This window comes from Melanaphis sacchari, unplaced genomic scaffold (assembly GCF_002803265.2).
Source record: "Melanaphis sacchari strain LSU unplaced genomic scaffold, SCAv2.0 Contig27_pilon_pilon, whole genome shotgun sequence".
Lineage (NCBI taxonomy): Eukaryota > Metazoa > Arthropoda > Insecta > Hemiptera > Aphididae > Melanaphis > Melanaphis sacchari.
The window spans coordinates 172,145-244,233 of record NW_020271152.1 but is presented as its reverse complement, the minus strand read 5'-3'; the positions used below and the strand labels follow the sequence as shown (position 1 = coordinate 244,233).

General features: G+C 27.1%; 4 protein-coding genes across 7 annotated transcripts in view; 2 read left to right on the top strand and 2 right to left on the bottom strand.

Annotated features, from left to right (window-relative positions):
* Nucleotides 1–36,302: 36,302 nt before the first annotated feature.
* LOC112595505 (BTB/POZ domain-containing protein 9-like) lies at nt 36,303–43,431 on the bottom strand. 3 transcript variants are annotated; one of them, XM_025340755.1, is made up of 13 exons: nt 43,102–43,431; nt 42,900–43,030; nt 42,264–42,471; nt 41,714–41,797; nt 40,018–40,147; nt 39,715–39,945; nt 39,375–39,651; nt 39,088–39,304; nt 38,785–39,023; nt 38,062–38,251; nt 37,658–37,844; nt 37,476–37,580; nt 36,303–36,656 (listed from the first exon to the last, which is right to left on the bottom strand). In XM_025340755.1, the coding sequence occupies exons 3-13, from the start codon at nt 42,431–42,433 to the stop codon at nt 36,561–36,563; spliced, it is 1,926 nt and encodes a 641-aa protein (XP_025196540.1). In that variant the 5' UTR covers nt 42,434–42,471; nt 42,900–43,030; nt 43,102–43,431; the 3' UTR covers nt 36,303–36,560. The 3 variants fall into 3 exon arrangements, with proteins under 3 accessions (XP_025196540.1, XP_025196538.1, XP_025196537.1); XM_025340753.1 differs by having other exon boundaries at nt 42,900–43,431; XM_025340752.1 differs by lacking the exons at nt 42,900–43,030; nt 43,102–43,431 and adding an exon at nt 42,656–42,754.
* A 2,286-nt stretch (nt 43,432–45,717) lies between these two features.
* Nucleotides 45,718–65,396, top strand: LOC112595519. Its single transcript, XM_025340769.1, has 4 exons — nt 45,718–46,316; nt 64,837–65,030; nt 65,207–65,343; nt 65,391–65,396. Exons 2-4 carry the CDS (start codon nt 64,847–64,849, stop codon nt 65,394–65,396), a joined length of 327 nt encoding a protein of 108 aa, XP_025196554.1. The 5' UTR covers nt 45,718–46,316; nt 64,837–64,846.
* A 49-nt stretch (nt 65,397–65,445) lies between these two features.
* On the top strand, nt 65,446–68,896 carry LOC112595518 (ATP-dependent RNA helicase laf-1-like). The gene is made up of 4 exons (XM_025340768.1): nt 65,446–65,616; nt 65,913–66,134; nt 66,221–66,397; nt 68,640–68,896. The coding sequence occupies exons 1-4, from the start codon at nt 65,446–65,448 to the stop codon at nt 68,796–68,798; spliced, it is 729 nt and encodes a 242-aa protein (XP_025196553.1). The 3' UTR covers nt 68,799–68,896.
* A 2,496-nt stretch (nt 68,897–71,392) lies between these two features.
* The window catches only part of LOC112595402 (sentrin-specific protease 6-like), a 41,532-nt gene continuing 40,835 nt past the window's right edge, over nt 71,393–72,089 (bottom strand). For both annotated transcript variants that reach the window (XM_025340586.1, XM_025340585.1), the window contains exon 24: nt 71,393–71,781. In XM_025340586.1, the coding sequence (XP_025196371.1) occupies nt 71,433–71,781 (349 nt within the window). In that variant the 3' untranslated portion in view covers nt 71,393–71,432. The remainder of the gene's footprint in view (nt 71,782–72,089) is intronic.

Here is a 72,089-nt window from a genome sequence, read left to right as displayed (position 1 = left end):
TGCAACGGTACATTATAATATATATTTATTTCAATAGGTAAATAATCGTAAAACTTTATGTAATTAATCGTTCTGTCGATTTTTAGGTTAAACATATTATTAATTTATGAGTACTTAGTTTAAATAATAAAAGCGAACCGTCAACCGACTTGCAAACATTAAACGAGAACACGAGACGTTTGAACAAAATCAATATTTATTTCCAAAGTGTTCATTTACTTTGGATAACTTCTTATCGGAGTGAAATTACCATCAATTCGTGAGTGTGTATATATATAGTACATATGCAATATGCATATACATCAAATCGAATTAATTAACGTTACTTGAATACATTATTGTCGTCTGTGTCGGTATAATAATAAGGGGAAACTTCAAGTAATGACACAATGACCTCGTTCAACTTTTGTCTTAAAAAAAAAAAAGAAAAAGAACGTCTGGCAGTTTAATGTTAAGTTAGTAAATGTTTTTTTCATTATTATATTGCGTAGGGCTGCAAGGGTGATAATTATTATCCCTCGACAGTCGACTTGTTGTTTTTTATATACATATACATGTATATTTATAGTTTTTGAGGAACATAGAAACCGTTAATTTAAATAATCCATTAAAAAACGAGGCAATGGTTTTTATAATAACTTTAATTTCATGTGACGATAATCAATTGATAACCCGATCGTGTAGAGTACAAGCGGTACAGTTAAAAACGCTTGTGCAATTTCCGTACAAACAACTATATTATAAATGAACTTACAATCAAAAAGTGTGGTTTTCAAGAATATATTTTGAACAATACATATCTATTTACTGTTTGAATTTTAATACAATTTTTAAAGTTGTTGATGAGTTTTTTTATCACTATACAATATTATATATATTATGTAAAAAATAATATTATGCATACAATGATACGGTTTAAACAATTATAAGAAATCGCTAGTAAAATGTATCATTTTTGTGTGTACCTATATAGTGTTTTTACCGCACGTCTTATTAAATTAATATAGAAACAAATTATTAACGAAACTATGCGTTATTAGTATGTAAGCCCGCAATATTGCGCCTGGACATAATTAGTATATATAAGTACTATATTTAGTTTAAAATTATTGTACATACGCTTTTGAATTAAATGTTAATAAGGTATTTAAAAAGTCATCAAAATATAAAAAATGAACTGTTCGATTGACAAAAAATTAAACCTCATTGGTATAATAATAAAATTACGTCATATTTTATAATAATCACATTAACATAGTAAAAAATGGCATCATAAGGCATACTATTTATGATACAAATTTTATATTTTTTTCAAATCAAATTTGTCTGAATATTATTATTGAGAAACGTAAACACATTTTAACTATCGAATTGTATTTTTAAACTACATACATAAAAGTTACCAATTCGATTGGTAAGTGCGCACAAATATTAGTGTAGTAAGTAGTTGGATATTATTTATTATTTGTGGAGTTTCGAATAATAATAATAAAAAAATATTCCTTCAAAATAACGAAACATCCCTATCATTGTTTATACCTACCCCCCATCGTTAATATCCCATAACCACACTCTTAATATATATTATACGTTGAAGGCCCTGAATTAAATTCAGGGTCGCTATGTTTTTATGAACACGCATATTATAAATTTGTAGTTTATTCGAGGCGCAATGTTTTTTCGACTCTCTCGTATCATAAAAAAGATAATTTATCATCTACCGTGCGTTAAAACACACGCACATCTATTTTAAACGCACTCTCACACTCTACAGACGATAACTGTCAGGTTAGCAAGTTGATTCCTTGAAAACACCAACAACCCATAAGCATATAAAATATTACTTTCAAATAAAGATCTCTAAATAATTTGTTTGTATAATAATATATTTAAAATATATGTAAATGTATTAAAACGTAAATTTCACTTTATAGTACTTAAATCCTTACTATATAGTTTATATAGAAGGTACTACTACAGATTTTAACGATGAATACAATACACATATATCTGAAAATCACACCCTCCAAGCTCTCTTTCAATTTGAAAAATGAATTTCAAAATAATTTAAGTGTGTAATACTTTATCTATAATAAATTCAATGGATATTATTTTATCTCCAAGAATATATTCGAAATATAATTTCAACTTTAGCTAGGCCTCTCCTCACTCCCAAACGTATGTTCAAAGAGTTTTCAAGGGCCGTAGAACACCCTCGCGGCTAAATGTGAATATATAAATCGAACAACCTCCCTCTCACCACCCCCACAGAATTGAGAAAGAATTTTCTCACTCGTCCTAGAATTAATTTCGAACGCCTACACGAGTATACGGAGAAAAATACTAACTAATCTCGACGTCAGTACGCGTCGTCTCACGAAAAACTTACTAATAACTATATTAAGGATGAGTTTTTTTTTTCTTTTAATCGCTAGATTTTAAAGTTCTGAAAACTGACACTCCGGTAACTTTGAGTTGCCCGCCTCTAATCTATATAACTATTACATGTATACCGCATAATCAACGTATTCGTCAACGACCTACAACTCGGCTCTTGCGTCGTTTTGCGTGCCAAATGATTTAACGATGTACCGTTCAATTCGCGTTTGCCCATAAAACTTTTACAACCCTTCACCCACCTCACGCACAGCATCTCTACACCACATCTGCCATCTCAGCACAAGCATAACATAATTATTATTATTATTATTACTATTATTGTTGTTGTTGCTGTTATTATTATTGTTATTATGTTTTGTTTTATTAATTGTACACAGTGTATAATGCGTTATGCGAGTTTACGGAATATTTTATTTACGTAATACACTTACCATTATATCGACAGCATAATATACGTTTTATTTAATGAGTAAAACGTCTGTCGAATATAAAACTGTTGCAGATAAACAGATAAATCCACTTGTTGATTCGTTTGGGATCGTGCGAGCGTGACAATTTTCTCGCCGGCTAATGATTTAACGACGATACGACTATAATATTGTATATACTACCCACGGGGGGACGACTACTAGACCCGGACGGATATCATAGTAATACTTATATTATACTTACCACATGACATTATAATTATTGTCATTATCATTATCGTTATTATTATTATCTCGTACTAAAATAACTTTGCGCCGTCTAACTAACGGTACGCCGAGTGAATGAACGTAATATACGATGTCGTATATTATACACACCGCACAGTAATATCGTGTAATATTATGGTCGTGTAGAGTTTGATGTGCTGACCAAACAGCCGTGTAAGCCGTATATTACATCTAATAATGACTTTGCCGTAGCTACTGCGCGTGTAAATATTTAACCCTGATAACACACGAATAAAACGTGCTAAGTCTCCCGCGGGATTTCAGGCAATTGATAATGTTATACATTATATAACGAGCCGTCTGACAGGATACATAATATTTATTATTTACAGACGCGTTTCGTTCGTTTGAATAATATGCGTTGGGTTATGCCGTTATGCGCATACAATAATTATTCGAATAATTCCCCCGTGCGAGTAAGCTAATAAAATCACGACTTAATTTTTTCAGCAATCTTTTCGGGTGCTCTTTATCAATCAGTTCTTTAATGATTACATTTAACTAAGATCAGGCAATATCGTTATAGGTGTTATTTTTAGTTTTTGTTTATTTTTTTTTTTTAATTTCACAAATGTTTTTCTTACGAGTACCTACTATATATTTTAATTAGATATAAAATAATAATATTTTTGTTGTTGTCCGTGATCCGTTGTTATAATACGTCATACAATAATATTTTATCATACAGTTGACTGAATATCAATATAGCTATTAAAATATTGACTGATTTCGATTTTATTTTAATTTACACTAGTGGTAAATTACATGGATATCAATTCCTTACAACCCAGTCAACGAATATAAAAATATAAAAATTAGGAATCTTAGTTAAATCGAACGGATTTAAAATAAATGAAATCAAAAAACGATCAATACCAATCGAAATTATTATTACTTTAATATAAAATGACAACAATATTATAGTTGCAGTTATTAAATACATTCATAACTCGCCATTGCTCGGAGGGAGGAAGGACTATACATTCTAATACTGTAATTGTCTACGAGTAGACATCTGCTGTTTCTTATATTAGAAAACTACAGTATATAAAATATCCAAACAATATTTTTGATTATCCAATCAAAAGTGTCAAACGATTTTTTTTTTTTTATAATAATTTATTATTATTCAAAGCCAGTATACGTCAAGTATGCATGTCACAGCGGTAGCAAATAATAAAAAGCGTACGACAGTCGTTTATTCTATTGATTCGTCAACTGTTAAGTGTCACGTATATATTTTATTTGTACTATATTCCTGTCGAACAAGACAAACAACACAAGGGAATAGGTCGCCAGGCACGGGTTGCCCCCCAAGCCCTTTGTGAACCCGGAGGCGTGGTCAATCCGGTTCCGGAGACCTTTTGCATATATAGTACATCCTATAACCTACTTATATTCACTAAACTTATATTCTACGGGTGTCGTTGAAATAAACCGTCGACCAGTTTACAGTTGAGCAACGTGTCAGCGTGCAGTATGTACGTCAATGTGAAGACCGATTTTTGACCCTTTTTGTAACCATACCTATACACGTTGTATATGAGTGAAAATAAAAAAGAAAAAGAACCACCTATAGATGTATAAAAAATGTAATACAATAATCTTGATTTACCTAGAACACTGCGCATAATACTATTGCTCGGTGTGTGTTTAAAAAATAATATGAACGTGTTATTCGAAGAGTGATAATGATAAAACTATCTAAAGAGTTTAAAAAATAAAGATTTGATAAAATAAGTGAAATAATGAAAATTATTCAAGTCTAATTTCACACAGATAACTTCAAACACAATATCTATCTTAAGAATTATACGAGGAGACGATTTAATATAATTGTACACCTACGTTTAAAATGTATTCACTAAGACGGTTTTAACGTTTAGCGCTATTTTTATTTTTATTTTTATAATTTAATGTTCAGACTGTTCAGAGAGAAGATACTTTTTAAATTAAAAGTTTTTTTTTTTTTTTATTTAATTTTGTTTCAATAGTTCATATAGTTTGGATTTTTTGTCACTTTTTATCATTAAGTTAAAGCTCAATTGCAATATGTATATATAATTTTGTTTTACATCTGAAATAATACAATTAAATACTTGTACATACTATATTGGATTTAGGATAATATTGTATAAAATTAAATTTTGATTTCAGGAAATTAATGAATGATATTGCACAGTATTATTTAATTTTTAAATTCATATTATGTATTTTATTAGTTTTAAAAATGAAACCGGAAACATACCGATTGATTTCGATTATAACCGAAACCTTAAATTTTCAATATGACGAACCGAAACCTATAAAATTTCATTGTACATAGTTCCGGTCCCTGTGACACAATACTATATAAAACACGACGCGTAGCCCGTTCTCTGTTTAATTCGCGTTCGACGAACGCTACCGGCACGCTGGTTGGTTATACAACAATGCGTACACGTCGCTTGTATACTTATTGCATATACGTAGTAGTTATACATGTATGCGTATATATTTATATATTCTACTGTACAAAGTACCAAGTGAGTGGAAATACCACGGTCGCGAGCAATGACGGATTTCCCGGGAAAACCCACAAAACGCACGGGTGGTTTTTCGGGGACACGCCGGGGGCAGTTGTCATGGGAACGTTTTAGCGAGGGCGTGTGTGTGTATGTGTGTGATTGATAGCCACGACAACATATATTACTCTCCCTAGACACGACGACAACGTTCGTGCGCGCACACATACGCATATATAGACATACACGTATTATATGTGTGTGTACCACAGCTACGGTTATTCGGCTCAGGAATTCCAACAAATGTTTTTCCGAACGTGAAATTTCCTGGCGGACAGACGCGTCACACTGCCACTCGCCCGCTCGGTCGCCGCTCTCCGCAGACAGGGTGCAAACGACTCCGCGGCAGCATATTATTATATATTATATATACCCACTTCTGCAGCGAACGTGTCTCGGCGAAACGCGCGTTACACTACAAAAGCTGACAGCGCGTCGGCTGCGGCTGGATGCTGCGGAAACGAGCGAACCGTGGGCTGAACGGGTAAGTCTTTACTTCACTCCGTAGTCCACCCACCACGTCGCCACGAAGCATTTCGCCCTCACCACTCGCTCACACCCGCTATGCCGCCGACCTCGCTACAACCCGCGGCACCACTTCCCGCCCGGACACCCGTGACTATATGTGTATGTGCGTGCATGGTGTTGCTGCTGCCCGCCCGTATCCTTTTAGAGAAAACCCACGTCATTAACTCTGTGTGTGTGTGTGTGGGTTTATGTGTTTATATGTACATGTGTGCGTGTGCGTCATGTAGACTTACACACACACACCCTCTTCGGCCGAACGCTACCCGACCCAAAACCGTATTTCGCTCTTTTCCTCTTATTTATACCTACTTCCTATATGCACGCGTATACGTCAGTTGGTGTTTGTCTACGGGGCAGCAAAAACCACCCCCTCCCAAGAATTCCGGCACGTCACTTTTGCCGAAAACGAACCGAGTCTTTCATTCCAGCCCCTTCGCCAAACGCTATCCCTGCGCAACAGTCCGTGGCTCCATCTCCCTCCTTTCTTTGATCTGCATACACACACAACACTCCCCCCTAGCAGCAAACTCTTCACGTACAACCCTCGCTGCCTTACACCTGTCAAGGGAATTCTAATAACTCAAAGTTTTCCCTCTCGCTCGAACGCCCGAATTCTCATTTCTCTCTTTATCAGTTTTCTCTGTGTTCTCTTCTCTCTCTATTTCTCTATCTCATCCCCCCTTTTCTATCACCCACAGAATCTCCGTCTATATTCATCTTATTCTCTCTCTCTCTCTCTCTCTCTCGACACATCCACCACCAAGCCACAAAAGTCCGTCACCTCCGCTCAGTCTTTAACGTATGTGCGGGTGCGGCTGCTATGCGAAACACTAATTTATTCCCGATGTACTGTTATTCTTACTTGTATCTTTAGCTACACCTTCCTGTCTGGACCACCACACACCATCCATCTTTTTGTTAAATTTTGACTCTGTGTAAGCGCAGGAAAACTTGGCTCAAACCAATACTCAGCGGGTCTCCCGAGGTCGATCCGATATCCTCATCGTTATGAATATAAGCACAAGCCTTCTCCCATGATTTACTAACACAATTAGTTCCAAATTTTCATGGCCCAAACATTCTGTACATAAGTCTTTTTTAATAAGTCGCGTTAAAAAAAAAAAACTTTTTTATGATTTTGTAACTGAAAAGTTTTCTATAGTGATTCTGAATGATAAAATTAATTAACCAGACAATAACCATTCATCATATGTGAAGTTAGTAATTAAAATTAAAAATAACACATCAAGAAATTTTAAATGAATATATTTTAAAAAAAAGTTATAATTTTGAAAAACATTACCAAATTGTAGTGAATATTTGGACTTTTGTGAGTAAAGCTTAGGTTTCACCGAGCTCTGTCAGCAAATTTCTAAAAGGCAGGTCTTTTGTACTTTAATAGAAACATACAATCTCAATTAGGTGTGAGAAATAATATTAAAAATAACATTCAATGTGGCAATGTCTACTATAATATCACAGTTATCGGTTAAATAAAACCACGCAGTTTTCATCGAAAATAACAAGTAAAGTTTATTTTTAACAATGTCAACGAATTTAATATTAATTATAACAGCTTATTAAAACTTTACTGTTCGTCAACAACTAAGTTATCATTTGTTTGACGAACTCTTAATAGAATAATAGTAAAATGCCTTGTTATCACGCATTCATATGGCTTATAAAACAATGCAAATAGTTTGCCTAGCTAGTAATAATCAGCCCTAAAATTAAATTGTTTGAATTCCCGTAAAATTTCTAACATTTATTCATAATCGTGTTTTCAAAAAACTCGTTGCATATTTATTATTGACTTGATAAATGTAACTAAAATTAACTGTAAATTCTTATAGAAATTGCATTTAATTTAATAAAATATTTAAAATAAAAATATTGATATTTATCTACTATAGGAGATAATTTTATTATTGATTATGACTTTATGAGTTATGCGTTATAATTTATGACTAATAAATAACAAAATACATTAACTGCTGTAATATTTATTTATGTTTGGTTAAGTTATTAATACTTATAATTATAATTTATAAAATCAATGATATAAGGTATTTTGTACTTTTGAAATTATTAATCTGTAGTCATATTTTTAAGACAAAATAATTAGCTTAGCATTTTCTTAAAAAATACAATTCTTAGTTATTAAAATCATAATTTATATTTTAATTAAATCTATAACTACGATATTTTATATTTTATATTATTAAATATTGCGTGAAAATTTAAATAACTATTGTCTTTGTTGTTTAACTGAAAAAGTTTAGTCACAAAAATGTAAAACTTAAAACTCACTTTTGAGCCTTCGGGTAATAAAGTTTAAACTATTCATTTAGGAAATTTCTCATCTGGTTTCTTTGATGACTTACACACGCTCTATTGTCTACTTCAAAGTCACCATTTTCACCAAATTTACTAAATATGTTACTTTATTTTACGTAACGTCTAGCTGGAACCGTCAAGTTTCATAACTTACTTTTGGATTACTTACATGCTTTGATCTTAGAAAATGTAAGCCATTACAAATGAAAATCTCTAAAGCCCTAAATATGGATACGTATAACAACAAACATAGAAATTATTTGATTTATGATTAAAGTTAAAATACATTTTTTTTTTTTTTTTGAATTTATGATATTGGACAAACTAATATTAAATTACATAACAGTTATGAAACCGGGTATAAAAATGTTTGCTCGGACATCTAAAAGTAATTTAAAAAGATTTAAATATAAATATATTTCAGTAAGACTGTGCAATGTAATACATTTTCTCATAAAGCCAATCGGTTCGTAATTCTATATTTTATGTCAGGAATCTCCCTCAATCGTTTAGTTATAAACAATCATTGAAAATAGAAAATTAGATAACTAACTTGAGTACCAATTTTTTTTTTTTTTTTGTGATTATTAACTCAACGGGGGTTCCGAGAGAGACTAATAGCATATTTGACTCTCGACTGAAGTACTACACTGAATCCCCATCAACATCTCTGATGTTATCTATGTACTTACTCCCCAATGCTTAGTTCCATTTCGACCGTTTTATCTGTTTGAAGAGCACTTAAAATCACTTCTCGACGCGATAAGGATTTTGACGCTTGTTAGTCTTTAACCCATGCCCGCTATATTCTATGACTACTTGACGATCTCATTATTCCTATTAGAATTATTCATCAAATGTACCTAGGTGTAGATTAAGTTATATCGAAAATAATATAATATACAGCGCGTGATTTTACTATATATTTTGCGTCCAAGAGATCAAAGATTTCTTTTGAAAATTATTATTGTAATTAAAATCGCATATGGTTCAATTATTCTGATAAATTTATAATTTAATATGAATATATTATGATATATGGTTGGTGAAATTTCAAACTGACTATTATAATTTAGAAATGATTCTGAAGTATTTTGACGGTACAAAAGCTGCAATAGTATAGTATTATAGCACTAAATATTGATAAATAATATAAAAACAAGCTTGATATAATTTACGCATTACATAATTTACAATGTCTTGTTATAAATAACTTTTTTTTCCTAAATATAGTAGATATTTTTATATTCTATTGTAATTAATTATATTTTATGAGTATTTTTTTATTGAATGTTTTGTGTCGCAATACTTTTTTTTTTAAGTAAAAAATAATAAATTAACAAACATTCATTTATTTTTTTATAAATTATATATTATTGTCGATTATTTTAAAATATTTTTGATACCATTATTTTTCAGACATTCTAACTATACCGTCTGGCGTCTTGTGTAGTAAGTTGTATTTGTTCAGCTCACTAACACATTATATCACATTGTATATTTGTATTTAATTTTATAAACCATACAGTATATATTATTATATTAATATGTACCTATATTATATTAAATTACATTCGTAAGATATTGTATGGCGTAGGGAGATCTTCATAAGGTAACTTGATTACAAATAACAGTGTGCGCGGTATCTTCTTTGTTCTCTTGTGGCTTCTGTCATTTTAGATGTGTTTCATACCATTGATGTCCTGATGCGCGTTTGGCACTTTATAATATAGAATATTCGAGAATGATATATTTTAAGCGGGAGGTTGAATTACAAGTGTCTCAAATGGGGCGAGGGTTCTCAATGATAAAGCAAATATATTGTTATAATATATAGGTGTCAGTTGAATGTTGAAACAACATCATGAAGCTTTTGGAATTCTTGCGATATTTCAATATGTGTATATTCCATTTATACCTACACCTATATAATCAAACGGCAAGCATAATAATCACTATAATAATAATAATAATAATACGGATATTATGTTCAGGTATTTGGTTTTAATAAACATTTGAATTACATACTGTAGTTATTATAATATGCTGCCGTTATTAAGGTTACATTATTGTTGTAAAAATTTAATATTAAAATATTTTTTTTTTTTTTTTTTTTTTTATTTAGTTGACCCGCGGCTACTAAGGCCATTGGGTTTTTTTTTTTTTTAAGTAAGGTTGGTTCGGTAGGTTGTATTTTTTACGATTGATACGGTTGATAGCAAACACGTGTATGTGTGGCAAGGTTTTTAACCACTATGATCCCGAATGGTCACCCATCCGAGAGCTAGTAGCTGTGGCCGTTACTTACTCCCAGTGGCATTCCGCAACTGGAAGCAGCCAACGCGCCACGCCAAGCCACATTAAAATATTAAACATATACTATTACATTTATAAATAAATAACATAAAAATAATTTATAGTGGAGCATCAGTTATCCTCACGTTAATATTCCCAGGACCGTCAATAATTCACACTATGAACTTTTCGAAAAAAAATGTATTTTTATTTTATATTTTTAAATTTAAACTAATATTGCATTATGTACTCTTAACAACACATTTTTATTTATATTATCATATTATACTTATAAATTACATGTACAGTTTAAAAGTTTTATTTTTAAGTGTATAAATCATTTAAATCCATATTCGTCAAATAATTTTTATCATTATTTGATAATTCACACGCTCTACTATGTGTTTATCGTAATCGAAAAACCAATATTTCAATATTGTTCAAATATTTTAAAATTAATTTGTATACAGATATATCAATACTGTATTTAAAATTCTAAATAAATATAAGTATGCATTAAAATCTGTTTCATATAGAATATTGAAAAAATAAATAAATGAGAAACGTGCATAAATATTATAATACATATTGATACAGAGTTGTGATAAATAACAAACAAAAATAAGATCTTAAATTTTTAATACTATTTTAGAGTTTCATAAAACTTTTAAAGTTGAAAAAATCCAAGTTTTTCGAGGAAAAACTTGACTCGAAATATTTTTTTAGATTCTGGGAGAAGGAATGAATGTATTAATTTAAAAAAAAAAGATGTGTGTGTATGGTGTATTTTTTTTAAGGGTCTCTTATTACATTTTGAATCATTAAAATTGCTTCAATCTTACTTTGAGAGTAATTTCTGGTAGAAAATTAGAAATAGTTAGTATACAAAGTATTAAAAGTAAAAATTCAAAAACTAAAATATAGTTGTACAATCAGAAAATAAAAATAAAAAAATAAAAACAGCAATATTTATACAACGTAAATATTTGGCATTTCCACCAAATATTTATATTAGCAGAATTGTCTAGACATAATATAACTTTAAAAATATTTTGCTCTTTTTGAACTATTTATAAACATTTCAAACTGTCGACTAGCTTTTTTTTAGTTTTGTTCTTTATAAATAATGACAAAAAATAAAACTTAAAAATGTAATACAAAATTACGCATGAATAGATCTTTCTAATTTTAAAAACAAACTTGAATAAATAAACATTAATACTTAATGAGCGTTTAAAGTTCAAATTTTAACAAAATTGGATATTGGAACAAAAAATATCAATTTTAGTTGTTTTGTTATACTTAATTCAAAAAACAAGTGTTGTTTACAGGGACTAAAACTTTTCAACATTAAATTTATTACCATTCACTAAACATAGTGAAATTTTCTACTTTTACTATGAACTCTTATTCACATCGTTCAATATTATATCAATATTCACTTTTAAGTTAATTACAGGAAGTGGGTGTAAATGATATTATGATAATTGATAAAAAATATACATGCAATTAGTTTTCGTAAAGAATTATTTGGACCTATTTTATTACTAAAAGAAAAAATAATTACTAGTAGTAATATTATTGTATCATAAAATATCTATAATATAAAATATATGTGTATAGAGTATAGACGGTCTCTCTCTACTTATAATCATTCAATTATCTGTATAGTATATTAGTATACTGTGATTTATCATTTAATTTAAATTTAACATTACCAAAATAGTCATTTTAATAGTTACCTACTCAATTACCAATTACACTCGACATCTTCTATACAATAAAATGGCTCCTCTGTATTTTTTCTTTTATCAAATTCCATACGTCTAATATTTAATTTTCTCAAACAAAAAAAAGTTATAAAAGATCATGAATGAATCTTGAAGTAATAGTTACTTTTTTATTATTTAAAAAAATTAAAAGTTTACTTAAAAGGTGTGAAGACTGAAGAGGTCTTTTCGTCTAAACAACTTTCAATGTTTATAAAATTATAAAGAAAGCTTTACCGTTATTAATTCGATATTCGTGTTTGTTTATTAAAATTTACGTAAAGAATGTTTTGCTTTAAAGTTTAAAATTAAAAATATGAAGAACAATTTGAAAAAAGTAAAGAATCAAGTTAAGTAAAATATATTACTATTTAAAAACTAAACTTACTCAAACAAAAAATATTTACGATAAAATAATTGTAATTATGTCATTTTTGCAATTTATTTGTACATTTTATATAATACTTCAATATAATATAGTTTATAAGTACAAATAAGAACTATAATACGTATAACAAAATAAAGTGTTTTATTTTAAATACCTATTAGTATATTTATTTAAAATTAAAAACTTTATTTTTCACATCTAAAATTTGTGAAATTTTCCGTTTAAATGTTACGTACCTACTGCATAATTATTATACTATTCGCATCAATTAGAAGTGTACAAATATGTAGATTTGAGAATTCAAGTTAAACATGTCTAATAACAGTTAATAACATACAGCAAATTGGTACCCACTTGCTTTCCTTTTTTTAAATGTTAAAGTTATTTATTATTTTTGTAATTTAAAGTTCTGCAATATCAAATGATTTCTAAAATTATATGATATGATACGCCAGTATTTGGCAATCTACCTTTATAAATAATTTATAATGCTAAGAAAAATAAATAACTAATAGTTATATACATTGGCATCTTAATTATGAAATAGAATTTGACACACCGCCTCTGCTCAAAATCGTTTTTTCGTATAGGTACTACGAATGTGTATTTTATCAAAAATTGCTACTCGTAACAACCGTATAAGTGTATAACATAGTTGTCATAAAAATGAGGTAGTAAATAATTAACAATGTTTAATTTTATGGATACCTACAAGAATAAAATTGAAATTAAAAAATTAGACATGTACAATATTTATGATTTTCAGGATAATAATATTATCCTGAATAATTTATAATTATATTGTAATTAAATAACAGTACCATATCAAATTCATTTTCTTGTAATGGACTTTAATGTATTATTTTTTGTTCATTTTATATGTGTATACCGATTTATATAGTTATGATTTATGATTTACCGTATTTTACACACATCCTGACGTTTGAAATTAAACATCATACCAAAATGGCCAGATTAACGAGGATAAACTTATGGGAATTCCCAATATTAAACTTTCAAAGTAAGTACTATTAGTATTAAATCTCTGGTACAGAATAATAGTGTATGGAATATTTTAGAGAAATCCTTAAACTAAAAATAATAAAGTATAGACACACCAATAAAGGCATATCGTTATAACATCAATAAATCTCTCACTCCATTAGTTTCATATTATTATTATTTTATCTTTATTTGTGTGTGTGTGTGTATGTGTACTTCAGAATTTATAAAAAATATTCAAATACAATTTCTAACAACCTATTATCCTTTTCAGATAATAAATAAATGCATACATACTAAAATATTAAGTATATTATAAATTATAATAAACACCAACCTATACTGTATAATAAAAATCTAAAGACTCATTGGCACGTGCTTCAACAGTGTATAATGCTCAATAAACCACCCAAAAATAATACAATTTTAATAAACTCTTTAATGAAGAAAAAAGTTGTATAAATTACAATATTTTGAAAATAAATTAACAGGTTTACACCGTATATTATTTAAAAATTTATTTCAACATTTTGAAATGATAAATTTGTGAATTTAATTACCTATTAATAAGTCCATTGTTAAATTTGTTTAAACGGTATAATAAATTATATACTTATGATACTTCAATATTTTAATGCCATTGTACATCATAGCATATTACGTTCCAACTATCAAAACAAATTTATTTTCAGGATAAAAATATTATTTTTTAAGTACTTTTTATGCAATTTATTATCATGAATATAGTATAATAATATGAGATATAATATATACGATTTTATCTAATGTACATGTTCATCGGTTAATAAAAAAAACATTTTAAATAATAAAACTTGCTGTAATATTTTTAATAATTTTCGCTTAAATATCAGTGAAAATACATAGATTTACAAAAATCCTTTTCAAAACTTTGTATGCAGTGACGCAAATCAAAACAGATTTTAAACTTTTTCCGTGTAAAAAATTATTGGCGTCAGAATTAATGGCTATAAATTATAATGTTATAATGTTGTTTCTTGCGGGATCATTTTAATATAATTTTAAAAGCTTAAGTACATATAATATATCATCTGTATTCTGTAGACTATAATCAGAAAACATTTGTACGTATTATGTTGTTTCAAACTGTTAATTGTAGAATTTATTCAAATATGAATGTATTTATACTTAATAGTTTTAAACATAATTTATTTATACTCTCATAATTTTAAAAATAATAAATGAAAAAAATTTCATAATGAGAAACAAAATAAATAATATACATAATATATAGATATGAGGACCATATAAAATTTGATATAAACAATTTATTATTATTGGCTCTTCTTAGTACTCAATTCATAAAAATATGTTTATTAAAAATGTATCTGTTTACATTATACAAGTACACTTTAACACAGTGGTTACAAAACTAGTTCATTCATTAAATCATGAAGTTGGCTTAAAAATCTATTAAGCCAAAATACCATAAATATCAAATTTTAACTGAAACTCCTTTGATTTTTAATTTATTTTCTTTATAATATAATACATATAAAAAAAATTATTTGATTTAACTAAACAATTTAGAAAAATAACGTAATATATAATATTAGTGACACAATTTGGCAAGTACCTACCATAAAACATCAAAACTATTAAGAAAAACTTTTTTTTTCTGTTTAATCAAAAATGGAGAAGGTTGTGTGTGCCGTTTATTAATGTATATTAAAGAAAATTTAGCTTGAATTAAGTGATAGTTATTGTATCTTAATATAACGAAGTAAATACGCAGCATATAAATATATGATAATTACACTTTGGTTTTATTCGATCTTAATATAATATATTTATTTAAAAACGGATCACTTGTTTTTACCAAACTGGTGTGGCATCAAAACAAAACGTAACCGATTCACAAAAGTAGTCTAAGAGATAAAATCCACTCCACAAAATCGTGTGTACACTTTTCAATCCAAATATCTAGTTATGCGCAATAATTATAATATAATATAGATAGGTATGTATTGTAATTAATATTTGCGTATATATTTTATAGTAAATACCGACAGAGGCGTCTAACCTAAGCGGGCAAGCGGCTAAACTGTATTAAACCACATACTATTTTTCAAATTATATGCTGTTATAAGTCTTATATTATACATAACGATCGTCGAAGTAAGGATACGATCGCGGCTGGGGAGGCGGGAACTACTATACATAGAAACGTACGACCGTGCGGTGGCATCCTCGATCGATTTTGCAAGCGTGGCATGCGAGGGTGTCCGACAGCAGCAGCAGTGGTGGCTTGCGTCCTAGCGATGGGCGGATCAGGAGAAGTGGATGAGAGAGGGAGGTTTGGTGGAAGCAGGGATGGAAGTAGGATATCTGCACGCGTGTCGTGGACAAAAGTTCTATCTCTCTTTCTCTTTCGATCTTTTTCATTTTCTCTCTCTTTCTTCCTCTCCCCTATTTTCTTCTAGAACACGGCATCTCCGATGCCACGACGCGCGTGGGTCAAACTTACTTTTCGGGGGTCCGACAGCGTATGCGCAATACCAAAGACCCTTTCATTGATTATGTGTATGTATGTGTGTGTATGATTGTGTATGTTCATGTTATGGCTTGTGAAGTATATGTGAATGCGTGTTTGTTGTATATCTGTGCATGTATGAGTGCGTATTACGTTTGCTGGGGAGGGTCACCCTCTTTTTTACCCTAAATATCCATTTTCTTCTTTAAATCACTTTTAACGTCACTGGCAATAGTCACTCAGGTATTATTCTATATTCAAACAACTAGTAAAATATATGTATTAGCTTCTAAAATTCTCATAATCTGTTTGAATAATACTATAAAATATCAAAATTATGAAATAATAATTGAGCTTAAAAATTACCAATACTAACCTTTTCATGACCAACAGATATCTTAACATCCTATTTGACAAACGAAAAAAATTCATGGAAAAAAATAAATAATATGACTTCTTCCCCGAAAAATGCATAAAGCATATTCTAAGAGGGTATCAGTGCACTATTTGTTTTCTTTCTCTAAGAATACAATCTAGAATCTAAGTATAATAAAATAAACAACATTTGTATTTAAAACTTTACATGTATACATATTTTAAATGTGCATTGTAAACTTTATTATGAGAGTGAATTGACCTATAATCAAATTTAAATGTAAAATTATTATTTAGAGCATCGCCTAGGTTTATATTATTATTTTAATTTTAAAATAATTTATGATAATTTTAAAAACGTAATAGTTTACAAAGTTATAAGTTTATATTAAAATAATTCACATTAAAATTAAAAATCAATAAAAACATATGATAATAATAATTATAATTTATAACTGGATAATTCACTTTAATAATAAAATTTAAAACTAACGACACAAGATTGATGTTACTAAACACTTATTAATTATTATGTTACACGTGATTCAGAGAAAAAATATGCCAGCGCACTCTTATCTAATTACAACATAATATACCAAAATAAGTATTCCGATATATTATCGTTATTATTTGCAAATAAAACAAATACGAATAAACATTGCTAGTTTTAAAAATTAATCTTATTTGTAAGAAATATTTCGTAATAAATAAGAGTAAAATTAAGTATTTAAAAAGTATTAATTTTGATTTATTCATGGAAGTCTTATTTTTATTTTATTTTTCATGGTACTTTTACTTTATAACAATTTAAACTTTTATTTTGTACCCAAGCTTTTTAATATTAATACATATTAACACTTAAATAAAACTGTTGATTTGTTTTTACTATTTTCTTTTTTGGCCCGATTTTAATTAAATGACTAGGGATTCTTTTTATCTTAATTGGTTTAATAAACTTTTTATATTATTTTAACAACACAATTAATCGACCGTTTGATTCAAATGTGTTACAAAAAGCTTTTAACAAAATTAAATTACTTTAAAATCAACTGAATAGTAAGTACAAATAATTATTACATTTAAATCAAATTAAAAAAAAAAAAAAAATACAAATAAACTATAACGTGATGTTTATGTATAGTTCCATGTATAAAGATATTTAGTATTAATAGGAACTGTATCAATAGTAATATAATGTACCGTATAATGATGCCAAATCAAATGGTTATTATTCGGATATTATATTTTAAGACTAATGATATAACTTTATAAATATTATTAAAAAATAACTAATTCCATTCAACATTTAGGTCAACGGTCGTACAAAGTATTTAATAATGCTTTCCAACTCTCTTGTTCTAAAATAATTTGCGTCATAAAATAATTATTCACTATAATATTTGAAACCATATTCAAAAAGTTAACCAAACTATAAGTATAATTTATACGCTTTAAGTGTTCAAGTTAATTGACACATCGTCAATATTATTCAGAATTTTACACGAAATAGGTAATACCCACAATTTAGCTTAAATTTAATTAATTAATTAAAATAGTTAATTTAATCGAATAATGGCAATAACATTACTTAAAAAAATTATTTTAAAATTAGAGTCTGAAATCATAATGGTTTTGTGTCAGTCAGCCAACACAAAAATTGATGTTTTTTATTTCAGCATGGATTCTAAAAAATTCAAAATTAAGATTTTAATAATATTGGTATAAATGTTTTATCTATATGGTTATTATTTTATTGAATATTTTATCACATGATATAAATATTTGGTGAAACTGTCTTGCTTTTACACTAATTTAGTTTTAAATTACAAGGAGAAAACGTAAACGGTATTTTTTTCCTCCAATTATTTCAAAAATCACAATAAATTTTAATTTTTTAACTTCCTAAAGTAACAATAATTTCTTATTTGAAACTACCTTTAAATTTAAAGAAGTTTAGTACATTTTTACTGAACCTAATAAAAATAATAATAGACACAAAAAAAAACACCTATGGTTGAAAAATTAATTTTTTCATCACTCTGCTTACAATTAAAAAAACACCTGATGATAAAATAAATTAAATAATCATTACACGTTAAACAAATTATAAAGAAAATCTATATTCCCATAATACCTACTATATATCATATTATGTAAATAATAGGTATTAATGAATAATAGGTTGTTTTAAAATTAAAATAATTAAAAATATATTATTTTCTATGGTTTAAAACGGGATATCGGTGCATAATTTAATTACAAGTTATTTAAAAAAAAATTTTTAATTATACCATTGTTAACAGGAATTATTATTTACGTTAAGTATCAACTATATAATAAATAGTATGATAAATAATATATTTCTCATCAGCCCATCCGACTTAAATATTATAATTATATCCACTAAAAATCTATTATTTCGTACTATATACAATAGTAGGCGTTATTTTAGTCCATTAGTTTTCATTATCATCCAAACTGCATTATTTTGGAATTGTTAATGTTTCTGAAACATTTTTAGAACATTTTAATTTCTCTAATGTGTGAGTAGTTTAATTAAATATAAATACATTAGCAATTAAAAATTACAATTCAATATTATAGTGACTTATTGATTAATTAAATCAATATTATACAGTGACAAAGAAAAATGTATTATGATTTTTAACGTACTTCAATCAGTTAACGTTAAAATTTTAAGCATTCAATTTGGAATGTCAAGTGAAATTGTACAATCTTATAAGTTAGCATAATAAAAAGTTCAATTACACAATATCTATTACTGTCATATTATAACTCAATTCATAATAACCAATCAAAAACAAAACAATTTAAATTTATTAAAATATGACGTACGTGAATTGACCGAAAACATTTTTTAAAAAGGCTATCTTCGTATAAAATTGTATTTGAATGCTAAAAATATACTTGCGTAGGTATAAATTACTCGTAATTTGTACACGACACGATTTTAAAATGAAAAATATGACTAAGAGTTAATCCCGTGTTAAAGTTTCGTTTCTGTCATATTATATTCACGTAAAATATAGGTTTTAATATTAATTTACACGGAATGTCTTTTAAAAAAACTTTCAAGTTTCAAAAATCGAACTTAATTCTATAAATACTCCATAAAACCTTTATTTATTTATGAAATCTGTTAAAAAAAAACTTTTGGACTAAAATACAAAGTTACTGTAAATAATATGAATATTTAAAAGTTTTTATGCTGTATAAAAATATTAAAATAAAACAGTAGTATTTGAAACGATAACACCATTTCCATTACTATTTATATTATAAGTAATGAAAACGATACCGATAATCAAGCAAAAACCATAAAAAACACTCATGGAATACACAATATTTATACAAAATGATATTTTATTAATAATTATGTCCATTTAACTTTTAGTTAGAAATATAAATCACATTACAGTTAATAAGATACATAATATTATTTAGTTTTATTTTCTGAGACGGTTAAAATACGAAAAATATGAAAAATTCGAAAAGTAAATAAAATATGTTAGTTATACACATAACCTTCTCTCGTGCATAATTAAACGCGTATAAAACAAGTGTTTTTTCTTTCTTAGTTTTTCACCTACTTGTTTATTATGCAAAGAACACTTATACGATAGAGGCTAGTGAAATGTATAATAAATTGTTATTATGCGCCTGGAGGTTGTTATTTAGTTTTTCATTCTTGTACAAAAATCCGTTAAGGCTCCAAGTTTTCATATTAAACATGTTTGCATTTGAGATTATATTTGGCGAAATTGTTTACGGTCCTACTCTGCGTCTGCATCCATACTGTTTATATATATTAAATAGTGTATAAAAGCTATATATTCAAAATGGCTCGGAAATCATAGGATTAATAATTGAATGCTACTGCAGGTCCACTTGTGTATATAATACGTTCAATATGCATGATACATATTTCACCTATATATTTCGAATAATCCAATTTCACTGTGTATTTGAAAGGTTTAATATTACGTAACGGTTATAAGGCTAATACACATAGGTATGTGGGATGAAATAGAAGACAATTATTGTTTTGACAGAGAATTGTCATAAGAGTTATAGAACTGAATTTATATAAAATACCAGAGAAAATATTGAAGAGCTAAGTTTCGAAGACATCGTTAATCACTGATATATAGAGGTTATATTACTTTCAATTTGATAACATAATTTAAGGAGTTAAAAGGTTACTTATTTTTGTGATATGTACGGGAATAATTGTACACAACAATTCGCATTAACAGAATATAAAACATTCAAATCATGAGGCTATTGATTATTATTTATAAAATACAATTTATTATAATATCTAAGCACCATTTATATGTATGTGAACTCACACTTGTGCGGTAAAAAAATAAATGAGTCTTGATTTGTTGGATTCGTGAGGAATCTTAATATAAAGTTTTACATATCCACAAATCTCAACATAACAGTTTTTGTGAAAACCATTACTTATAAATTATAATATAAAATATAATGTATTCCAACGTAAGATATTTTTCATTTCGGACAATAAACTAACACCTAACACAATAACATCACTGTGCCAACTTTACGGCTCCCCGTGGACCATTTATTTTTTGTTTAAAAAATAATAGTGCACAAATGATCTATATATTTCGTTTCTATGCCTCTCCCCCAAACTTGTTTTTACAAAATCTCTGGAAATAATTGAGCTTAAACGACCAGACTTCGTCCTCTATCGTGCAAAAGTATTCAAATTTAGTTGGCCGTTAAACAAACCCAATAGTGCATGGTGTATAGGTACTATAATATAATATAGATAATCTAGGATTTACCTAAAATGTATTTTTTCCTGAATTTAAAATTGTTTAAATAATAAATTACTAGTTACCTGAAAAACTATATAAGAAAGATAAGTTTTTCAAAATAAAAAATTACCAAAGATATTCATCCTAAAAAACATTCATTATACTGTAAAAATAATTAATAATTAATTCAACCCCCACAATATTTAGTTTTTAATTGACGCATCATTTTCAAAAATCACGTTGTATTTTTACATAGTTATTCATTTTCATAAGCTAATAATAACGTCCATTTCAAATCTGCACAGTCGACCAATCAGTATCTCGACATTTATACATATCCAACATCCGTATATACAAATCGTGGGCCTTAACACAGGGGGATTTGCATTTGTTACGTAAATCCCCTCCTGGGACATATTTTTTATCCATTTTTATTTTTTTTCCATACAACTTAAATTGAAGTCGGCTTTTCTAACGTCATTCAAATGACTATAGAAAAGCTGGTCTTCTGTAAGTTTGAAAATAATATTAATATTATGCCCTTTTTATTTATTTATTTATTTATTTATTGGGTACAATTTATAAACGATAGATTTGCAAATATTTTATGGAAATATATCATGCTCATGTGGTCAATCTGACGTAAAAAATAATTGATAAAAAGAAATCAAGCCGATAGTCAACACAACCAAATCATCATCGATAATTATTGTATATTTTTAAAGTGGTACGTACGTATATAAACATTGTTATTGAAAAATTACAATTTTGTTTACAGCAGAAATATATAATAAATTATAAGACAGTATATCATACATTTTCACAACATTATAATATTTGCTGAAAGAACATATTTTCATTTTACATTTTGCATAAAAAAGGTTTTTAACCGTAAAGGTCTTCATTTTGTCTTGCTAAACTATTATTATTGTGAAAAATGTGTTTTACAAATAGCATACACATAAAAACAGTTTTTTTTATACAATTATTACACATGCACGTGTGTTATTTTAAAGAAAGGCTTTTTATTTAAATATCACACATAAACAGTTTTCCTCGTTAAACCCTTGTATAGTAAGTTTTGCCCTTTGAAAAATACTCTTGAATACACATGTTAATAATTGCCTACATAAAAAATAAAAATATGCAAAACTCGACAACTATTAAAGTTTTAAGTGGTTATTCTTAAAATGTTTTAAGTATAGTATAAAATCATTTTGTAAACAAGTTTATGGTTTAAAAATAAAATTTTATATACTAAAACAGATGTGCATAAAAATGTATCTAATACACATATATAAATTGTACTATGTATACTTAATTACTTAAATATTATGTTTAAATTATTTTTTTTCATATTATATCATAAATAATATAATAATTAAAGATAAACAATAATATAATCAAAATCATTTGTCTTAGTTCATTGTTAAGTATATTTACTGTTAGTTTTTTAATTCAGAAATTCAAAATTTGTTTTAATTTAAAGATATTTTTATATCAAATATTTCTTAGAACAATTGTTTAATAGCAGGATAAATATCCATTTCGTCAACTCAAAACTTTTCTCGCTGTCAGAATACTACAGAGCTACATTTAAAAAAATAGGTACCAACACAAAGTCACATTAAATTACATGTAGGTGAATTATAACTTCTCATGAATTTATTGAAACGTAGAAACATTGCTTTAAAACGATATTACGTTTAAACTATAAACAAAAAATACACTAACCTATCAAAAACAATATAACTTATTTACAATTAAACGTGTATAAAAAGTTTGATTTCAACAAGTAACAATGTTCTGTTTATAATTATTATCTTAATCATTAAAATAAATAATATTGTTTTATAAGGTACAAGAGTTCGTTTCTTTAATTAAAAATAATGATCACTCGCTGGTCTCATAAAATGTTTTGCAGCCTTAAGTTTGCGAACTATTCGAAGACAATTTCCATGAACATTAGAAACTGAATTTAGTAAATTAAAATACATTAACTACGCCGTGTCACATATTGCGCAAGAAACTTATAAAACTGAAATAATTGGTCTACGTCGCTTTTCAAAGAAAATATATTTCGAACTTGAACACAACAGTGATTGTTCTGTCGAAAGTATCTTTAAAATAAAATATGTAGAACATTTTATAAACTATGTAACTATGTGAGCAATAGTTAAAATAATCATATGACGCCTACTCTGCGTACAACAGTTAAGTTATATTATAATATTTTAGTTTTCCGTTATCGGCTACAATGTTATTTTAAATTTTCAACGCAAACCATTATCATCATATTTATTATTTTTATGAATACTGCATTAGGTACATTATAACTGAAAATTTCGTAGTTTTTGAAGCCTCGAAGTTTTAATTATGCTCTGGTAGCCCGGTCACAATAAGAATATCGTAATATTTTTTTTTTTTATATAGATTTTAGACTTCAACAGCAATGGTTATTAATCTGCGGTCGGCTTTTTACTACAGGGGAGCGAGATATTTTAGAACACATGTCTCTATGTGGCGAGAATTTGTCACTAAAAATCCGAATTGGTCACGCATCCTGGAGCCAACGACACGAAACGGCCAATTTTTTTATCTCCGAACACGTTATCGACTGAAGCCAACCACTGGATTACACTAAGTCACAATAATTTATTATGAGAAAAACACTCATAACAGTGTTGTACTAAAATTGCCTATTCATAATGCCGTATGATCGTAATGTATTCATAATATTTTACTAATAAATTAACTATTTATTAAAAATTCTCAGAAATATAATATTTTGAATCAAAATATTAAATTTAAAATGTATATTTTTTCATTTAAAAATTTTTTTTTAAAAATCCTTCAAAAATAATGACAATAATAAATAGTGGAAATATTCACTATTAAAACTTTAGTTGCATAAAGCATAAACTAGACAGTTCAAATTTTTTTTTTTTGTTCATTTGAACAATAAAACGAGAAAGAAATAAAAATTCCCACAAAACCAATCTTCAAGAGAAAACTATAGAATAATCTTGTGAGTAGTAACGTGACAACTCATATATACACTTATGATGACAATCAATTTGTTTTACGAGAAATTTAACATAATAATTCGTAATTTATTAACTTTATATTACTTGGAATTCACTACAAGCTTAATTATAGTAGAATTGTTTTATATTAATCTGAAAATGTAGAATACACCCGATAACGACAGAAGATGGTTCGTATGATGTTGAAGTCTCCACAAGTAACGCATATTATCTTAGCACTTTTTAGCAATTCTCTTAGTTAATACTTTATATACATAATAAATATTATTAAAATATAATGTAATACGACATATGCTCTTAACATAAACTTCATTGTCACATAAATACGATGACATTCTACATTTTTGCACCCACAAAAATATATTATATTCGTATTTTAACGAAAACTATATAACAATTCATGATGCAATAAAATTATTTTTAACGAGCATACACATAGTATAAATAACGAATTCTGACACTCTATGATAATGTAATGTGACAAGTTATAACATTGAAATACATTCTCGAAAAATCGGTTGAAAATTCGAAACACATCATTGCCAATGATTCATTGATTATTTTCGAAGACTATACCCATTACGACGGCTACGTTATAACTCGTGTGATATTTCTTCTACCGTTCAGATTATCGTTGATATTTATCGATTATCGTTTAAGGTTAATAATAAACTGCAGTCAACTATTGATTATTTTTAAAATGCTTATTATTGATATATTTTGTTTTTTTATACCATACGCAATTATGGATTTATGGGCTTGCCTGCGATGGAAAAATATGCTATGAAACTATTTAGAATCAATGGGATTTTAAACTTTGGTGAGAAAAAAATTAGCAATAGCCATGATGTTAAGTTGTATGTTTTACTTGAGAAAAAAAAAATCTAAAAGTAAAATTGAAGATAAAACATTGCAAGTCGTATATAGTAGAAAATTTTTAGTAAAAAAAACAAATATGTTCACAATGGAAATTGATTTTTAGATACCAGTTAGTCGTTTATCATATATTATAACACTAAAATAGCTCGGTTTATATTTATTTTTATTTGAACTGAAGGACTGCTATTTGCGAAATGTATATAAACAACATTATCACTAAAAGTTATGTATCTTAAAAATCCAAATTCTAATGAACTTATATTAGACCGTAATACTAAAAGCCGCGATGGATCAATTAACTACCATTATTTTACTAAACTATATAATTACTTATCACAGTTTTAATAGATCATATGATGGTAATTAGAGATAACTAATAAAAATTGTATATGAAATATTATTAAATATTACGTGGCTTAAGTTTTTATTACCTATAGGAAAGAACGCGTATATAGTATTAAGATTTGTCTTTCGCGCATTATGTATTTTGTGGCAAGCGATTAAAAAATAAAGTTGAAAATATATGGTTAAGTACTTATATATCAAATAACCTAATCGTATCTACATATATATAGTTCCAACTTCACTTTTCATAAATTACCTAACTGATAACAGAACATTAGTATTTTTTTATTATTATTATTATTATTATTATTATTATTATTCCGACCAAACGAAACCCATAAAAATCATTAAGATTCACGGTCCCCCGACATCATATTCACCGCGCACCGCAACTGCTGCAGATAAATGCTATTACGCACATTATAACTTTCACCGTATTATACGAATATATATATATATATATACATATATGTGTGTATATTATAGTACTGCACAAGTACTCACAGGGTGAGTGCATGTGTGTGAATGTGTACCTATATGTAGAGTGTACACACTCGCTGGTGATATTTTAATGGCAGAACTAAGCACGAGAAAGACAAAATTGTATATGTCTACAGCCAAAGCTAATTTTACCGATGCTACTTCTACAGCATAACATATTTATACATTATTATTATTATTATTATTATTATAGCGTGCCGCGAGTTTGGAATCCATCACGGACTTCCGGAACAGCCTCCGGTGGTTCGTTACATCGACGATATTACAATGTGAGCACATACACATATATTATATTATTATAATATATACATAATGGTAATAATATTATATAATATATTATATAGAACTACGTATAAAATTCGCATACGCGAGAGCCGCGAACAGTCGTCTAGCAGCATTAATATGGGAGGGAAAAACCCCTTTTTCTTCTTATACTCGCGCTTATCACCCGGTGAGTTTTGAACGGCTAGGAATATACACATCGTAATGCCGGAATAATATGCGCTATTTCTTCCTCTCTATATTACAGCTTATAACGACACTAGCGTGTGATCGTTAAATACGTTATATATATATATATATATACGCATCAGGAAATTAATATTAATTAACCGGGTGGCGGCGGCAGTGGTGGTGGTGGTGTTGGATGATATTTACCGAGAGTAGAGTTCATATTATATATTTGTGTGTGTGTGTGTTTGTGTTTGTGTGTGTGTGTATATAAATATAATAAGGGATGAGGCGAAAAGCTAGTGCGGTTTTTGTGGTTTACGCATACAGCAGACTGTGTCGGCAGCAGGCTGCGTATAATATATAATAATATATACATACATAATATTATATACGTATACCGTGCGGTGCAGTTCTCTCGGAGATAGCTGGCTAATGAAAAGACAGATTAGAAATTTCCATAGAAAAGCCACGACACGCGAGCCTGTTGTGCACAGTATATATGTGTGCGTGTGGATTTTGATATACAGTGTGCTGTTGGCGGACAAGACGATATCTGCACCGGTAGGGGTGGCGGTAGGAGGTGACTGCGTGTGTGCGAGCGCCAAGGATGTGGATAGGATCATCGGAAACTCGACGGCGGTGGCCGCGGTTAACGGGGGAGGGATGGAAGGCGAAGGGTATCGCATTATGGATACATTAAATCTAAAAATCCGCGGGGGAGCGATGCAACGAGGAAGGAGAAACCTATAGTTGGCGGCAGCGGGCGAGAGAGCGTTAGAGGAGCTGTACGCCTCATGGGCGGCGGGTAGTGAATATAAACATGTATATATATATACGATAGTGGTGTGCCACGACAGGGGAAATGAATGAGTAGCTGATAAGAGGGTTAAAATCATCATTCAACGTCGGCCGTCGGTCCTGGTCCGGGCCGGCGGCGGCGTCTGCCACTGCGTGAGCGGGACAGTGGTGGAACGTAAAGGATTTTTGGACGTGTGTATATATAAGAAAAGGGAACTGGGTATAGGGCTTAGATAAGGGACTTTGGTGTATATTCGTGTGTATATATATATAATATGTATGCATGTATAAACCGCTCCGAGATGCTTCCCGTCCTGCCACCCACAACCCAACCTACGTCATCCGCACACGATGGTTTCCATATGAGGTCTTTGCGCGTGGCGGCGGTAGGGGCGGTAATCCCGCAGGACGCGGTCGAGCAAAACTTTATCTCTATTCTCCATCCCCCGCTCGTCCACCAACCCCGCAGGCCAGAGACCGTGTACTTTCCGTCGGCAACGCAACTGCGTAGTACCTATATATATTGTATAAGAACAATATATTATATATATTCGCGCATGCGTACGTCGAGCGTATTATATATAATAAATTTCTATGAGTAATCAATTAAATATGTTGTGTACAATACTATATACCTATTATAACTGTTGCAGAACCTAATACGGTCAAAACGATGTATCATATTTTTAATGTTGGTATATTATTTAATTTTATATAATACCTAACCAATTACTGAAAAAACAAATTTAGCGCAGAAAACCACAGATGTACAATAAGAATATAACTGTATTTAATTAATTGAATAATTAAATAATTTATATAGTATAATATTGAATTGCGTTAAACAGAACATAACGCGTTATTCGCATGTTATATATATATGAGTAATAAATTACTGTAACAAATCAGATATTCACATTCGCAAATTTAGCCGTATAACGCTTGTTAATATTTGAAGATTATGTTGTGGCAGTTGAAGCGAAATACGAGAATTAAAAAAGGTCTACTCACCAAAATTAATTGCGATAAAAATTGGAGAATACTACAATATTTTTCAATAAATTGAAATCAAAATGTATACTTGAGATAAAATCGACAAAGTTGTAATGTTGAAATATACCTAGTAGCTAGTTGCCAGCGCATTAATTCAAATTTGGAGTGAATGCTCCAGTGCCTTTCAAAACGAAATCAATATTTTTGAATCAGGAAATAATTCACTAATAAAAATAACGTCCAAGAAAATTAAGGAATCCTTCAAATCGTTCTCGACATTTTCTACATTATGAAAAATTGCCGTTGATGTCGTATGTTTGACACGGTTCGGGAAAAATTAAAAACTTTAAGTACCAATATAAACTTAATATGGCGGCTTATTGACTTAAGTTTATCTACTAGAAGACTCTCGTATACAACATAAGCTTTTTTACAAATGCAAACGTCATATCAGCGCTGTTTAAGTTTAAAATATCATTAATATGTATCATTATAAATTTATAAAACTAACACAACAGTTATTAATCTAAATAATCGACAATAATTATTATTATAAATGATAATACGCATAATACTTTTATAATATGAGCGTGTGTGCATGTGCGAGGTTTTCTAACGCATCAGAGACCCTTTTAGAAAATAGAAAATATCTACATTCTATGTCTATTGACAAATCAGATATACTGTTAAAATTAAATTATACCGCAGAAATACATGTGAATGAATACGAGTATTTATAATTGCAATCACAAGACGTTTTCAATTCTAAATACACTTTTACAGAGTTTGTCCAAACTAAATATGCACAGGTAGGTACCTACCATCTATCATTTACCTATCGCAAGATTTATACTTTTTTCGCAAATACATTTATGTGTGTAATACAACTCCTATATACCGTAGAGTTTAACATCGAATATAATAGAAAATAAAAAATATAAAGTTATGTGCGTTTTTAATGTAAAAATGTAAAAAAAATTCCGAAAATGGCTAATGTATACCTATTATTGACTAATTATTATTAAAATCTGAAATGATTTTATTAAAAACACGTGGCACACCGCTGCAACAGTTTACTATAATATAATAAAACAATATTCGTCACTGTTTGACTGTGCGAATTTCCATAACGAACACAATATTATTACAAATTATAATGCACAACTCTTATGATATATAAATATAATATAATTATTATAAATATACACGTAGATACATAATTTATGTGATATACATATTATATTATTACCCTCGCCTACGACTCTGCAGTATATGATGATTATTGTTTTAAGACATTGAAATATGTGCGCCTAAGACGTTGCACGCGATCGTATACCGTTTACACGAGCAACACAACTACCCTTTTGTACTGGAAAAATTCCCCGGAGAATAAAGAAGCGATAATTTCCGCTCAAGTGCCGCGCGTTTCTATTAAATCCGGCATTTGCTCTGCGGCCGCAGACTTAGCAGCGCATTATTTCGTTGTAATTTTATAATACGCGCTCGGCAATGGTATAACATGTCGCCCTACGCGTACATTATAATATTATGATCGTTATTATTATTTATGAATTGCACACGAACGTGCAGCTAGCTGTAACGCCGAACCATAATATTTTACCTATACCCGCACAACAGTATTATACGACGCAGACGTGGCGGCCGCGGGAAACGGTAACAAGCTGCTGCGCGGCACGCGGGTCTTAAAAATCATATTTCGTCAGCGTATTTCTTCGCGAGACGTGTGCAAACAGTAGTCGTTGTTGTCGTGTGTCTAAGTAGTAGAATGCAAAGGTAAATGTTCTAAATCACTCGTCGCTCATCGCTCGTCCTCCAGTCGCCGCCGCCGCCAACCCCAGTGCCCTCTAAAATCGGTTACCACAAATTAATATCATCATTTATTATTTTAAATATTGTTTCACCGACTCTAACCCACGTACAACAGCTGTTATATTTGGGGAAATTGTATTTTTCTCGTATTGTTCTAAAATATATTGTAATACAAAAAAAAAAAAAACGAATATAAAATTAAATTTCGTTCGCGCTGGAATGTCATTAGTAGCATCTTCGTACATTATTATTCTTAACAATATCACCGAATAGCTAATAATATAATTTGTAGAAAACTCAATTGATATTTTAATAGCCGATTTGGCAAACATTTTTGCCTGGAATGAACGGTTAGGATCTACAGCGCCACCACATGTACCTGCAGTCTATGTAATAACCTGCAGTATTTAATTACAAACCATATAAATGTTAACATATAATATATGTATATATTAACATATAAATAAAGAGAAACAATGTTTTATTATATTATTATGTTTATTAAAAAAAATAAAAATATTTTGTACGATTGAATTATAAATCTTATGAATTATTTACAAACCGTTTTCCTATAGCAAAAACTTTTTAAAATGTACCTACATTGCTTGGGATTATATTCCATATGAAAATTACAGCAAGGTAAAGTTTCGCCATCACATATTTGATCCAACCGAGGGCATCCCAAGTCTTCAATTTCGATGAGTGTTACACGTGGTATATATGACGTATACTGCATAAGAAGTTGCTTTTTCTGTTCACCTTTGACGTAAATGCATTGAAACTTTAATGAATTCAATATTCTACTTAGTTATCTCCGTATTCTATAGATAGTTGATGCGATAATTACGTTTCAGCCACTTGTTAGTTTTTCGACTTTTGTTGTCTTGTTTAGTTTGTGAATTTTTAAAAACCCAGTGCTGAGTGAATACAGCTAGTATATGAAACCAAATACGCACTGAGTATTATCTTTTACACGTCGTATTTTGTAGGTCATACGACGTAGGATATCGCAGTATTTTTATTTTTTATTTTTTTCGATAACATTTTTTTTGTCCCTGCGTAAAAAAAATTTGAATATTCCTCTCAAAATTCTCAGTGAGTATTTTACTCTAGTTACAAAAACACCAACAGTATCTTAACAATATAGTCACGATTTTCACAAACCGCACAGATTAATTTTACAATCGTATTTTAGCGTTAGTTAATAATAATAATAAAACATTTAATAATAACCAATTGTATAGGTACAACATAACAAAAACGTTTATTTACGTCAAATACAATTTTTAATATAGCTATCGTAATATATGGAAACGGGCTGCATTATGTGCAACATAATATACGGCAGATAAACCTTTTTGTTCGTTTCCAAAAAAAAACGGCGTGTATTTTTAACATCATATATTCATATACCACGGCCTCGATCCTTGTCCTTGCTATGCTATTCGAATCGTCTGCCGAAATTTGCATCAAAGTGCACTCTATTCCGATAGTTTTGGGCGTTATCATCGAAACGTTCGACAGTGAAATACATATAGTCTTGCTGGTGGACCGGTGACGTCGGAATTCGCCACATCCGGTTCCTACTGACTTTTGCTAGGTCTAACCGAAACCTGCTGCGACGACGACGAATACGGAATAATGTGGTGATTTACCTCTAATTCTACGGCTAGTGCCAAAACTACCGCATTTACTAAAGCAATCATTACGTCACATCTGTGGTCCCGCATAATTTTCTAACATAACTATTGGCGACGAACAATTTTCAGGAGGTGCTTTTGGCGTCTGTTGCACCGAGACGGCGGCGGGTTCAACTAAATCACTATCATAGCCAGTCGTAATAATATGTATGTTTGGCATAGAACTACAATAATATGTTCTATATTTATTAAACTTGCGAGTTCTCGACTTTCCAAAACTTTCGTTGATTGACTGTTCAGCGGTTCTTTCGAAAAAGTTTCTATCGAAGCCTCAGTGATCTTTACATCGGTTGTAATATTTTGCATGATCTATTTATGAATATATTTACGATAGTTTTACGCTATGAAAGCAGACCATTCGATTTACTCATTGAAACAATACTAAAAAACAGTAAAAACAAACAGCTAGACAGATATTACACGAATATTTTGTATTTCAACACTATGTGTAGTCGGCAATAGCAACCATAAATTTTTAATTACTTATTTATTTAGTTAATTATTGCTCATTTGGGCCAGAGTAATTCATAAAATGACACAAAATGAACAACAGAAAATAACAGTTCTCATAAAATACGCCTATTAAAATTAAGTTTTACATTTCAGTTATTTATTCAAAACCTAAACGCGAGAGTTTAAATTCGTTATGAAAATTAAAGTCAAAACCAAGGAATTCCCTTAACATACGATTTAAACTCTACATTATAGAACTTTATTAAAGCTACTCGATTAAAAATGAAAAAGTACTTGAAAAATAATTGTAGAACAAGTAACAGGAATATGCAACTAAAACGGTTATTAACCGTAAGACAATCAAAAAAATTCATATTGTAATTATCTATTTATTTTTATTTTTTACTAGAAAATCAAACATATATTACAGATTAAGTATTATAATTAGTTACAAAATTTTTTAACCTACTTCCTGTAAGCTGCTTATGTTGAAGCTAGGGAGTTAAAATCATGGAAGTCCCCAGGGGGGAGAGCAAGACGGAGCACTTGCCCTCCCCCTAAATTTTAAATTTGTTACTTGATTGTAATGATGACAAAACATAATAATGTACTAATAAAATGTATAAAAATATATTCAATTTATTTTTTTAATTAATTTTGCCCCCTCCCTTAAAAATTTTTGGGGACGCCCATGGTCATGATTACTACTAATAATATCTACTAATGAAATATAAACATAAAAATAAATGGTATAATATACAATACTACAAATCAAATAAAATCGAAACAAATAGATTTAAAGAATATAATAAATATTCTTAGAAAATAATATTTTATAATGAACGATATATAAATAGGAACAATAAATAAATACAATAAGTACCTACTATTACTAATACAACAAAATAATTTATCATAATAATTAATATAAATAAATACATGCTAAGCATTACATATTTACAATTCCCCCCTCCATCACTCCATCAAATATATTTTTTTTTTAATTCAAAAAGCATAGAATTAAAGAAGGTTGGTCCCAAATAATCCATAAAAGACTGACCAAAAGATTTAATGGCATAGGTACTTAACCAACAGATTAATATCAAATCATAATTTCTCAATTCTCTTTTATTACTCAATTTTTCATTAAAGTTATCCTATTTTAATTTCTTAATTAAATACACAATAACAATTTGTATATAAATACCTTGTAGTTAATACATCAAATTCTTTAAATTTTTCTCTAGTAGAACCTTGTAGAGTATAATGAGTATATTTGTTTAAACAAATTCTAACAATATTATTTTTATCACCAATTAAAGCATTCAATATGTTATCTCGGAAACTACCCCATAATATAATAAACCATTTGAGAATTGATTAATAAACATAAAGTTAACTGTTCTCATTGTATTTTTACTGTTTAGGTATCATATTTTGGAACTTTGCCAATTTATGAAACGCAGCTTTCCTGATAAATCTTTAATATGAAAGTTCTATCGTATGCTATTAATGTTATTATCAAAAATAATACCCAAATGTTGTAGTACAAATACCTAGATAATATCTTAAAATAAATTAAAAATATAATCGTGTATCTGCATTATAGTAAAATCCATGGTACTATAATATACTTAAAAGTTTTAAGTTCCCACGAATAATGTTTTTAAATAGGTAATAGAAAAATAGTTAATATAGTTATTTAATATTTATCATTTCGTTACGTAATTTCGTCAAAATCTGACCTACAAGCTTCTATAAAAAATAATTATCTTTACATCTTTTTAGATTTTATAATTTCAGCAAGAACTACTTTTAACGAATCTTGTAGGTTTTCAGTTTTTAAAACTTGGATATGAAAACAAAAATTTTTATTTATTGTTAATTACAAAATAATTAATAGGTATCTGCACTTTTAAAAATTTTTACGAATCTTATCAAAATTCTAATTTTAACGCCTATAAAAATATTGAGACTATAGATTTTCGATATTAACAACTTATGAAATGCTTTGTATTATAATATAATTTTTAAACATCTCTAACACAGAAAATAATTGTTAATCGACATTCATAGAAAAAAATTAAAAAATGATCATGTCTATTTATAATTTTAAAATTGTTGACATTGTCTTTAAACTTTATCGTAAACAGAAAATTATTGTTGAAATATTTTCTAAACATTTAAAGGGTCTTCAGTTTTACGTATTCGAGTAACACTTAAAAAACAAAATCGATTTTATCAAAAATTAAATTTACATAAAATTTTCTCATTTTTTCTTAATTATTTTCTTTTTGTTATTTCCGATCACAAAAAAAGTACTGGGAATTTTTTATTTTTAATCTCTCAAAGAAGCTACTATATCTAATTTTCTACCATTAACTATCCTCATTATTTAAAATCGAAGCATAAGGTAGTGATAGACAAAAAAAAAAATCACATATCATTGTAAAATCAATACATTCATAACTCCGTTCAAAATTTAAAATCTAATTAACCTAATATTTTAAGGAAAGGTAAGTTAAATTGATCTTATACCAAATCTTTAGCTGAAAAAAATAACTTGAGTACCTCTATGAATATTGTAAATACTCATTTTAATATCAACAAAATTTTAGTTTAAGTAAATATTAATGTACTTGCAAAACGCAGAATGGCAAAAATCGGATGGCCAAATGAGGTTATCAATAAATTAATAGGTACTAAATTAAATGCTATAAAAAAAATGTATCACTATAATCGAAAAGGAATTTTTGCAGTTATGTAATAAATATTACAAAATTATTTTAAAAAGATAAATTTTTAATATCACTAATATTTGTAAGTATTAAATGCTTAAAAATGTACACAATTTCTGATTGAAATATCTTAAGGATAAAACATTTAAAACAAAGACCCCAATGAACGGTTTTTATTTAAATTAAGAAATATTAATTAGGTATAACTATATTATTTATAAATGATGGTTTGAACATCGAATTTTGAAAAGAATTGTTAGTCTTAAAAGATACATAACAATTTTTATAAAAAAGAATATTAATTAACGTGTTATAATTCAAATATTGTTAATCATAGGTAGGTACCTGAAATATTCCATCATTACTCGTTATTGTTTTCTATACACACTATTTAAAAGCAACTTGTTTACATAGACAATTTTCAAATTTACTTAATTATTTTTTCCCCTTCTAAGATTTTAAAAAGCAATACAATGTTTCTTATAATTAGTTCATGCAATTTAAAAATGTCAAAAAAATATATGCAATTGTAATGATAAGCATTCAAATTATCCATATTCTTTGCTAAGAATTATTTTTTGTAAATATATATAATTGTTTAATTTAAAACCATTATAAAATAGAGTAATAATTACTAATAATTATTAACCTAGCAATATTACTTTTGCTCCATGGAATATTTTTAACATTTAATTAGTTATAAATTATAATTTCATCCAACTTACCACGTGGTATCTCCAAAATACAACTACGACGAACAAAAATATATATTTTAATACGAACAGCTAAACAAAAAAGGTACTTAGAATTAAAATCAATACAAATAATTATTTAATTTAAAAATAATATACAAGTTTTTAAAGAATATAATAAAGAATAGTGCAAGAGTATAAAATAATTATTTTCAATTAATATACAGAATAGAAGATATCTGTTGACTTATAACAAATTTTAATAATATTTAAAAACAATTAACCATTTATAAAAATGGAAAATTTAAGAATATAAATAGTGAAAAATTAATAACTGTATAATTTATACGAAAAAAAAATAAATAACAATTTGATATAACATTCAGTCTATTATGGAAAACGAGGAACATAGCAAATGATGCAGTAAATTGTATGATTTAAACGGTTAAACTGCCCGCTGCTACTGCTGTTGTAGTTTCTGCTGCTGTGGTTGGTGTTTCCATGGACTCAGCCTCATCCAATTCATTATTTTTCTAAAAAAAAAAAATTATAAAAATATTTATACTTTTCAAACATTAAAGAATATCTCAGCCTAACAAATTTGTCCACAGTCTATTATAATCAATAGGTAATACATACTAATACAATATAATACATAAATCAATCAAAGGTTTATTCGGATTAAGTATTGTTATTTTAACAATGTTCTATTTGGTATTAAGAATTTTGTTTCTTAAAATGAAACAGTCTGAACTAAAAAAAAAAGAAACTACTATATGCATTTAAGTAGTTTAAACTACATCAGTCATAGTGGTAGATTATATGTAAAAATATATTAATACTACCTAAAACTGCCTAAAATAGAAAAATAGTTCTCATAGAACAAATTAAATCTAATAAAAACTATATTTTATTAAGTAACTATAACATAGATTGGATTAACACAAAGAATACAGCAGACATAAATAATCCATATCACTGTGCAATATTTAAACAGTATAAAACTACAATACAATGCAATATAGCCACCCACAGGTTTAATAACAATTAATATTGATCATGTATTGTGTATGAACCATTTGTGTACATAACAAAATGTATATTATATTATTATGAATAGCCTGCTATTTTCATAAAGCATACATATTGTACACATTTCATTATCAGTATATTTTTTTTGTATGTTTATCATTATTTTGAAATTGTGCTATATTTCATGAAGATCTATACGCAGCGATAGTGTACTCACAATTAACCACAATTTTTCCAAAGAACATAACACCAAACTTAGTTTTTATTTAAATAAATAATATTGTATTTGAAATCATTATATAATCAATACTTTTACTTACTAATTTGTTTGTTACTTGTAAGTTTGAAATTTCTTGTTCAACTTCAACTGTATTTAAGTCAATTGGAACTTGAGCTGGTGCCTCTAGATGAACACAATGAAAAACCTTTGAGGAAAAAATTAACCATTAAAATATTATGAAATAAGAGTATAAAAATTAAAAAAATATAAATTGAGTCTCACCTCATTAGCTGAATTATATGTACCAGTTATACGAATAAATACAACAGGCCGAGACTTGAACTGCAAAAGCTGCCAAGATCGAACAAGCTCTTTTGATTTGTCAACAATCAATTCCCAATCCCACATGTTAACTGACACTTCAACGTAGTAACTATAATAACGGTCGTCACAATCCCAAAGTAGCATTCTGTAATAGTTATTAAGACATTAATTTGAAATAAAATTTAAAAAACCTAATAATGTTCCTTTGGAAACATCAACAACCAAAAACTTTTAGTGTATGTTGCTGATACGCCTAATGGATTTAATTTAGCTATTAACTATAAGTAAGTTAGCAATTACTTTAAGCTTAACTCAAAAGAATAGTTGTAGCAGTTAACTGTAAAATAAACAATAATAACTACCTCATTGAACTAAGCATATAGGGTTGACCAAGTTGAACAAGTATACATCCAGAACCCAACTGATGGCATGTGTAACCACAATCCCAATCATAATCTTTACAATTGCCATCCAATAGTGAATTTCGACTACGGCTCACTCCATCAATTACAATGGCATTCATGTTCATTGTAGCAACATTAAATTTTGGTACTAGAATTCAATAAACATAATTAGAAAATACATACTATTCGAAATTAACTTACAAAGTAAAAATTTATCACATTCTTAGGATATTTAAAAGTTTGTTTTTTAAGAATTCGTTCAAATTTAAAATAAGCTTTTAATTAACATTTAATTGGAAGTCATTGAAGGTCATTCTGTTAATTTGCGCAACACCGAGAATGTTACCATGACATCATGAGTGTTTTATGTAATGTGTATGCAGTGACCGGTTACCAGAAATTAGCAATTATACGAACATTATTGGATCACAGTGGCATGTTATCTATGTAGTAGTAACATTAGGTATAGTTCATTGTATAAGAATTATATTGAAGATAAAAATAACTTTTTTGATTCTTATATCAACTGTATTCAGTAGAAACTAGACATATACATTATACATGTACCGAAGTATCTGCATGTAGTATAGATACTCTTTGTTTTAGTAATATTGTGTAAAAATGTTATGATAATTAACATAATGCGAAATATTTTTATCATATTCGTTAAAATACACTTACCTACTAATCCTTTTTCGATGTTTACTAAATTCATTTCTTCTGAATTATACATTATTTCCATTGAAACTGTATGGAAAGATTTATTAACAGTGTTATTGGTTCCAACAATACGAATGTATTGCACTACCCGAGAATGTATCCACAAACGCTGTGTTGATCGACAATAATAATTTGAATGATCAATGACACGCACCCAATCATGCTGATCCATTGATACTTCAATATAATAAGAATAAGACCTACATTACAAAAAATTAAATAAATAACTTATTTTTAAATTGAAAAAATCATTTAATAATTTACCTGAGATCCTTATCCCATAGTTGCATTTTTATATAATTTATAATTGAAGGATGACCAAGCTTTATCATAATACCACTATCACTTTCATTAATTAAATGCCTAGTACAGCCCCGTTCATGATCATGTCCACTGGAATCGGATTCTAATAACGCTGAACGCATTTCTCCCTGCATTACCTGAGCGCCTTGTGAAGGATGAGCAATATTTAGATTAGGTCCTAAAATAAAATAAAGCAATTTTAAAATTATCACTTGATAAAATTTAAAAATTAACTAAAATTTACATACTTAGCTGTCCTCTAAACTTGAGTTTATGCGAAGGTAATGTATTACGTAGTTGTATGGCATCCAAAATGTTATCAGAACTAACAAGTTGCGATTCCCTCACAACTGAAAGTAATTCATCTAAACTCATCAAGGGAAATCTAATGGCAGATAAAACTTTAATTTTAGCTTCAGGGTCTTCATCATCTTGATTCGCTTTAATCCAACGACAAACCGCACGAAATATATCCAATTCGTAAGCATACAAGGAATCTCTATTAATCACTTCTTGAAGTGCTTCCTAAAATTAATTTTATAAACCAATTACCATACAATAAAATCTAAATTATCTTTAATAACTTACAGGTGAAAGAGATAAAAAAGATTCAGATTGAAGTACTTCCAATGCATGGCTGTCTATAAAATTCAATGCTTCAACAACTAACTCTTTATGCTGATATAAACGTGCTGCAGCAAACATGGAGCACACATTGTAAACATTGATATTACTGCGTAAATATTTGCACAAGGAAAGTTCCAAATTTGTGAAACCAAATAAATTGGAGAGACTAAATATTTCTAATATTACTTCATCCTAAAAAATAACATTAATTAACTTACTGCTGTTCACAAATGGTACACACAATTTTGATTAGCAAAAATTAACCTTTAATATACTTAAGTTCATACGTCCCGAATAAATATACTCAAGAAGTTTTTTAAATGAGTTTATCGAAGCATCGGAGATTTCTACTTCTGATTGATGAGATTCTTTTAGACCACCATACAATAACGCTCTATAAATTGAACAAACAATTAATAAAAATAAATAAAACAAAATTTATAAGTTTGGCTAAAACATTTTTTCAAAAGAAATTATATAGATACTTAACTAAAAATAACAAAACAAAATTACTTACAAAAAAAAAATAAAACAATAATTGTAATAATTGAATTGTGTTTTAATAATTATAAAAAATGTTATTTAAATTAAAAATAAACTTTCAAGTATTAAATGCAATATGTTATATATATAAACACCAAATGAATTAAAAATATCTGTATTGAAAACCTATATTATAGTTAACTGTGTAACATTATTATATTATTTTTATTATTTTAAATTTAATAATAGGCAAAATAAATGTTTAATAAACAATTATACAATTATAGTTGATAATATTAAAATATATGTCTATAAACAGTAACAGTATTAATCATTTCCATGTTTGACGCACTATGAAAATTGTTTATAACACAATAAGCTATATTATAGTATTATTACATAATTTGCTGATACACTTCACCAAAAAAATTATTCAATGATATTTAATCATGTATAACTTATAATTAGGTACATTTGACAAGATTAAGTATTAACAATTTGAAAAAGATCCAATAAACATTTGGCTAAAAGTCAAAATTTCAAGGCACATTTGATATTAGTAAGTCTATTAACCATTATTGTTAGTTTCTTTATCTTATCAGAATTTAAAGTAAATTGGAGTAATTATAAATTCAAGTTATAAATTTAATAAAATTTATAACAACTGTAAGCAATCCCTACCATAATTTTATAAATAAACGAGAAAACTCATTATTTTTAAAAGTATATAATTATCAAACGTCTATTATTACCAGTACACCTGCATTATATTTTTAAATGAAAACTCATTGTTAAAAATATAAAAATAATAATTCTAATGGCAAAATATTTATTAATTAAATCTATTTAATCTGCAAATGTCTGAAATAGGAAACTAATTTAATAAAGCGTTCATAAAATCTTAACATTATTAATTAAATGGTTATACAAAAAAAATTATTGAGTTCAAAGTATTTAAAATTGAATAGGAATCCAAGAATTCAAAAAATTTGATTGATTATAATAATTATTAAAAAATAATAAAAAATCTCCACGAATCACATTAAATGTTAATAACATATTAAATTAGTGGTGTTATACAATATTATTTTAATATTGAAAAAATGATCAATCTTGTGGAAATGAAACTTTAATCTAAAAATATAACAAAAATAAAATACACAAATTACAATAACTGGAGGGTTTAAATACACAAATTCATTAAATAGAATTCCTTTAAATACAAAAAACTCTCAAACTCATTACTTTTAAATTAAATGTTTATGTTGTTATTGAATTTTATAGTTAGCGTATAAAAATGTAATTTGAATAAATATTGTTTTTTCTTATACGTGGAGATACAAATACAAGGTAAACAACAACTATTTAAAAATAAATATTGAAAATTTTTAAAAAATATTCTAATTTTTTTTTTCAGTTCATAAATTCATAGTGAAATGTATTAAAAGTATTATTTAAAATTCTAAAATTATATTACCTAAAGTAATCACTTCTTGAAGCTAACACCACTCTATGAGCATGGAAACGTTCTCCATTTACTACCAAGACAACATCAGAAAACCTATAAACCAAAATCATAATTAAAAATCTACAAAATTAAACATAAATTATTTTTAATTTCTTAATATATCTATCATTTTATGAACTATTTTACTAGTTATTTATAAAATGTTGAACAATTATTTTAATCTAATAAACATAGGTAATTGAAAACATTATATAACTAAATTGTAAAATTTAATTAACATTAGCTACTACTTATCAACTTTAAATTATGTGAGGATTTCATTTAAGTTAAAAATTCCATTCTTTATTACTTTTTTTTTTTGAAAAATAGTAAAATAAAAATGGGTAATTAAATATTTACAAAATTATTATATTTTCATCAAACATACAATTATGCCCCGAATATATTAAAAAATGTATTGGTACATTGTATTCAAGCATAATACATACTTGATTTCTTTATGATTGATTCATTTGACTTGGAAATGGTAGGTATCTAAATTATAAAAATGTTTACTCACCTATCATTGAGATAAAGAGTACCAATATCATTGGCTAAAAAATGAGCATGATCTATTTGCTCGTAACTGTGTTGTTTTTCGATGGACGTAGGCGATTTAGTATCAACTGGACTACGATTCCCACCATTTCCGTTGTCGACTGTACCATCTGCCAAATGTTGACCACTCATCGTACCACTGCGATGAGTGTAGAACACTGGTCCGTATGCTGCATAAATAAATATATATTAACATAAATTATTATTGTGAGAGCAAAAGTGAACAGAATAATGAAAAAGACATTCTATATCAATATCATTGTTATTAGGTAGGTAGGTAGGTAATGACACATTCTAGTCGGTCAGTACTGGCAACGGTCAAAAAGCGTAGTTGACAGTATATCGCAGACATACTCATCTCCTTAAAGTTCAGTTACAAGACTCGTCGGCGATTTTGTGGTTGTTGTCTGACCAACGACCGGACTATGAATGTGCACTGTGCTGAACACATAGAGTGTCTGCGCGATAGAGCCGGTAAGACCAGACGAGCCCGCGCCACCGACATTTTATATTAACCGCAATAGCAGTAATCGATGCGCATAATTAAAATAATATAATACAACTAGATTATTACTAGGTTAGTATTGTTATTACCTACCTTTGGATTCCAGTGGGTAGAATGTAATATTTGTTTCGTAGATTGTGTATGTGTACTATCTTTTATAGATAACTATTGCAGGGTATACAGGTTCGACGTAATAGTAACAATTGTTATAAAAAAAAAAATACCTATAATATAAATTATAAGACAATTAACAATAGGCGTGTTTTATTGTAGTAACCGTAAGTAAACTGTTTACCGATGCGCGTTCTATGTAATTACGATGATAATATGAAAGCGTCGAATGTCTGGATATCTCGATATCACAAAATAATATTAATGGTGATAACGCGGCAGGCGTGTAGCAAATAGTTGAACTAAACGACAAAAGAGAAAACTGTGCGAGTGTTAGACCCGGTCGAAGGGCAAAAAACAAAAATATTATTATGCATGTCCCAATGACCCAATGTCCTATTATTAGGCGGGCACACCGATAATAAACTAAAAAGAATGACAATAATATTTACGTATACAAATTACGTATGCGATTGACGAATAATTCAACAATAATCGACGAGACGCGTATAACATAGTTACTACATAGTACATACGCCAGAGTGCGACAGCGCATCTGTTTACTTCATACTTGCGCACCTGCCTTTTCGTTTTCGGTGACAGTGTAGCGCTGATGCGAAGCCTTTTTGTCAAATCGGTAGGTGTACCTACCTAGGTATTTAATATTTACATTACACAAAGTGTACCCTAACCGCGGTAACCTTGGTCTTGTCCCTTTCCGAACAAGTGGCAATGTCAAAAATATAATAAAACACAACGATAATAATTATTGATTTATATATCTACTCAACAATACGAAATAAAAAACCAATTTTTTGTGTGAACAATATTTGATTGTATTACTATTACATATTATTTTTTTTTTTTTTTTTTAATAACAAAAAACAAAACACGACTCTGTGGTTCAACGTGGCTTGCATAACATTTTAAATTCTATAATGATGAAAAAATAAAAAATATTGTTTAAGAGTGGCTCAATTATTATACAAATAGTAGAAAAATTAGGACTTTAAAAAAGCAACATAAAAGTACATAAGACAGGACAATACAGTTTTGGCCGCGGGTCCGATGATTGACGGCAAGCGGCTAGTGTGCAATGGCATGCACGTCAACGGTGATGAAGCTGACAACTCTTACGAAGGACAGCGGAGAGATCTATAGATCGCTGCGGAAAGAAGAAAGAAAGTCAACTGTCTGCGCGGTCCTGGTAATATATACGACTCTCCGTAAATTTCGTCTTGCAGACGTCCCGCCGACCGTGTCTGCATAGGTTACGAGTCCGGCACAGCATGACGTCCGTGTTCCTTATCTTTTATCTTTACACACCCCTTGCAAAAGTCTCCACCGCCGTCGTAACGAGTCGCCATCGTTGCGGTATTGTCGAGGCAGAATCATCGCCCGCACGATATACTAGTCGCCGTATCGTCGTCCGTCGCTCTACGCGATCAAATCAGTCGTAGACTAGCTAAGCCGCTAGCAAGAGGATCGATCGCGTCGGCGACCGGACATTCAACGCCCGCGAACTTGTGACCAAAAATCGTATGCGGGTGATATAACGCCAGGCACCGTTTGTCTATTTCTTGTACACCCTTGCATCGTTGTCGTCCTGTTTAATGTCCTTGGCTAAATAGGTGGTGAAAATTGGACCTGTGAACGTTAATCGCGTTGGGTGCAACATATATACTGCAGAACTAGCCTGACATATTTCCATAACCACGGCAAATCATTGTCGGCGAGGTGCGGCTTTTCATATGGTTTACACCCCTGATCTAGCCCACTCACCCAAGTCTCCTAGGATGTCTACGTCCTTTATTTCATCGTTATAACCGTCGCTATTACCTTTGCCTCGCCTATCGGCCTGAAAATTTCGCTAGCCATTCTTTATTCGATAGTTAGCTTGTTCAATGACAGCGCGTCTCCGTCAGACAACGATTAGTGTCACTATTGCACACTGCAAACAACAATCTAAAATATTTTTAGTTTTTGATAGGTCTGTTGCTTTTTTTTTAAATAGATCTTATATTAGCTAAAACTCGGAACTTAACTAAACTCTAATTTCAAGTGATATATATTATTATTCATTTATTACATATTACCAGAGGACTGGGGAAATTAAATTAAGAGTTGCCAATTGTCAATATTCATTTTTTTCTCATATTATGTTGGTTTTTTACGACAATTTATTTTAATGTAACTAATGATATTAATACTTAAGCTTTAAAGTATTATTATACAAGCACGGAACACCCTAATTAATACCTACCAATACTTAAATAATTTATTGTGCTAATATATATATATATATATATTATATATTATATATATATGTCCTGTCAGGTAAATAATAAAATATATAAATTATTATGCAGTTACAATATGACTGTATACTTAATCCTATAAAATCGGCGTAGTATATAATATATTAATATGTTCATACGGTAGTTATTCCCGCTCAATTGCTTGGTAACGTAAATTGCATATGATTACCTATTGTTTGTTTTACAATTTCGAAAAAATTACCGACAATTTATAGTTTATTCATCTGGTATATTATAAATGCTGTTGTTGTTTAAAACATTTCGCGATTATATTATTCATCCCAACATTTAAAAATGAACCAATAAAATTCAACCGTATAAAATATAATTAATAATTCACGTTAAGGCAAATCTCTATTGTAACACTGTTGTTTATCTATTGTAAATTAATTCGTTATGTCGTTTGTTTAACTTCGGGGCGCTAACAATTTTTACATAATCAATTTCATGTACTTTTTTATAATATCATGCATTACATTACACATCATGTCGTAGTAGAGCAGAATAATATTACTGAAGGCCGCGGGTGCGCCTTCCACCGTTTTTGTATAATTTACGACGCGCTAAAGTTCGCTTTCACGGTACCTATTCAATCGTTATATTATATTTATTGTACTCGACCATCATCGCGATAATACCCAATATTATGAATTATATTTGCCGGTTTCTTTCGACTGTTAGATCCGAACACAAGATTTATCTCATCCGACACTAGCAGTGAATATATATAATATATATATTTCGCAGTGTATGCCAGTGAATTGGTTTTAATTTATGTCAGATCTAGTGTTGACAGTGATTTAAAATGTACTAATAATATGGGTTCAAAACGCCTACGTGTATATGTCCAAAATCGTATATGAAAACAATAATGATTTTGCGGACGAATGTAGCAACAATACAAACAAATATTGTATTCCACTTGGTGGGACGAACGGTTATGACACTATATAATTAAATATTGTTATATCTTAAATTTAAACATATTATATGACAAACCATGCACGAAGAAAAAATTGTATTCTAGACACCTATACAAATATATACGTCAAAGCAATACTATCCGACTTTATGCTACTATGTGAGTACCTACTCTATTTTTTTTTTTTTTTTATTTTTAGTTGTTATTTGCCAGAAAGTTCCGAAAACCGCAGTCTGTTAGCTAATCACAAATAAGTACCAATGGTATATAACATATATATATATATAGCCTTTAGTCTTTATAGCCATAACACTGTACCTACTTTAGGGTATCACATCATACTCAAAACGTTTGCTAAGTGAATGGAATCTAAAAAATGACCTATCTATTGCGTAGACCAACCGAACAATTAATAATAATTATCATATGGACAAAAAATCATTCTGGAGAGTTGAGACTTAACAATAACACGGTCGACCACATATAAAATCAACGGCGTTCCCTCTCTCTACTGTAGCTGCCTGAGCTGTTCTGTATAAACTGATTTCGTGATTATGATAAAAGTCAATTTTTAACAACAACGAGGAACAGTTTTAAATTCAGCGAATAACGAAGGTAGAAATACGAAAGTAACAGGTGACAAGTTAACCCTGAGCACGGACCCAACCAGCAGTGTTTCAAATTTGAAAAATTACCTCATTTAAATCTTAACGATTTTAAGCGTATCTAATCTTAGGTACTATAACGACATTTTTAACATCAGCAGTTGCAGTACAGTTTTTTCTTAAAATTCCAGCAATAAAAATGAATGAAAAATTGCGTATTTTAAGCTTTTTGACAACAATTTTTAGCAACAAGTATTAAAATAAAACTAAAATAAATTGTAAAATTCACAAAATAAATTAATTTTTATAATTTATAATTACTAATTTTTATATTTTTTTTTACCTACTGTGGTAAGATTCAAGTATAAATAATTGATAAAAATAACAAGTATCTATGGTTATTTGTTTTTTTAATTGCAACAAACTAAAAAAATCGATTATGCTGAAAATTGGTTTTTAATAAGAGTTCTTGTTTTCCCATATTTTTTTTTTTCAATTAAGAAAATTACTGTAAATTTTAAGTTTTAATCTCTTATTAATATAAACTATATTCTTTTTTTATTAGAAAAAAATAAATCATGTAAACAAAAAAGAATCCTCATTATAAAATATCAACATGTTTATTGATTCACTCAGTATCCAAAATTGATTAACTTATCGAACTTATAAGAAACTAAACCCGTAATTAAATTATTGTTTAATTAATAAAATTTAATCTAGCTACGTGTCTCTTGCCATAGAAATATTACTCCAAATACCAACGAATAGTACCTAAAGATACGCTGCAATGATAAATATTACTATATATTATGTTTTATGAATATAACTACTAAATTATTTATGACACCTTCTATCGTAAAAATTATTTTTAATTTAACCATTGTAATCTTAAAATGATAATAATTGTATAAATAATAAATGCATTTCAGTCATATTTATAAGTTTTAAATTATTGTATGTACTACCACACTATAGTGAATATTATTATAAAAAAAGTTCCAACTAAATTGTTGAATGAATTTATAAATTTAATGTAAATTTAATTAATCATAAGTATAAAACTATATAAATTATGACTATAGTTATTAGTTTACATATACTTTTTAAGTAGGTATAAACTATAATTTAATATTTTTAAAAGGGGAAAAATATATAGGTGTCGTTGTACAAGTATTAAGTACGATGTAAATACATAATAATTTATATAATATAATTATAATTTATTACTGCATCAAGCCTCAATATTTTGAACCAATGCATACTGCAAATAAATACGGGTTTATGATATAGGTACCTTTGAATTTTGTTAACATTTTTAATACTAAATTATATGGATTATGATGGTTTAGAAGTGATGACAATAGCGATTCATTATTTTTTAAATAAAAAAAAAACATAGAAAATATTTGTTATTGAGACTTGAACAAACATTTAAACTATTACACGCAAATAAAAAATATTTAATTATTTGTAGATAAATTGTTATCAACAGCTATTAATTATTATAGTATTATAATCATTGTATTTGTTCTATAATATTATGACATGAATTCTTTTGATAAATAGCTATGGCTTAGTTTTAATTTCTGATAATTTATTATTTAAAAAAAATATCTCAATTTTTATTATACAACCGTCACTAACTATAAAGTCTATAAGTTACAACTGTTTACTAGGTATACTACTCTAAACAGTGTTTCGATTATTTAATATCTTGGATTATTTGTATTAAGTATTGAATTTAAATGTTTATTTTGTATTTAAAAACACTTTTATGAGTAAAAAAATACTTTAATAATCAACTTTGAGGGTAATTATTGATAGCAAATCGTTGGATCTAATTGGTACTTTAGAGAGTTAAATATTGTTCGAAATTTTCTTAATAATTCAGAAAATGAAAAAAATTTATATTTATATTACCAAGAAAATTTTTAGATGTGGTATAATTTTCAAAACATTTTGAATCTTTTTTTCAGTATATAAACATTTGATATTTTTTACTGTTTTCAATTATTAAATATTAATTATTATTTATTGTGTACCAATATAAAAAAATTAAAAGATTATTTAAATTTATTGTAAATACAATTACTTAGGCTTAAAATGTAAAACTCAAAATTAATTGTAATTATGGTTAATTTAATTTTATGATAAAAAATATTGATTTTGAGTTCGACTAAAAATGTTTCTATGTATGATTCGATACCTACGATATAAAAATAGGTATAAAGGTTCCATTCAGTTTGAGTTCGAAAAAAATATTTTAAAGTTTGATTCGATTTCAAAAATTAGGATTCGACCTATCACTAAAATGTATATATATTATAGGAAGAGAAAGAGAAATACTATTTAAGCATTACCTAACCTACTTGACAAAATTCTAATAAAATGAATAGTTAATCTATATATTATGTAACTATTAATAAAGTATACTAAAACATACCAATATAAGTTCACAATATTCAATTACTATAATATGAGCTCATCCGATAAATAAGATAATTGTCTCATATTTCTCTTAGAAAACCTAACAAATGTTGATATTAACACGCATGCCATTAGCATGATCTCTTATTACATTTTATTTTTGATGTATCACTTTCACTCCATTTTTAGTTTAATGATAGTTTTTTGAATATACATATGTAATACTAAAGTTAAAAATATAAATCTACCGATCTCGGATCTAGTATTAAATAATTTAAATACTTATACAATAATAAAATTTAACCAATAATAATTTAAATTATTAATGGTTTGACAATATATATATATATATTGTAAAGAAGAAATTGTAAAATATGTAAGAAGTTATAGATAGGCAGCAGATTTTAATGGAAAATGAAAATTTTACATTTAAAATATCCAGTACCATATTCTTAGTTTGAGTTGAATGGACCCTCTCCAGGATTCTTACAAATCATATTTTATGTTGTTTTAAGTCTTTATACATTTAATTAGTGAATAAAAAATAATTAATTTAGTTTTTCACATGAAAATATTTGCTAACACATTTTTATGTAAGTTCGTTTCATAACACGAACTAAAATACACGATTGGTTACTAGCTGATAACTGCTGGCGGATCAGTGAAAGGCGGAGTTAGGCAGATTATACAAGTCGTTCTGAATTTAATCGAGTGGCATAGTGAAACGCTGTTTAAACGCGCATTGTGCTCTATCACCGATAAACTTAATAAATTAACTGAAATAAATATTTATATTAACTATGCTTTACACTAAATGTTTAACGTACAGGTGGTGTGCAATAAAACATAAATTAAATCAACTGTAAAATATAGTCACATATGACATAAAAAATAAATTTCTATTAGTTAGCAACGTACCAAATACATTAAATTGCAACATCAAAATAGTTAACTTAGTTTAAAATGTTTAAATTATTATTATTTAGTTGAATCAACAATTTAATTTTCATTAATATATAGTACAACCGAAAAATTAAGAATACAAATTTATTACTATAAAATTTTAGTTAAATTTACCAAACCTTAATTTATTTTTAATACCTAATTAGCTAAAATTGTGGTAGACATATGAAAGTAAAATGTCATATAATATCTAAGACCGATTTATCGGTGCCATATATTGCATTTTTTTAAATTATCTACACATTTCCACATACTATATTAATATCTTAACAATTTGCAGAGTAGATACATTGCGTTCTAAGAAATTTTAAATAATTATTCAAAGTGATACATTCAATACAAAAATATCGTACATTTATATACATTTTTACCAATTACCATTAATTACTAATTTTTAATATTACATTATTTTTTTTTATTAATTAAATTTAAAATGGGTCAGCGTATCATATGCTAATATCGTTTTAGATCTAATTACAAAGAATAAAGATAAAAGTATTTACTTGAGGTATTAAGTTAGATAAATTTTTGATAACGGTTAGAGGTTTTAGGATTGATTTTCATTTGCACTAGCATCTGATAGAAGTAGTTTTTGAGGAGTAGTTTTGGTTTAAAGCATTGGTTTTTGGTTTTGCTTCCCAAGTTGTAATATATTTTTTAATCATAAACAACAAATAAAATTAAAATTAAAATATTTAATTATGCTAATATTAATACAATTCTATTACCAGTTCCTAGTCTAAAAAATATGGGCAAGTGAGTGCTATTTTGCTATCCTACACTCTACAGTGTCAAGTGGGTCACTGTAATTTAACAGTGGCCAATTTCCAGACATACTTTGGAATAAAAATGTTATTTATAAAAATACAAAAATTATTTTGTAATCAATAATATATTACGTATTTCAAAAGAAACATAATGTATGGTAAAAATATCATCTATTTCTGTTATACTTATCTGTTTATCTTTACCGTAAAATTTAATGACAGAGTATGCGATAGATGTGTGCGCAGCTATATTACGCTTGTTATAGTTATGAAATATCGAGACCTGCTGTACTAGTAGCCGTGGTGCTAACCAGTAACCACCCAGAGTATGCTCATTTTACTGCGCTTTGTCAAAGTCGTAATTATTTATATCATTTACGTCTACGAGTATGTGAAAATTGTTCTACGTTTTGTTTTATTGTGCTATTTTTTAATATTGTTTAGTATAATAGCGTATTCAATAATAATTATATTATTTTAAATAATATTATGGCTATCATAGAAACTAATATGTTATAAGTAACTTTATTTCTAAACTTTTTTCAAGAAGATCTTTTTCTAAAAAAAAAAGTGAAATATTAAAACAGGTACCTTGTTCGGTAATCCTTAATATCTTACAAGTTACAACTATTACAAGTGTTCACAAAGAAAAAAAAAAGAGTAAAGTTAATATTTTAAAAAGTATTAGAAAGTTTAAAAATGAGACCTGAATTTTACGATAAAGTAATAGAAAAGTTCACTAAAAAAGAAAAAAGAATTGACTTTATTTTAAAAAAAAAAAAAAAAAAATGTGAAGTTAACTTGTTTTAGTTAAAAGAGTATTATTTAAATAAGTGCTATTGTAATAAATTAAAGTCTGATTTATAAATGAATACAAATTTGTGTATTATTTATTAATTATAAATTAAATAGAACTATAATACGTTATGATAAATGAGCTGTACATACATCGTAGTCAGCATTCGCCACTGATATTAAGTTTGAACTTAATGATATTGTTTACGAAAATTATTATGAATGGAGACAGTCTCTATCACTAAGTATATTTAAATATATGTTTTTCTGATATTTCTATTAAAATAACTTATTTTACTATTAGTATTATAGTAGAGTGATTTAATTTTTGCTAAAAAGACAAAAACATTACATTTATTATTATTATAATATGTATTAATATCACATTTTATTATGGTTATTAACTATTGAATTAATATGTTAATACTACTTAGCAGTAAAGCAATGAGATAGGCTCATGGTATAAATAGGTTATATCAAAATTTAAAAGCATAAACTACTTCATAATATTATATTATTTATATTAAATTTTAAAATTAAAAAAAATAAAAAAAATTATGAATTTCAAACTACAAAATAGTTTGTAAATTTTTATGATACTGACAAATTTCGTCAAAATTCTATTACTTTAAATACACATAAAAATAAGTTATGCCTATGATTTTTAATATTTTTATACAGATACAAGAATAATTTTTACGGGGTTTTTATAATTTTTATTATTTTTTAACCAAGTACATTTTTTTATTTAAAAAAAAAAATAACAAAAAGAATAATTTTGTCATAAATTCCAGTTTTTCTTAATTTATTTTTTTGTTTTTCGTTTATTAAGAAAATAACTGAAAAACTTTTACTTTTTATCTCTCAACTAAATCTAATTTTCTACCAGAAACCATCCCTAAAGTTTAAAATTATATTTTATTTACTGTCTAAGGCCAACAGGAACAAATAAATTACACATCATTATAAAGTTGATACATTTATTACTATTTATTCAAAATCTAAAATGAAAGGAAGATATTGATTTTTTTTTCAATGTCTATCGATATTATTAAAAAATATTGAAGTCAAAATTTACATAAAAATATATACTAAATATATCAAAGTTGCAATTCACATTAGAAATTTTGATTTGGACACAATTTACAGCATCTTATAATTTGTTATAGGTAATTATATTTTTAATTAGTAATTTATGTCTAGTGCTTGATATATACGTGTATTTATTTTCTGTTAAGTTTGTTAATATTATATATATATAATAATATTTTTAAAAGCAATTTAGGGGAATAACTTATAATATGTAAATGGCCCTTTCTAACGATAAAATATAAGATAAGTTTTTAAAAACTTGTTAATTATTATCAAATTTAAATATTTGTATTTTGTGTAAAATTAAACTTTTAAAAATAATCCGGATCGAGATCCAACCAGTCAATGCAATCAAATTTAATACTTACTATGCCAAAAATGGAGATCTAAAACATTAGTGCGTATCTTCTAAATAGTCTAGACAGTATATTATGCGAACACGAATAATTTATTTTTTAAAGTTAATTTAAGATATAACATACGATGCATGTACCTACCAAAAATTTTATTTTTTCTACTATAGTATATTATAGTTAAACCAAGTAATATATTCGTTTATTTTGTCAATTTTTTTTCAGTCGGAAAGATTAATATGAAAAACAGGTGTACATTATACAAGCATAGTTATTTTACTTATATAATTCAATCTTTGATTAATTAATAAACAGTTTAAATCCATTTAATTCATAAAATGCGTATAAATATGTAAAATAAATTCTTATTATAATGGTAATTAATGTAATCAATTATCCAACGCCGTGCACAGGTACATTGGTAGAATGTATCATAATTTATTATTATTTATACAAATCGTCAATACACATTACATCGTTTAAATGCATAATTTGTTGTTTAACTGGAATACAAACCTGTTAAAATTATAATGTTTTAATCGGAAGAAGAAGCGGGATGCCACCGTAATGGTTTGTTTTGTCTGTTGATCATTTAAAAATAGTTCTGTGTCTGTAGGTTACACTTATTAGCTGTATATATTATATATTATAATATTCATGGTTAATACATTAATATTCCAGTTGTATTTTGTACGTTAGTGGAATTCAAAAATTAATTTTTTTAATCATTTCAATGATATTAAAATAGTGAATATTATGTAACTATATTTTTAGAATAATTTATTCTTTTGAGAATATTCATGAATTACTAATATCTATACAGAGAAGTCTGAGCTGGCTAAATTTTGTTATAATAGGTATTATTTATCAAGACAACAAACGTTAAATTTAATATAAATATATATGCCATTATATGAGTAATTTATTTAAACTATAAACAATTGGTACAAAAAAAAAATAATTATGAAGCATATTTTTAATAATTTTTAGTTGTAATTAGTTTTTTGTTAATTTTTTATTGTTCGCTTGATAAATTATTAATAATAATATAAGTATTTAATGGTAATAAAAAAAAAAAAATTAAAGAAATAGTAAAAATTTATTACAATTAATAATTTCACACTAGGTATAAGAGGTTGTTCGTACAGTTATGGTATATTTATTATTATTTTATATTATTAGTTCAGCTTTTTCATTCTTGTAAATAATAAGGAATATTCAAATATCTAAAATAATAAATGAGAAACAAGCGCAAGGCCGTATCTGAGATGGATCCAAGAGATCCGGATCCCTTACCCTCCAAAAATATATATATATATATTCATGAATATGTTATTTTAGCGTTTGATAATAATATATTGTTATTGATCGACAACGACTGCTATCAGTGCTGGTCAACGTCTAGACGGTCAATATCGATTAATAACAACAATAATAATATTGTATTTGTATAAATTAAAAAAATTATTATAATTATACACCGTCGTCTGCCAAACAGTGACAATCTCGTCGCATTGTTGTATTATTAAATTCGTCGTAATAAAGAAACGAGATAACAAACATGCACTATTAAATTATTTTTCTAAACTTCCAAAGGTAAAAGGTACGTGATATTATTTTAAATATTTTGTGTATTACTATATTAATAATTTAACATTGTTTTAATTTATACTATACTTTATTTTTAACCAAATGTCAAAACCTAAATACAAATTTTGGACTCCTTCGAATACAATTTCTGTATACGGCCTCGAACTAGTAACAACTTTTCTGAACACCTCTACAACGTTTTTATTTAATCCAGCAAATAAATAATCGTTCTTATATATTTTTTTTTGTTTGTAAAACAGGATTTTATATTTTATTCACTATCTGCATACAGTTTTTAACATGAAAAAATATTTTTTGTTGATTTTTGACAGCTGACAAGTGACAGCAACAGTCAGCAGAAGAAAACACGATTTTACTATCTCTTCTCGATTATACCCAATATAAACATTAAACAAATTATACTTGATAAAATCGTGAGAAAAAATACTATACAAAACAAGTTAAGACAAATGAGAATTTTAAATAATATTTGGTTAGAGAAGTATTTTAACCTTTCGAGTTTTTATTTATAATATATGTTTTATTCAACTTTTAAATCAAATTATTCTATTGTGTAGATGAAAAAAATTCGATTTATCGTAAAATATGGTTAACCAATATTATAAAATGTTTTTATTCGATTTAATAATTCTATTTCAATTAAATTATAGTTTTTATTTTACCATGTAAAAGTACACTTAAATAGGTATAATGTCGTTTCTACAGTGGATGTATATTTACTAGTCACTCGCAGTTGTAAATCGCTACCTATAATACGTATTTAGTGCTTACGATAATATAATATTATATAATACTCTACCCGATATCCTGTAATCTGATATTCTGTAATCTCTCTAAAAGCTAAACATAGATATAGATAGAAAACTATATTAAATAAATATTTAAATAAAAATTGATAGCTTAACCTCCAATGCACTTGGTACATCAATTATTTAATACATAGACTAAGATTTAAATAGACAGAATTTTAAATTAAGATAAGAAAAAAATATTTTAATTTCAGGAAAAAAACAAGAAAAAAATTAGTAGAAATCAATTTAAAAAAATCTTATTTTGTTGTAATTCAAAACCAGTAGACAGTTGAAATTTTCACTAAATGTTTTTAAATTTACTTTTTGTACTTAATATAATTTTAAAAAATAATTAACTTTTTTAAACTTTTTAGTATTATCGTTTGATTTTTTTTTTTTTTATATATATATAAATGTCAATACATAAAAATTGTGTTTCCCTTGGTCAAAATTCTTGAAAATATAGTATAAGGTTTGTTATAAGTTGTTTATAACGTTTGAAGCTCAAATTTTAACGAAATTGAATATTTAAACGATGATTGACATTTTTATCTGTTTTGTTGTAATTTAAATATATTTTTGAAGATGTTTACGAATATTATTATATTTTACTACACACAATTACATTTTAAAAATATTTAAATTAATTTTTAGTTTAAATTAATAATTAGTAATCCGCATTACACAACTGCTGTTCGACTAGTCACTGGACGTAACAGTACATTATATTATAATGTACATAAATTAAGTGGGATGAAAAAAATTAAAATAGGGTAAACAAATATATACAATTATAAATAAACTAATAGGTACAAAGCATAGATAAATTGTTGTATTGCGTGATGACTTTTAAGTGTTCGTTACACTAGGTTAATGAGATGTGTTACCGATAAAAATTGGCTGAGCTTGATGGTTTTGGCTGGATCAGAACTTAATATTTTCTTTAGATGATCAATTATACCACATTAATTTAATAGTAAAATAAATAACTGTGTATTTTTAAGAAGAAAAACATTTGAGTAGGTAATAAACTTTTGCTGGTTTAGAGCGTTAAATTTCTTTTTTCCATTTTTGTAATCTATACCAAAGAAATAATTCCGAGCAATCAAAAAAAAAAAAAAAAAAGCATAGCCCTTAATTGATTCCCAAACCAATAACCAAATTGACTTTAAACGTCTATAAACAATATTGCAGGTCATGAAAGACCGGAGCAGTCTACAAGGCGCACGTTATTTAAAAATATAAAAATCGATAATATCAGCGCTATCTATGAGTGGCTGTTGAAAGGTTGGTACTGCAACAGCGATAAAACGTGTTTGATCATTTATGCTATAACTGTAATCATATCGAACCAGAATCGACCAAAAACAAAAACTTTTTTTTAAGTTTGGAAAATAACTAAAAGGTTAATTTTAAGCTAAAACAAGTATAGTACGTCCACGAAAGGACTGAAAAAATTATAGTAATACAAGTAAGATATCAATAATAAAAATAATGATATTATTATTTATTAAATTTTGGTTTCATGTAATATTACGATTAATACTTCATATTATGCAATGCAAATGAACTTAAAACTTGTAAAAATTAGAATTTAATCAAAAAAATATTCAATGTTTATTTTTCTTCAATAAATATTGAATGTTTATTGAAATGTAACTCAATAACAATGTGTACTTTTTTAAGAGTATCTATAGAAAAAAATGTTCTCATAGCAACATTCATAAATTAAATATATACCTATTATATGGTGTTAAGTGTATAATGGCTGTCTTCCGCGTTACACAAATACGTGTAAGCTTCAAATAAATTTTTAAAAATATTATATTTCATAATTGAAAGCGAAAAATAAAAATTAACGAATTTAGTTAAAAAGTCTAAAAATCCAAGATTATACTTGAAACGTAGGTAATCCGCCGCGCGATGCGCTGATGTCTTTATCGGCAATGCCATTTTTTTAGTTCTCTTTATTGTTTAAATTATTCTCATATATTATCATAACATCATAAAAAAAAAAAAAAAAAAAAAAAAAAAAAAAAACGAATTATATACATTATAAAAGAGCTAACACTCAAAATGGACTTGTATTTACGAAGTTTAATATTATTGGCAAATTATATTATGATATACCTAACAAGATTTCGCAAATCTATGCACGTTTTATACAGTATCAAAACAAATAATCAGTTCATGCCAATCACTTGTAAAATTAATTAAGAAAAATTGTTCGGGTCCTCCGTTTCAAGTAAGGTTACTATTATGATTTTTACGATTAATCGACCATTTAATGATTTTTAGCGCTTATCTATTGCGTATTATATATTTTGGACGTATAAACTGTAATCCTGATTAATGTACGCAAACTAATTTTATTAATTCGGATTAATAGTTAAATGGATAAAATGTATTATCATTGCTTTCAAATAGTATTTATAGTACCTATTGAATAAGGATTTTTGATTTTTTGTCTTCATCGTTGAACTTCCCGATAACCTATTTTTATGGTAGATATTATTATTTTTAGGGTTCGTAAAAAATTAAATCTAATTAATGGATACTTATTTTTAATATCAATTATTATTATATGATATGAAATAATATTAAATTCTCCAAAACGATACACATATCCATTAACCATATTATATTATATTGTCTAGTATCAGAGTTGAAACTATTGCTCAAGGTTAGGTAGGTTACATAGAATAAAATATTGCGATATCAACTACAGGCACATACTTTTCAGATTAAATTATATAATGTACACAACAAATTCCAAACAATGTAATCTTATTTCTTCATAACAGTTTTCTCGAGTTAATAAACTAAATGTTTTAAAGTCCATTTTTCGATGGTCGATGGATTATAGCCTTTATAGGTAGATTCACGTAAAAAGATATATTATAATGTAGGTAGGTACAATTTATAAACTCTTAAGTTTATAATTTCAAAATCCTGGATTTGACTATTATTTTGAGTACAAATTGATTGCAAACTACTTTTTTATTATTGCATTTGAGGCATTTACACGAGATTATCATTAAATTATAACATTTAAATATTTAATACGAATCAATCACAAAGTTATGCTGTCAGTCGATTCCACAATACAGTCCATAAGAATTATCAAATAAAAATTGGAGTGTAGAGTTCATTATACAAAATGAATAAAAATAATAAAAATAATAATAGATAAAAAAAAACATTAAGAATTTAATTTTTATTTCAAACAAAGTACAAATAGGTACATATTATTATGATATTAAAAAATCGTATCTATACCTACCATAGCGTCAAAAACCATTTCAAAGCGACATTATATTATTACGTACATCTTTATGATATATTTTATCATCGAATACTTACGTAGGTATCGGTCGAAAAATTACGGAATTATAGTGCGCACGTCTACTCTGGTAAAATCACACAATGCGGTCAGACTTCACAGCATGCATGGCCGTCGGTGGCCATTGACAATAATTTAATTGTTGTAGGTACTTTACGCGGTCCACAGTTATCCATTCCTAAATAAAATAATTTAGGTAAGCACCCAAACTTTACCCATTTACTAAGAAATTTAAAATCATGTACTTAGTGAATGATTTTGGGCGAATTCATATGAAAAAACAGAAAAATATTAGATAAAGATTGAATATTGAGTACTGAGTACCTAGTATATAATAGTAGATACTTAAGTATTTATAACTATATAATAACTATTATATTTTATATTTTAGACGATTTTATGAATTGGAATAATGAATAAAAATTCTTTTAAATGTATATTTATTAATTTGGAATTTAAATAACCATATTATATGATCATTATATTAAGGCAATAAATTTAATTAGTTGAAAAGAATTTAATAACAATAACTTTATAGAGTTTTAAATTTTTGTCATATTTATGTTGTTAAAGAATTGTTCATTTTTAATTATGACCATAAAATATCAGCTTATAATACATTATAAATGTATTTATAATGGTATTACAATATGTGATTTGAAATTAAATTGTTATTATTTGTCACAAACTAAGTTGAAAAAAAATATTTACTTTTCCATTTTCAAATATAAATTATAGTTAAAGTATTAATCCATAGTAAAAAAAAAAAATGGACTCAATAGTTATTAGGCTCATTATCTGACGGATTTCAGCTATATATATAATTCTACATCTGAGACTGAACAATGAAACTCTCCCTACTGAAAATCATAACAAGTACAGCTATACCTATACTTACCCATTGTAAGTTAATAAATGATAATGAACCGGACATGCATATATGATGGGTAAAATACGTTAAACACGCTGTAACTAAAATATTATGTTATTTATATATATTATGTCATATGCTTTTTGAAATATATCGAATGTAGTCTTAAGCGTCGAAATTCGATTTTCTATTTCAGCTATCTTTAGTATTCCTACCCTTAATTTAGCCAATTTAGGTTAGGTAAGTTAAACTTTATTGTATATGGATTTATACAAAATAGTTATACGCATAAGTGGGGGTAAAGGAGATCTGCAGCACATGCTCAAATTAGGAACACGTTTACACACTTATCCAAATTCAACAGTTAGAAATCGACAAATCGATAGACTCTAAGTATAATACAATGGTAGTATACATTAACCTATAAAGGTCATTGCAGTGGTTTTCGTTTAAAAAATAAAATCTTCAAGATGATAATTATTATAATTTACTTCAAACGTCGGAACTACGAGTATGTTTTGTCAGTTACATGTTTTTTAAGCAAAATATATGACTTCAGACAATTAAATTTGTAGAGGCAGTGAAGTCGTTAAACACTAAAGCAAATATATATGTATAACCAGATTGATATTGTTGTTAAATGGATTCAACAGAGGAATGTGAAATGCCCTATTCGAATACTCTTATTTGAACAAACTAACAATCTGTATTCTATAGTCTATACACGGTTAGAAGAATAACAACTATAAAAATACAGCCGCATATTTCTTTGTGTATAAAATGTACTGTGCACGAAGGTGGATTACATCCCTCACGTAAGTATTTTTAACAATAAATTATTTTCTTGACAAAAAAATATTTTAAATAAGTACCCAAACGTCCCAAACATCGCTGTGGGGGATTGAAACCGGCATGACACGAAGGTGGTAACAAAGAGTACCCACCGGTTTCAAAGAAAAAGATAAAGTCTAAAAAAAAAAAAAAATGTATATAGTTCTGTTGTTTTCAAACAAGCAATAATCTTTAGGGTAGGTATGCGCAAACAGATATTGTTAGCAGTATAGAAAAAGATTTACATTCAACATAACTTACATAACTTGTACATATTGAGAAAAATAAAAAACACGTGCTGACCGTGACGGCTATTGGCCATTGTTAAGATGAGTGGTTCTCAGCCTTTTTATATCCGAGTACCTTTTACTACTAGAAATATTGATTTAGATGATCAAATAAAAATGTTTCTCAAAACTACGATGTAATAATTAAAAAAAAAAAAAAAAAGGAACAAAAAATAATCAACCAAAAAATAGTTACTTGTAATTGTAATTGTACGCACGCATGCGAAGGAAAGCACGACTTTACACAAGTACCAGGTATAGAGTACCAATATAGTTGCCTCGCCCGAACTATCTTTTACACTTTTAAGTTTTATTCCAATTTTATATCAGTTATTGTATAAAAAAAATAAAACAACTTCAATCTCAAAACTGTACAAATATAGTATGTTTTGTTAAATAGTATATTAAAGACATAAACTTATAGAAATAAAGTATTTGGTGTTGTTACTCGAATGATAAACATTTTTTCTATAATAATTACTACATTTTTAAAACGGTTAGTAGTATTTGCGGCTATGCTAAGAATACTTATAAGTTTTAAAGTATACAAAGCATAATATAAAAATAATAGTCTTAAATAAACTAAAATATTAATATATGTGACAATATTATGGCATACAAGTGTAATTAAACGGTATTTTTTAACGCTGCAGCGTTAAATTCATTCAGAAAAATTTCGAATAATACATAATATAATCTCTAGATCTAAATACCTAATGTGAAGTCTTGACGAATAAGCGTTGCCTGTTTTGATACAAATATATCACAGTGGCACAGTATAATACTATATTACGAAGATAGTAGAGCGTATAGGCCATAGCTAGGGTACCTACTAAACGCTTGTTGGCCGTAGCCTGCAGCCCACACCAAACGCTCGATCGGTGATGACCAACCTTTTATTTTCACGGAGGGTCATATAAAAATAAAAAAATTCTCTGCGAGCCAAGAATTTAAACTTTTTCTTTGAATTGAATGTTACATTTTATTTTAGGCACAACTTAATATAGGTATAATCATAAACTTAATTATTTTTTATATTATATTGCTTGTTGTAAAATTAAACATAAATATTAAATAAAAATAAATAGTAATATTTATTATTGTTATATATTTTAATATAAATTGTATCTATATCTATTAAAATTAACAAACGTAACATTTTTAAAATATTTTTATTTTAATTACTTTGGCGACCCAGATAATTAATTGTCACGGGCCGTACTAGATCACCACTGCGCTAGATAATCAAAAATCTGGTTTTTGGGTTTGTTACTTCGCTAGGTAATTTTTAATTGTTTAACATCTCACGCAGATCTACGTGGCCGCGTTGGTATAATACCATTACGCGCAAACCTGTTTAAGGGTGTTTCCGGGGGGTATGAATTCTTGGTAAACGTATCATGGAAGACGTACATTTTATATCGGTGCCATTGTAATCGTTATTGACACGACGGTAAGAATATAAAAAAAAAAACCAGTCCCTTGCAACGTCATCAATACACCTTAAAATTTTCGAATCTTTCACCATTGTTGACCACGCGGACAAGAGCCCCCTCTCAATACGCGGATAATAGCGCTCCTGCAGTGATGCCATCCCTGCCAATAGCTGTCACATTTGCACGGGTATAGGCGTTGTTCAATCGTTTCAATCGTTTATTTGTCCATCGCCAACAGCTCTGTACTAGTAGCTCTTCCATACGATTATCGCTGCTTTTTTTACCGTTCGTCGTCTTGTCCAAATCTTCGGTCCAGCCACCGTATAAATTATCATTATTAAATCCACACTCGCCCACCCTTTGAAATACATTAACGCTTACTACTTACATTCGAATATCAGAGGTGCGTGCAGTGTGTGACGTACGTTGCTGCGTATCTGTGCTCCTCATTCTACAGTCGTCTCCGGAGATCATTGCCATCGAACCCCGCACATAAACGGCCATTTGTCGTACACGATTTTTTCAACTTCTTCGTTTTGAACGCTTGTAAGTAGAACTTATTGATTAATTATGATACTATTAATACTTAATAATAATATTTATTAGTTAATCAATAAATTGTTTGTATCGCGTAAAATTCATAAGAATCATAAAATTACCTTCACTGCAGAGCTGTGACTTCGAGTAGCTAAATAACCTGTTGCACCACCTGCAATACACAGCCAAGCGTACATGTTATATTATTTTTTTACAAAACTGATGAGCAATCAGTACGAATAAATACAAACAAAAATATCTAATTACTGTTCCTGTCTAACGATATGATTATAGTATTTGAGTATTTATATGAGATCATTAGATGTATATTATATATCATGCAATGGTCTATAGAAATTAGTAAATTGTATTACGTTTGCATATGCTATACTCATAGACTGAAGATGAGAAGGTTTAGTGATTAGTAAATAGCAATAAAATAGTTTTGTAAATTATCGTTTTTATTTATTTAACAATATTTTAATCAAATCATATTTCATCATTTTATTAAGTGAATAATGATGTTTTATAAATAAATATCTACACGTTTGGAAAGTCAAGACTTACGAGAACTTAATTCCTTTAGAATTTACACTTAAATATACACACAGACACAGTCAAATCTCAATAAATGATAATTCGAATTTTGAAAGGGAAAGAAGTAAACTCAACTTGTGTTACTCATGATGTATTTTAAACTATTCAAGTCATACAAAATGTGCTAAGACATAAGTTAAGTAATCCTTCAACTTTCAAAAGACAAAAAACTTTGAGTTATTTAGGTTTTCAAATTACTGAAATTTGGGGTACCTAAAATATGAGAATAACGCGTTAAAATGTACGCAACGTTGCATGATGGCGCCAATTTAGATGTAGCAGTAGGTACCAATATTTAAATTGACTATAAATTATTGTCATCGTTATAATAGCACTTTTTCGTCATCATAATAGTTGAGTACATATTATATCGTATTCAGCAGTGTATGAGATTAAAGATTTTGCTCACGGTTCTATGTATTATAATTATTATAAATTACCTCACCTTTTGATATACATTATATAAAGGAATATGTTTAGTTTATTTGATTATTTAACTAATTATTTAAATAAACACATATATATATATATTCTTTATCAAATACTTATATATTTTATTAATTAACATAATATAGCATTGTAATATCTACATTTTTTTTAAATTTATTTTAAAAATAAATAATACCTATTAATATTTCACGTTTAATATATAATATATTTAATAGAATAAAATTATTTGTAAATTGTATAACATGCCAATAAAATACTTAAATACCTCCAAAATTGTAATACTATGGCACTGTGCTTAAAGTTTTTAAATAGAGGTATTCGTAGCTTATGCTTGTTTATTATATTTTGACCAATAAATATTCATAAATATATATATTATTTAAGCCGAGTTTTATAAGGTTAGATATTATTTAGGTTTATTATAATATTATTTTTACATTAAAGATAAATTAAAAATCATCAAAAAAAAAAAACCTTTCATATTTGGTCAAGAATTTTAATTAAGTATATTTATTAAATCCCTAAAATTGCTGTAATGGCAATTGTTAATATAATATATATTTTTCACGTTAATATGTTCAAATTATTTATTTATGACATATCTATTTTAAACACAATTTGTCAACTAGACAGTAAAACTTTGTAAATACTAAAATTAAAAACTAGTAAATCTCATACCAAAAACTTCGCATCATAATATGAATAAAATAAAAATTAATTATAATTTCAACCATATTTGTGAATTTTTGTCAATTCCGATTACATTTTTTAATCTTAGTCAACAACCAACTTAAAAGATTTTTAACTATTAATGAGTTTCCACTTGTAAGAAAATGCGTAGAAAAATTCATAAATATTGTGTAATGATCTCTTCCATTTTCAAATCTTATAATTATTATTAACTAAATTATTTTATGTTTAAGAAAAATCAATATGGCCAACATTCATATCACAACTGAAGTTAGTGAAAATGCTACAGATGTGAAAAGTGATTGCAATATCAAGAAAAAATGTACTACGGAAACTAATAACGTTGACTGCAATATCAATTGCGCAGGTCCTTCAAATGTTGAGGATTTTAATCTTGAACCAATTGATCAACAAAATTCTAATATCGGTAATTATAAATTATTAGCGATTACCTATATAAATAAAAATAACTGTCATAAAAAATGGTTATAAATTATAATAATATATTGCTCTAAACAATGACCAATGAAGCTTTACAGCCTTATAGGTTTCTCAGGGAATAAAAATAAAACAGAATTATTATTAGATCAATTATTGTTATAGGTTATCGTGGTCCTAGCACTAGTAGAGGTCCTAGTACTAGTAATGGTCCTAGCACTAGTAGAGGTACTAGTACTAGTAGTGGTCCTAGCACTAGCAGAGGTCCTATAAATAGTCTTGAACAGAAGAAAAATAAATCGGCTAACATTCATTTATATTTTATAAGAATTCATTGTATTTCAAATAGCAATAAAAAAGTGAAAGTAACAGTACATGGAATCAATAAAAATGAATACAAAAAAATGCAAACATTATTGGGGTATAATGGTATCCATAAAAGACTGTCTATCAATCTATCCAAAATTAAGTACAATAAGATCACTATAATACAAAAATATGTAATACCAATTTTGATGGGCGGAAGAGATATAATAGCCAGATCACCATCCGGTTTAGCCGGTTCAGGAAAAACTGTAAGTACTTATAATATAGTATAGAAAATTTAAAATTGCCTATTATATCTACTTTTGTTATACCGAGTATTTTATCAAGCTTTTAACCACTTTTCAATTAATAATGAATTTATTCAAAATCTGTTGTAAAGAATTTTTAAATCTACTTAAAACCCATATTTTTAAATTCTTAAGATTGTAGATATTAAAGAAGTGTCCAATGGTCATAAACAAACTTCTGTTACTTAGTTTAATTACATGATTTTATTGTGTATATTGAATTAGTTAGTAAAATATATATTTATGTTGTTTATCAGACAGCTATTGTTATATCAACACTGAATTGTTTACTTAAAAATCTGACTGCAATAAATAGCGACGGTTATCATTCAGATCCATCTGCTGTATTCATTGTACCCACGAAGCAACGTGTTATACATATATATAACGTTATTAGTCGACTAAGTGAAAAAACTCCAATTAAATATGGGCCCTTATTTGATATAAAATCGATACCCAACCAAAAACGGATAATACAGGTAAAATTTATTATAATTTTATTAATTCGTTTTTTTTGAAACATTTAATACATAATTTATATAATTTAATTTCGTCTCTCTTGCAGAACGGTGTTCATATTGTCATTGCTACTCCGGAAAGCTTATTTGGTTTTGTAAATCGTGGTTGGATCACTTTTACTGCTTTGCAAATACTTGTACTTGACGAAGTCGATTGCATGTTTGAAATGGGTTTTAAACCGGAAATTGAGTTTATACTTAACAATCAAACTATGGTATCGAAGGTAAATATAATTCAATTATTTTAGTAAGTATACTTAAATAATATTATAACCTATAGGTAAAAATAGGTACTGTTACTAAACTATTTCCATAATCCTTACACAACGTGTAGTTAACCCGTTACTACTACAATAAACCGAATGGTTAAAAATATTCAACAACTGTCCTATAGGTCAGGTGATATTTAATGAATTATAAAACCATTTTAGATGACCTACTGTATTAAAATAAAATTGGTAAATAATAAAAACAATTCTGAAAACCAACCATTCGGAATATAGTTTAATATAATTTTTGTATTAAATGAATAATTATTTAAAACTTTTCTGCATTTAATCGAATAGATATGTAGCTACTAAAATACTATTTAGGGTTCCCAACATTCAAATTGTGCATTTTTTTCATTTAGAATTTACAAAATTACTATTTTGTTAGCAAATGTAATACAAATAATTAACTTTAAAAATGATAACTTATTTTTAGATTTTGATCGGAGCCATTAATGTAGGTATTGGTTTCACATTAATGAGTGTTTTTTTTTCTGTATATCATCAACGTTTAGGACAATAAAAGCACTTCGATTTTCAACTTTCAACTTTGGGGGTGGTTTCAAGTTGAAAATTATATCAAGTTTGTAATTTGAGGAATTCAAAAGAATACATTTTTCAGTACTTTTCTTAATAATATTAAAAAAACAAAAAAAAATAAAAAATAAGGGAAAACGAAAATGTTTAATTTAAATAAGTTTTTAACAAAATTAATTTTTTTATTTTGTCATAATTCAAAAATAAATCGTAGGCACTTAACATTTTTAATAAATTAATTTTTACTTTATACTATCATTTAAATTATCAGATAGTATAATTTGAAAAATGTACCTACTGATCATTTTTTACGATTAAATGACTATTAATTTACAGAATGTAGGTATTAAAAATAAAAAGTTAAAAAAAATTAAATATTGAAAATTTTAATTTCTTTCTTAATTTTTAATAAAAATAATTATTTTATCAAAAAACTTGATTACAAGGTTGCTTATATAAATTGTTTTCAATAGAAATTGAAAAAAAAAAGATTAACGTTAATTCGCAAAAATTTATTATAAGCATTGGAAGTTAAAACCATGTAAATGAACATATTATTTGAAAATGTAATATAATAGATTTATTAATAAAGTCTTTCAACCAATAATAAAAAATAATTTTACCCAAAAGTAAAATTAAATTTTAATTTAATTGGAAATAAAAACATTTTTATTGCTTCAAAATTGATGATATTGAAAATGATTATACAAGCAACAGTATCTAATATGAATAATAATAAAAAATATTGTGATTAAATAAAAATAGTTTGAAAATAAAATATCGTTTTCTATGTTAAATAAAATGTATAAAACATTTTGACTCTTTTTTAATTTATTTTATAAATATTTGTGTAATTTGAAATTTTTATAAATTTCAAAATAATCATAAATTGTTGTTATGATTATATACAAAATTATTCAAAATACATGTATGCACGATTTATTTTTAAGAGTATTTGAAATTCAAGTTAAAACAAAATTCTTCAAAATTATAAATATTTTGCAAATTATTTTGTAATTGAAAATTTAAAAAATGTATAATTTTTTAACTAAGATTTGAAAATTTAATACGAAATTCTTGATATTTAATTCTTATTGAAACCAAAAAATATAGAACCATAATAGTTTTTCTCTATCATATTTTGATCGTGAATAAATTTATTAAAAATTCCCATTAATTATTATATGTGTTGATTTTTTATTAAAAAAAAAATTTAATAATAATGGTACAAAAAAAAAAAAAAAAAAAAAAAAAAAACGGAAATCATTAGTTTTCAAGATGTAGCCTTCCAGAATTCGTGTTTTTAATTATACACTTCAATATGTAAACGGAATTGTAAAAATTGTCATCATAGTATAAATATAATTGAATATAGGTACATAACAGTATAATAGAAAAAAAAAATGTTGACCCTATAGTAGTAGAGTATACTCAAAAAAACAAAAAATTACGAATTTTAGGGAGCTATAACTTGAAAACTAATGATTTCGATAGATTTAATTTTTTGCTCCATCGTAGGTACTTATATAACTTATTAAAGTATAAAAATATTTCAAAAAAAAAAAAAAAGTCAAAACAACACGCCCCCCAACCAAATTGAATATGTTTCGAAATTAGCAAGTGACTATATATTTTGATAAAAATGTAAATTTATTTTTAGGACAAAAGAACAACAGCTGTGTTTTCGTCCACTATGACCAATAGTGTTAAGCAATTAGCAATGATTTATCAAAAACCGGATTATGTATCAATAGATATGGAAGAGATAATTGAATCATCTAGGCCATCTACTACACTAGATATATTTAATAGAAGATAAGGTACCCACTAAAGTTTGGGAAAAGACATGCATTATTGTATTTGTTAAAAGAAATTGATGAATAAATTAATTTCTTTTTTTTTCTCGAGTTAAATAGGTATAAGGTATATTGATAACTATAACTTTACTTTCTTAACGTTGATTAAACTCAATTAAATAACTCGCAAATAAATTTTTTTTTTTAAATTCTATTTTTCTTGGCCTTTGATTTATTGTGAGCACATTTAACATAAACCTGTTGTTTATTATTCGTAAATTAATGTATAATTAATTTATACAAATGTAAAAAAAAATTGTTTCTAAAACTATTATTTACCCAACTGATTTATTGAAAAATAAACTATTTTATATACTTATTCAGTATTTTTATTATTAAGGCCAACATTTAAATCCTAGAAAAATAAAATGATCAACTGATGTAGCACTACTGTCCACTATTTAGGTACCTACCTTCTTGATAATATATTTGTAAACAAAATAAATTCATTTAAAAAAGTGTAAATAAAATAATACCTATTAGGTACATACAACTATAAGCCAATCGGGCAATAATAGTTGGTACCTATTTCAATATATTTTATATATTTTTATTTTAAATATAAGCCGGGTTGCATTAACAATTACATAACATTTGTAAATTAAAATGAATCAATAGTGAGCTATTAAATTAAAGCTAATTAACATAGTAAGTACAACATAACCCATTAAAATGAGTCCAAACAATATTACATTAATTATTACTTGGTCTACCAAAATGTAGTCAGCCCCATCGGATATCGTGTTGTACTTGGCAACTCGCTGGTTCTATTCGAGCCTGGTCAATATGACGTGTTGAGATAATAAATACTAATTAATAATTATACCAGTGACCAGTAACAACAACAAACAACATAAATGATAAAACTTAACTAGATATCTGAAATGTAGTGTTGGATATTTATTTCATATTTTAATACCGCGAATGTCTACAAATGTGCAATCATAGTAACAATTGTCAATAATCTCTAAACATTAAAAAAAAGCAAAATCTTAAATTAATGAAACATGGTTTCAAAAAAAAAATAAAAAAATTAGTGTTTATAAATAAGATTTAACCCAAAAAATAGTTGTTGTTAGTCACCCATTTTAGTTAGGAGTCAGAAGAAAAAACATGAATTTTATTAGTAATTACTTTTTTCTTTTATTTTATATATTTTGTTTTGGGAATTGAGTCCATTTGTCCACTATTTATAAGCTTGTTGCCTTATTGAATCCGATTGTGGCATAAAATTAATTCATAACATCACTATTTTGTTATATCACTATTGTGCTTTTTATGTTTTTAAAGGAAAAAATTATGGTAATCTACATTTTTTATTTTTCTTTTTAAATATATTGTTTCACAATGTCTAAAACTTGATGTGTTATTTCTGCATCAATAATCAATTTTGTTTTTCTGTAAGATATTAATAATATAAACATCTTAATACTATGTTTACCTTCATATCTAATAGTAGGTATGGTAAAAGATCAATAAAAGACTAATGTATGGTCTATTTATACAAAAGACTGATTTTCACATCTTGAAGGATTGAATTAAGAAAATTTATGACTTAATAAGATTCACAGTTTTGTCATTAAACAAATCACATAATTTCTTTTGATGTTATACTTACATGACTAAAAATACTTGTCATTTAAACCGTTTGAAATAATTCTAAGAATAGAATATTCAACACAACTCGATGTTTTCTGAATCTCGGTAATTATGATTTACTAAAAACATTTCAAGTACAATCATAGTTTCTAATGATGAGTGGCATTATGAAAGTTTTATCCTTTTTATATACATTAGAAAGTGTAAACATATGCTGCAGTACATTTTACATTATTTTTACTTTTGAGTATCAAAGCATGCACAGCAATTTGAATTATTACATAACATTATTGAGGCATGAAAACAAAATTTTAAGTCCGCTGTAATTTATAAACATACAAATATACAAATATACTTAATTTGTGTCTACAAAATAATAAATAGTACATTATAGAAAATTTACAAATATTGTTTACTCGTTTATTGTTGATAGGGCTTATACATATTCTTATAGACTAAGGTATCTAATATTGTTGAATTAAAAATGGAATTAATCTAGAATATGAGTACATATTCATTCATTTCAAAAGATAAAATAATTTGACAACTAATTAAAAAAAATATTTGTACATGTATAATTTATATTATCAAAATTAATTACATTGTTATAAACCATAAGTAATATACATTATAACAATGATAACAGCATAATGAAATATAAACTTTTAACTTTTAATACACATGGATTTTTACATACATAACATAAATGTCAAAACAAATTATAACCAAATAAGGATATCAAATTTAAATGACCCAAATAAAATATATTTAAAAAACTATGCTTTTAAAGCAGATTAATTTGGAATGAACATTAATAAATCAAATATCTATTTTTAAATAATAAATCTCAGTATTTTTTTTTTCTTATGTTAATATAAGTAATTTTGTTACTTACAAATATATCATAATATTTACAATTTTAAATAACGTCAAACTGTTCTTAACATTTTAATGAGATTATTTATAACATGGTTTTAATCAATTTATTTTCAATGAATTTAATTCGATAGTCTACTAGAATTAAAATGATTATCATGTCTATTATGATTTGTTGTTGAATTGGGTTTGATGTATTCTTCCTCTACTCCTATGTCTTCGTCATCAACGTCATCTAATTCTCTATCATAATTTCCTTCTTCATATTCCAGTGCATCTTCATATTCAACATAACTTAAATCAGGATTGTTTGATCTATAGGAGTGGTAGTTATTATCTGGAATGCTTTCAACGTTATAAATACTTCTGTGATTGACTAATCCAGAATGAATATCATTAACATCAACTACTATATTCCCATTGTTAGAATTTACTGGATAACCATCAAACGATTCATCCTCATACGGGGGTCTAAAAATATAATTAAAAATATCATTGATAAACTGTAATATTAAATAATTTTCATACATGTCTCAATGTTATAAATATACCAGCCAAGGTGATTTGATTTTTTTTATCAAACAACACTCAATATTACAAAATTTATAAACAATTTTAATAATATTTTTTATTGTTGAGTTTTTTTCTAAGTTTTTTATTTGTTTGAACATCATCATACATTTATAATTTTAAATTTTAACACATTAACCGCCATATGACCGCCGGCGGTCATCTATAATACTAAATTCTCAAATTTTATACATTTGTGACTGCCAGCG

Coding starts and splice junctions, on each gene's coding strand:
- LOC112595505 (XM_025340752.1), bottom strand. Junction 39,024..39,087: donor CTATGGGATAAGGATCTCAG/GTAAATTATTAA, acceptor TTTGTAATGTAG/GTCTTATTCTTATTATATTG. Junction 36,657..37,475: donor TACAAGTAACAAACAAATTA/GTAAGTAAAAGT, acceptor TTTTTTTTTTAG/AAAAATAATGAATTGGATGA.
- LOC112595519 (XM_025340769.1), top strand. CDS start 64,847: ATGGCCAACATTCATATCACAACTGAAGTTAGTGAAAATGCTACAGAT. Junction 65,031..65,206: donor TCAACAAAATTCTAATATCG/GTAATTATAAAT, acceptor TTATTGTTATAG/GTTATCGTGGTCCTAGCACT.
- LOC112595518 (XM_025340768.1), top strand. CDS start 65,446: ATGCAAACATTATTGGGGTATAATGGTATCCATAAAAGACTGTCTATC. Junction 65,617..65,912: donor TAGCCGGTTCAGGAAAAACT/GTAAGTACTTAT, acceptor GTTGTTTATCAG/ACAGCTATTGTTATATCAAC. Junction 66,398..68,639: donor ATCAAACTATGGTATCGAAG/GTAAATATAATT, acceptor ATTTATTTTTAG/GACAAAAGAACAACAGCTGT.